Raw genomic sequence first — 72,089 nt, forward strand, 5'->3', positions numbered from 1 at the left:
AGAAACTGCAGCCACAACGGAGAAAAGGCTTTCATCGTTGGAAACCCCTCTTTAGTTCGGTGAGTAACTAAAATATTATTTCTGGAGACTGCACTTCACTGAGTAACGTTAGACCGAACGAAAAACCCAACAGGTAACGCAGCTGGCTAGCTCACACTGTTTATTGTACGCAGTAAGCAGTAACGTTATTTCCGTTCATCTTCTGGAGGAAAATCACATGCATAGGCTGCTTGCTTTTAGCTTTGGAATACGATTCACGTTAGCTTTTCCGGTCATTTGTTGAAGCACAGTGCTGTTGTTAGCTAGCATAATAGAGCAAAATCAAAATATTTGACTGGTAATCTGTTCCCTCTGTTTCATGTTATTATCCTGTGAGAGTACATCACAAATATATGATCACTCCAGAACTGTAAAAATCTTTATCGCCTTTGTTTTTCTCGTGTAGCACCGTGACCTTCTTTGGAGCTTTGATCAACCTGCGGAAACATTCTGTTGTTACCTCTGGCTGCATCCATTTTCCCCACCAAGGCTAATGAATGCAAATGCCAATCCAAAGGTGGCCCCTTTTTTATATGTGGTAACGGGGCACAAACAACAAACACCTGGGTAGGTTGTTCACTGAAATGACAGCCAGGTTTCAGCAGTACATATACAGCAGTAATAGTGGAAAAATCTCTTCAGTGACAACTACATCTATATTTACCCTATATACATGCACATTTCAATGCAAGTATGATCACTTTTGTATAGATGGTAACAAAATAAACTGAATAAACTTTCTGCTCAAATCAGAATGATCAAGCATATAGTTTCATTTATCTGCCAAAATGCAGCATATTTCCTTCCACAATGAACAGAATTTTATTGGGTTTTGAACTGAAAGTTAACTGTTTTGAACAGAGTATCTAAATGTCTGCAACATTTGCTGTATTTGTACAAACTTTTGCTGGTAGTGAACACTGACTGTGAGAGGTATTCATGAATTTTGGAAGAAGTGGTGATTGAATGCCTTTAGTATGAAAGCAATGCAAAAATATCCACAGTTTAGTTCGCATAGTCTAATGATATGGTGAATGTGTTAAGTGTTTTGAAAAAGTGGACATGGTATTGAGAAAGTGTGAAAACGATTGTAAAAAAACTGTAAATATATTTTTTTCTTCAGGAAACAATCTTTCTCTTTGTGTTTAAACTGTTGAACTACATTTCATTACTAAAAAAATGTTGGTGAGTAATATGCATTGGCTTTAATAAATGTTGTAAGGCCATCTCTTGTCTGATCCATTTCTATGCTAGCAATTTTCAGGAGTTTTTCATTTGAAATGTCACTTTTTAAAATCATTGACTTGTTGAAGAAAATCATATTATCCTGCTGTACTTTAATTTTACAGTAATACACAGTATAATGGAAACCAAACAGCTGACCATATCCTACTGAAAGCTTAAACAATATTACTGTTAGTTTACAGTAGGTACACTGTAATGCAAATCGTATATACAGCACATTACTGTATATTTTTACTGTACTAAATTGTTAAATTACAGTAAGTACACTAGAACAACTGAGTACTGTCATACATTTTACAGTAATTAACCGTTGAAATAAATTACGGTAGAGGCACTGTAAAAAAACAAGAATACTGGCGAATTTAGCTGCCAGTATTTTACTGTAATTTTACAGGATTTTTTTTTTACAGTGTAGGTGTTCAGTTATTTTTCAGTGTCGTGGTACCAGCAACTCAATAATTAGCCTATCAGAAGACATTGTTGGTTGTCCCTAGGAAGTCTTTTTCTCTCCAAAATACGCTACTGCTTGATTATCTTATAAGAAAAATGAGCTCTCTATGTATTCCTTGTCAAGGCTTGGTTTCGAATGGAACCCTGGTATGTGGAGTGTGGAAAATAATCCACCAAATCGACACTTTAAAAAATTGATCAAATTTCCACAGTGCTTTAGATAATGGCCTGTTTGGAAGCAGAACACTAGTTAGCCAGCTGGTTGATCAGCTCATAACCCAGCTAGACCAGCTTCATGACCAGCTTATGTCGAGCTGGACCAGCCCAGTTTCCAGGCTGGCCTGGCTGGACTTTACAGCAGGGCACTATAAGTGTGGGAATAGGCAGAGGCACTAATGAGGACCAGGGGTTGTTATGAAAATCGGCCATAATTGCTATATGAAATAAATTAATAACTGACAATGATTGACAAGGTGTGTCCTGGTGCTCGTTTTCAAGCGAAGTCTGAGACAAAAGCCAAAGCAAAATTGTTACCATTAAACAAATCTACCGATATCTCCATGACCACCCCACCCCTATTACATGCTACACATTAAACAAGTTTTTGCATTTCTTAGCTAGCGGACGCCATTCTCTGGGCAGCCATTCTTACAGCTCAGCTGCCCTTTCAGCCACAGTGTTTGATACATCACCGAGGATGATGATGATGAATACAGAGTTTGTTCTCGCTAAGGGCTGTGAACTTTAACCCAGCTCCTGGCCCATCTCACCACGTTGGTAGTGTCACATGCAACCGTCGGGCTACTGCCTTCTTCAGTGAGCCCCTGGACCCAATGGAACCCTTGGAATAGATCCAACAAAACTTTCACCTGAGATCAAAAGGCAAAACGGCCCTAAAAGATCAGAGTGAAGAGTTTCCTCTGAGCCCTTTCAGAGAGGTCCTGAGACCAACCTTCACCAAGGGACAGAGGGAAGTCTGAAGCTAAGAGAAAGAGCGGAGTTCACCTTGCTGCCATGGATGATGTTGTGGCTCAAGGATTTAAGACGGGGGATATTTGCTTCAGGATTTCAGGCCAACTTCCGCTCTTAATGATTTCATTAGCCCAATCATTTACATGATCTGTAATTTAGAACCACGTTTTGCTATATAAACAGCAGCTGATAAACGTTCTTGTCTTATAGCATTTTATTGTCGTCTAGGTCATGGTGTATATGACTAAACCCTGGAGACACGGCGCCCCCTCCAGGACCGGAGTTAAACCCGCAGACACTGCGGCCCTCCAGGACCGGAGTTAAACCCGCAGACACTGCGGCCCTCCAGGACTGGAGTTAAACCTGCAGGCACTGCGGCCCCTCCAGGACCGGAGTTAAACCCGCAGACACTGCGGCCCTCCAGGACCGGAGTTAAACCCGCAGACACTGCGGCCCTCCAGGACCGGAGTTAAACCAGCAGACACTGCGGCCCTCCAGGACTGGAGTTAAACCCGACTATAGTTGCTATAGTTGCTCATCCAGGTTGTAAACAAACTTGCATGCTAGGCCCAGAGTGATTGGCTGAAACAGGAATGGGTCAGTGTCTGTGAACCTCTTAAATAAAAATGTGGGCAGTGTGTCACTGATTTAATGTGAAACCAAAAATTATTTTCTGACAAGTCAATTATAAAATTGGCTAATTGTCAATCGCTTACTGTAAATGTCTGACAGCTCGTAAAATAATAAGCGGAAATGCATTTCAACAGCTCTTTAATTATTAGGCTAGAATTACTGTTGCCCTGCAAATGAAAATGAAAACCTGACTGGAAGCCAGAGCTGTTTTTACTTCTGGCAGCAGCCCTGTGTGTGACTTGGTCTTAGTGACTCAGGAGTATGCTTGACTAGCGCTCACTTCTCACAGATTTAGTTAGGACCGACACGTCCATGATTTTTAGGAACTATTTTTAGGCTTCGATGATTTGTGAATACGACCCCTGGCAGTGTTTTTCAGTGCAGTGTTTTTGTAATTGTTTTCTCCTCTGTTCCTATGTTGGCAGTAATGTCAAATGTTCAGGTTGGATCTTCAGAGAGCACTGGGGAGTGGAGACTATTTTTAGATAAAAACTGACAATTGAAAAATGCTTGAAGCACTTCTTCAGAATCTTCACACAGAGCATTATTTGGTCTAAATTAATTGTGTTTCACTCTCAGTTTTTTGGGTGTCATGACTCACTGATTATGCTCCACAAAAACTGCTTAATGTTGTGTTATTTACAAAAAGGGACAGACTGTTATCTGTGCGTATCTGTGTGTTAACTGTTCGTTACAGTGAATAACGCTGAGTCTCTGTTGTAACGTCTCCGTTTCCTCTTCATTACCAGAGTCCCAAAGACACTATATTTCCAGACCCAAACCCCTGACCGGGGATGGGTGGCTCTGTGGAAATCCCAGCGTCCATTGTGTGCCTTCCTGGGTGCAAGACACAGCGACGCAGTGCCCGTGTGGATCACTGCGGCCCAAACGAACCTCGCCCTCACCGTGCGACGCCGCTGACCCTGAGGCAGCGCTGCCCGGGCGCCCGTGGAGAATACGTATCGCGTGACATTCTCACGCCTGCCCCCTCCGCCCTGCAAAGCCTTCTCCGCTGGCTGAGGGATTGTCACCCAATTACCTCCACAGACATGCAGCACACGCACACTTACACTGGGCAAAGGCTGCAACCTGACCAAAGCAGGTGCTTCCCGAAAATTACTCACTGTTTGTTTACAACAAGGTTCCATGAATTGGAGTGAACTAATAGTTAGTAGTTGTCAACAAACTACTACTGAGAAGTTCATCTGTACAGCTCTGTTGATGTATTTGTACATCATTAATTAATGATAATAACTACATTAGGTATTTCCAATTCATATTGGAATGAAAAAGTAATATAATGAACTTGTTAATAGTTAACTAATTGTAAGTTCATCCTATGGTTTGCTGATGTTTATAAAACGTGTAGGACAAATCTCGAAATCTGACTGGTTCATAGCAGTGACACATTTTCTATATACCACTGCTGTATGTTCTAATGCTTGTTTACAGTTCTATTTCAAGTATCGCTCCGCGACAAAGCAGTCAGATGAGTCAAAATAGAAAAACGTTAGATGCAAGGCGATGCAAGTCGTCAGTCACCTTGCAACAGTGTTGGCCAGAATTTGCAAGCAGGGACGTAGAACTACACACTGCCTCCGCTGCCACGTGATTCAGAAACTGTCCGATGCGGGTCTTGATTTGCGAGAGAGCGTTGTGTCCGAAAGCGGGCTGAAGTGCGAGAGCTGAGGTTGTGTGAAACTTGTGGACCGGAGAAAGCAGAGCAGCGCTTCTCCAAATAATAAAACCAACGCAACGTGATCCCACTAATGTTGGACAGTTTTTCCGTGCTTGCACAATTGCACAATTTTATTTTCTAATCCAAATATTCCCATATTTACATTTAGCTGCTTTTCAAAGTGTTAAGTGTTCTGCTTTACCTTATTATTGACACAACATTGTTGTTATATACCAGCAAATATGTTATGCAACACTTTAATTGGGATTGAGAGAATCATTAGTTGTATACACAACTAATAATACGCTTAAATACCCACACCTTACAAAATAAATGTATTATTTAATTTAAATACGAAAGATAACGAAGATAGGATAGGATTTCATGCTCTGCACACTGAATTGCGCTCGTGTTATGCTTCCACTAATAACCCATTAGTAGCATTATAACCCCTCACACGTTTGACACTGCTGGGAAAGGGATGTGGAAGTTGCTTCTGCATGTGCCATAAATGGCAAACGCCCCATAAAACGGGGGGTACATGAATCACCTAGCCCAGGATCAGAGGCAGTGGGGCGCCCCTCTCAGGGGGTGTCTGAGATCCAAGCCTGCTTCCGCGTAAAACTATCCTCCGGAAAAGGACATCACAGACCGCTTTTAGCCGACAACAGTCTGCGGTTACTGGGAACGCTTCCGCCTTCTGGGAGGATCTGGGCAAGAAGTGTGAGGGGTAACCCGACTCTCCGACCCCTCCTCCTGGCTCAGCGATCCACAAAGCACGGCCCCCCAAAATACGAGTGGGACATTCGGCCCTCCTGGCTTCCGGAAAGAGATCTCGCGTCTCGCCTGTCCCATTTTTAGTAGCGCGGTGGTCCTGGGAGACGCATACAGTATTTCACCAGAGGAATGCTTCTTTTTTTTTTTCTTACCTGTAATTTATAATACTGTCGCACACTTTTCATCATAAGCTTTACTCCACCCAGTGTCACCACACACCCAGTGTTACACTCAGCGTTCCCACACACCCAGTTTTACACTCAGCGTTCCCACACACCCAGTGTTCCCACACACCCAGTGTTACACTCAGCGTTCCCACACACCCAGTGTTACACCCAGTGTTCCCACACACCCAGTGTTACACTCAGTGTCACCACACACCCAGCGTTACCACACATTACAGCAGCGGTATGCAGAACAGCGTCTCTGAACACACAACGCATCATAACTCTAAGTGGATAGGCTACAGCAGCAGAAGACTTAATAAGTCGAAAAAATTAGTCTGACAAATACCTAATAAAGAGCTCACTGAGTGTATGTACGTATAATCCAATTTTTAATTTATTTTTTATACCTAACAAACTGATAGAAGTGAACAAGTGAAAAAGAATATACCATTGTTAGTTAATACTACTCAATTTTAGTGATATTTTTGTTTTCATGAAGTACAATTACACCCCTTGCGTATTTTTTGTTGTTTTAATGTTCACGCAGGCCAGCACTACAGATAATGTAAGATAAGTTGTAATGTACAAAAGTAATGTTGAAGCAATAGTGACAGAGGAGCCCTCGACCAATCAGAAGCTTTCTTATCTGTGAAGCTCTTTGCTACAATGCTGCCCTCTGCTGGCGAAAAACAGACACTGCTCCACTGAAATGGATCTGAGACACAAAACAGCTTCCGACCAACATTACAGTGTGAGGAAACGTATGTGGGTCTTTCTCACAAAATGAACCCGTTTACAGTCAGCCTATATCAAGACACGTCATTGTTGGACAGACCTCCGCGTTGTCTGTGGATACCTGATCCTCATTCACTTAATTTCCCTGAAAATCAGCCGGAAGAGTCTTCCCAAAACTTCCCGTAGAGAGAATTCTACTATTATTTACTCCGTGTCTTTTGGTCCCAGACGTACCGTACCGGCATCATCCATTCCCTCCTGTTGATGATCTGGTGTTGAGAATATTTTAAATTATGATAATAGTCCGTATGAAACTGATGTCACAGTCTGAGTTGTTTAAATCTGCAGCCTTCTGAGCATCAGCTGACACCAGACCTGGGTCAAATTCGCAAACGTTTCAGATCGAATACTTTTCTCTGCTCGATTGATCTTGCCTTTTGAATCAACCAAGAGGACCAGAAGGCAGGGTTTGTACATATTTTTTTATTTCATTATTATAATTTTTTTGTATTTCCAATACACCAGACATGCTCAATAAAGTGTAGAAAAGTACTTTAATCCAAAGAATGATGAAATTGACCCACAGACTGGACTGCAAAGACGTTAGTTTACATTTTGAGGGTAAAAGTGAAACTCAGACCACAAGGTGTCAGTCATTCTGCATTTCTCCATGGGAAGGCCCGGCAGCAAAGTTCATCTCCAGTCACATACTGTTTCTGTTCTCCTCCAACAGTTTCTGTTTCCCTTCAAAAGTTTCTGTTCTCCTCCAAAAGTTTCTGTTCTCATCCAACAGTTTCTGTTTCCCTTCAAAAGTTTCTGTTCTCCTCCAAAAGTTTTTGTTTTCCTCCAACAGTTTATGTTATTCTCCAATCTTTTCTGTTCTTCCTTAACAGATTCTGTTCTCCTCCAAATGTTTCTGTTCTTCTCCAACAGTTTCTATTCAATAAGACACATTTCGCTTACAGTTTTCACAAACAACCTCGCAACATGTCAGCACTGAAGACGGTCACATTTATGCTAGAAATGTGCATGCTGCTACTAAGAATGTTTCCCATATTTTCTCCCAATCTGGAATGCATCTCAGAGTGATTGAGGAGGAAGAGACATTCTATGTGTAGTTTGTACAGGCAGACTATGGGAGCCTTACTGAGTAGAGGATTCAAAAAGAGAAATAAACATCCCATGAAAATAGACCCCTCCCTAGGTGCAGCTTCACCAGATCATCCAAAAACTTTTCCACTTCTCAAAATTGGAATTTCTGGAATTTCCATGGAGACTATTAACCAATGTTTCGGGGCGAGAATTTCCCACAATGCTTGCTGTGACATACAGTCAGAGCAGACTCTCATCTCTGCCTCACATGACACTTCAAGATAGCCGCTCTTTGGCTTGCGATAGTCAGCAATGGAGTAGTTTTAGACTAACTCAACAGCTCTGCCCAAATAAGACAAATCAAACACGCGTTCCCACAGCTCCGCCCAATACAGCCGGGACAGCCACGCCAGCGCCCCTCCCTCGGGTGCATCGGCGAACAAGCTCCTTCAGCTTATTAGCGGGGCTGAGCCGCAGCCAGCCTGCCATTTAGGACACAAGGGCTATAGATGGAGGACAGGAGGAGACAGCTGACTGAAGTTTGAGGCCAATTAGCCAATGCAGCGAGAGCTACCCAGCCTGCCTCAGGGAGCAGGGAGGGGGGGGGGGGGCACTTCCTGCCAACGTGAGAAACCCAGACGCTGCTGGGAGATCCCATTACTAAACATGTATCCAACTGTCAGCACCCCCTCCCAGACACACACACGCTCACGCACCGCACACATACATCAAACTAAGATAGACCACACGTCTGACATTTACCCCGCGCGGTCGCTCTCCAATCCCGGAGTCCGGTGCAGCGCGTCAGGGGAACGCCGAGACAGGCCTGGAGGAGAGCGGGTATGCAGCCAGGACAAGTCCCAATATCTGTGGACGGAGACACCCTGACGCCTCAACTCACGTCCAGCACGGTGGCACGATGTCTCCAACGGCGCTCACAGAGACGAAGGCGCTCACAGAGACGAAGGCGCTCACAGAGACGAAGGCGCTCACAGAGACGAAGGCGCTCACAGAGACGAAGGCGCTCACAGAGACGAAGGCGCTCACAGAGACGAAGGCGCTCACAGAGACGAAGGCGCTCACAGAGACGAAGGCGCTCACAGAGACGAAGGTGCTCACAGAGACGAAGGTGCTCACAGAGACGAGTTTGAGATACGGAGCCGCTTTAGGAAAACATTTCAGGCGAGCGCTCACTGCAGCTGTAGTTAACGCACTGTGAAGGGGACGTGATGCAGCGTTCGGCTTTTTGCTTGCGTCACAGAAGGACCACAAGAAGAGCCGGAAGTATGTTTTAAGTAATATTGAGACTCCTTTTGAGATTTCTTTTAATTAAAAAAAAGAAAAAAAAAAGTTATCTATAGGTTCCAAGAAGGTTCCACTGCTCCAAGTTACAAAGATATCGTTCCTGGAATGTCCTAGAAACGCATGATGTATTAATGTTTTTCTTAATCATGTTTTTAGAACGTTGGTCACAGAACATTCCCCCAGTTCAACAAAAACTAACCTTCAGAAAATGTTCTAAGAATCTCAAGTTGTTATCTGGGGAACCCCGACCCACCACAATAGACTTCATCTCTTCATCTTCATCTTCATCTTCATCTTCAGCCCCAATGAAGACAGTTTCTTGTATATTGACACCTCTGATGCCAGTTTTGTGTGAATAGACTATATTGTATGTGGTGCTTACTGTGACACAGACAGTGTGGCTTAACAGTCAGCGAAGAGTTAACACACACACATTCACACACACGTGCACACACAGACACATACACAGATACACACACAGACATACACACAGACACACACACACACAGACACACACACATACTCTGTTGCTGGCAAGCTGTTGAAAACTACAATTAACGACTGTAGATGTTTCTGTTTCAAGGCCTCCAGGTCTACAAACGCCTGTATAGAAGCGGGTGCCAGTGCCCGGATGGTGGGTGGGTGTTCGGCTGAAGAAGCTGTAAAGCAAAAAATTCAAAGGCTTATGCTGTGTGGCATTCTTCTGGTGAAGATTTGGTGAAACTATGAGTGAAATAAGTAATGAATTATATTCTGGCTGGCCGATGTGAATTTCTGTTTGAGCTGAACACTGGAGATTATCCAAAACAAAATCTCATAATGTCATTAAAATGCCACCATTCATGCTGTCAGGAGCTTACTAAACTAACACCAAAAATTGCAGATGCAGAAAATTGTTCCTTGGTTTGCTTATGTTGAATAGGGGAACTAACGTTCTCATTCTAATTTCTGACCAGCAGGTGACTCAAAGCGCTTTACAGGGCTGAGGGAGAAACTCAAACCCCCAACCTCAGCCACCACTGCGTGTAGCACCCAGCTGGGCACCGCAACAGCAGCCATTTTGTGCCAGAACACAGAACACTACCACACACCAGCTGAGGTAGAAGAATTATACCTCTGTCAATGTGATCCTTTTTTTACTCCGCACGTCGTTAAAACTTGTCACTTTGAATGCACATAATATATTGGGAAGTTTTCATTTTCATCTTCATGACTCAACTTAATACAACAAAGAGCCCAACCATGACTAGTTTACCAACTTTCATCAATGACATTTTAATGAGCTACAGTGCCATATGTAAGACAAACACTTCCTACTGAATATATCCTAATCAACAGACCCTCGCTCACAACAAAGAAAACACCTTCAACAGTCCCGAGCCAAGTTCAACAGTCCCAGGCCATGTTCAACAGTCCCGAGCCAAGTTCAACAGTCCCAGGCCATGTTCAACAGTCCCAGGCCATGTTCAACAGTCCCAGGCCGTGTTCAACAGTCCCAGGCCGTGTTCCTCTTCAAATATCAGCGCTGTCTGATCTTTTCATGCTGATCCTCCTCCCAGAAAACCAGACAAGTCAAAGCACACTGGATGTAGAAGTTACATTGAATGCTGCAAGCCACATAAGAACACATAAATGGCAAACAATAATCTCGGTATCTCAAACATTTTTTCATCTTTTTTTGATCATTGGCAAAAAGAATATAAAAGATGTGTTCAACAAAAGGTCAAGTGTATTAAAATAGATTTGTAAAACACTGCACAGTTTTTTCCCGGAAAAATTCGGTTTGAAAACACCTGGGATAAACTCCCATCATAGAACATGGTTCATGATATGGTTCTAAGTATGGTCCTTCTATTGGATCCGAGCACAGAGGTCCACAGAGGTCCACAGGTCTGTGAGTATCTCTCTAATAGGCCTTTAGCAGTGATCCTAAGTCCTATGACTGAGGCATGAACAACCAATCAGGTTCAACCATCATGAGCCATCAGTGACTGACTAGCCAATCATAGTGCTTTTCTCTGGATAGGTCTTGATGGCTTCATACAAGTAAATGTCTGAAAGCACATGATAGGTGGATTAGTGGATCATAAGACATACATAACTAACGGATTGATTATTGTGTGACATCCAACCCTTTTATTGCAGGCTGACACTATGGTTTCCTACGAATCATTGAAATGAACTAGTACAACAATGCCCTTTGAGTAACTAAGGTATACACACCTACTCTCTCATTTGATTTAAAATAATGAAACAGTCCTGTGGCTTGCCATGTGACTCTTCACCACTGGAGGTGCATGGATATGGTTTTTAATTTGCGCATAGATATGCACTTTTATATATTAGGTTAAAATTAGATAAATCTCAAGTTGGCATGGAAATAAGTGTAAGCACATCTTAGGCACAAATCTGACGGGCTGATAACAGATGTCCCTGGAGAACTAAATACAGGTAACAGATGTCCCTGGAGAACTAAATACAGGTAACAGATGTCCCTGGAGAACTGAATTCAGAGAACTGAACACATGACAGATGATATTGTCCTAGCACATCTGGGACCTGCTGATCTTCATTGGGGCTGCATGTGAAAGCGTGAGCGTGTGAGCGTCAGAGAGTCAGAGCTTCAGAGCGTCAGAGAGTCAGAGCGTCAGAGCGTCAGAGCTTCAGAGCGTCAGAGAGTCAGAGCGTCAGAGAGTCAGAGAGTCAGAGCGTCAGAGAGTCAGAGCGTCAGAGCGTCAGAGCGTCAGAGCGTCAGAGAGTCAGAGCGTCAGAGCTTCAGAGCGTCAGAGCGTCAGAGAGTCAGAGAGTCAGAGCGTCAGAGCGTCAGAGAGTCAGAGCGTCAGAGCTTCAGAGCGTCAGAGCGTCAGAGCGTCAGAGCGTCAGAGAGTCAGAGAGTCAGAGAGTCAGAGCGTCAGAGCGTCAGAGCGCCAGAGCGTCAGAGCGTCAGAGAGTCAGAGAGTCAGAGAGTCAGAGCGTCAGAGCTTCAGAGCGTCAGAGCTTCAGAGCGTCAGAGCGTCAGAGCGTCAGAGAGTCAGAGAGTCAGAGAGTCAGAGCGTCAGAGCGCCAGAGCGTCAGAGCGTCAGAGCTTCAGAGCTTCAGAGTCAGAGCGTCAGAGCGTCAGAGAGTCAGAGCGTCAGAGAGTCAGAGAGTCAGAGCGTCAGAGCGTCAGAGCGTCAGAGCTTCAGAGCTTCAGAGTCAGAGCGTCAGAGCGCGTGAGCATCAGAGCGTCAGAGCGTCAGAGAGTCAGAGCGTCAGAGAGTCAGAGAGTCAGAGCGTCAGAGAGTCAGAGCGTCAGAGAGTCAGAGAGTCAGAGAGTCAGAGCGTCAGAGAGTCAGAGCGTCAGAGAGTCAGAGAGTCAGAGAGTCAGAGCGTCAGAGAGTCAGAGAGTCAGAGAGTCAGAGAGTCAGAGCGTCAGAGAGTCAGAGAGTCAGAGCGTCAGAGAGTCAGAGAGTCAGAGAGTCAGAGCGTCAGAGCGTCAGAGAGTCAGAGAGTCAGAGCGTCAGAGCGTCAGAGAGTCAGAGAGTCAGAGAGTCAGAGCGTCAGAGCGTCAGAGCGGTGAGCTTCAGAGTCAGAGAGTCAGAGCGTCAGAGCGTCAGAGAGTCAGAGAGTCAGAGCGTCAGAGAGTCAGAGAGTCAGAGAGTCAGAGCGTCAGAGAGTCAGAGAGTCAGAGCGTCAGAGCGTCAGAGCGGTGAGCTTCAGAGTCAGAGCGCGTGTCTGCGGAGGAGAGTGGACTGTGCCGAGCGTTTGAACAGTGAAGGGTCCGTCTCTCCGTCACTTCTCCCCAAGCTCCACGGGTGGACCCTGAACCTCCCCAGGCTCACGTTTGTTCTGATCATTTGTTCTTATCTAATTTCATTTCAGGAATTTACTTTAAAAACAACTTTTTTTTTTTTACTTTTTTGTTAGTCCCAGCTGAGGCCCGGGGGGCAAGCGAAGACGATGTTCAGAGAAACGGCCAGGCTGCAGAGCACCGTGGAGAGCTTTATGTGGGGCTCGATGACAGAGATAAATGACACACTGTACGGGGGGTGAATATAATGTGTGTGAATCCCTTACAGTACAGTGTAAATACAAAATGAGAGTATCACTGAAGGCATGGACTAGTGTCAGACTCCATAAACTGGCGGACACAACTGTCGTCTGGATGTGGCGAGCGAACCTTTCATACAGTGCGGTGATGCATACAATCGTTTGCAGTAACAGAATACGCATACTCATTTATATGAACCGATATGAATCTGTAGTCGCCAAAGTTGTTCAAAGAAACACCTGGGTGAGCGCCTATCGCATGTCAGTCATACACGACCCCACCAGACCTCACCACCGAGCTGAACCAAGGTGGGAAACTGAGGAGCGAAGTCAAGCGGTGTGGCGCACGGGAGAAAACACCTGCAGGCACTGCAGCCCACAGGACCTGGAGGTGAATACCCCTGTTCAACACAAAAGTCATTATTATTGTTCTTACTGGTGCACAGCTTTAAAACCAAGATTTCAAAAAAAAATGTCCATCTGTTATAATCATCGTTTGTGCCACCAGGCACACTGTATTACCTGAATCTGCACACAACAAGCAAAACCCTCAGCCAAGGAATATTTACACATCATTACAAGTGACAGCAACAGAAATAAATAAGAAACGACAGCTTTCGTTGTCAAGTAGCATGTGGCTATCCTGGGCCTGGGAAAGCTGTTTGGACCAGAACCCGTGGGTCAGCTCTGCTCTCAGAACTCACCAGAACCCGTCTGGTTACACCAGATGACGGCCAGGAGCCTTGGTTTCGCCGGATGACAGGCTGCAGAATCTGCATTTAAATGTCCCCCAGACAAATCGAGACAGATAAATGAAATTATCTGTCTGGTTGCTGTAGCAGCCCTCCATCTTTTCCTCACTGATAAAAAGGCAATGTCTCTTGGGAGAACTTAAAGCTTGGCATGGTAGCAAAAATGACCGTTTAAAAAAATGTACATTTTTGGCATATTTTCAATACTGGTGAATAGAAGTGAAAGATACGAATGGAAGGATAAGTACAGACTTGTGTTCAGTTCCGTGGAGATGTGTACCTGAACACCATGCCCATGTGTGGTTCAATAACCATAAACAATACAGAACAGCAAAGAAGGATACAACATCTGTACAAAGACCGTCAAAGATCCTCCAAAAACTTCATTTTGCATTATCAACAGGCATTGGCATGAAAATACTAAACTCTTCACACAAAAAAATGCTAAATTCTGTAGTTTCTTTAAATTCTTTTTTTTTTTCAATTTCAACAATATTAATACTGTGAAATGTTATTCTCTGTTTGTTTGAAGGCTCATAAGGTTCATACACATACAGTGAACTCCCTTCCCTCTCCTACCTGAATTCATATGGCAAATACTGTTAATGGGAGAATAAGAATGAGTTTATACTCAATACTGTACCAGTGTACAGTCCTATGCACTGCTTTCCACCTGTAGCCGCCATGGAAAGGCATTCCCTCCTCCCTTACTGTGTTCAAAGCAGTTATTATTACCCTTGTAAAAAACATTGCCTCACAGAACATAACATTTTCATAAATCTGTCTGTGGCATTCTTTTTTTTATATTCATAAATACATTAAGGCCAAGTACGTTGAGAAATAAGAAATTAAAAAAACGATGAGTAAAAAAATCTCATTAGCACTGAAGGTGTTGGGTTATAAAAATACCACTCCCGTCGAGCAGAGTGCGCTGTGGTGGTGTTCTGCCACGCTCACCCACAATCCTCTCTGGCTCAACAGCGTTATTTTGTTCAGAAAATACCTGTAATGGTACTTGAAACATTTTTAAAAAGAAAGTTGTTTTTTTGTTGATAGATTATTGAGCTAATGGCCAGCGCTGGGCTCAGAGTACTCAGGGGCAGTACTCAGGGGCAGTAGAGCTCAGGGGCAGTAGAACCCAGGGGCAGTAGAACCCAGGGGTAGTACTAAAGGGCAGTAGTCAGGGGTAGTACTCAAGGGTAGTTGTCGGGGGTAGTAGTCAGGGGCAGTAGAGCTCAGGGGTAGTAGTCAGGGGTAGTAGTACTCAGGGGCAGTAGAACTCAGGGGTAGTACTAAAGGTCAGTAGTCGGGGGTAGTACTCAGGGGTAGTAGGCTGCGGTAGAACTCAGGAGTAGGACTCAGGGGCAGTACTCAGGGGCAGTAGTCGGGGTAGAACTCAGGAGTAGGACTCAGGGGCAGTACTCAGGGGCAGTAGTCGGGGTAGAACTCAGGAGTAGTACTCAGGGCCAGTACTCAGAGGTCGCAGTCGGCAGTAGTACTTGGAGGTAGTACTCAGGGGCAGTAGTCGGGGGTAGCAGTACTCGGGGCAGAAGTCAGGGGCAGTTTGGGTATGTTAGTTGTTGGTCTGCCTCTGGGCCTGGCCCCTCTGCAGTAGTGTGGAGGCTGCAGCAGGGGGCGCTGTGCTGCTGGGTTTGATCCAGGGGAGGGAGAGCAGAGAGGTTTCTGTGGTGGTCGTGGCCATCATGGTGACCTGGATGACCTGCTCGCGCTGGATCAGGCGGATCAGGGCCTTCAGGCGCTCCAGGGACGCCCGAGTGTCCTTCTGCTGTCCCAGAAGGCAGTTCTTCAGTTCCATGCATTTCTACAAGAAAAAAGGGTATATTAGGAATAAGCGTGGGGGTTTGAGGGTAAAGATATATTAGGTATAAGCGTGGGGGTTTGTGGGTAAAGATATATTTGGTATAAGCGTGGGGGTTTGTGGGTAAAGATATATCAGGTATAGGCGTGGGGGTTTGTGGGTAAAGATATATCAGGTATAGGCGTGGGGGTTTGTGGGTAAAGATATATTAGGTATAGCTGGGGGGGTTTGTGGGTAAAGATATATTAGGTATAAGCGTGGGGGTTTGTGGGTAAAGATATATCAGGTATAGGTGGGGGGGTTTGTGGGTAAAGATATATTAGGTATAGGCGTGGGGGTTTGTGGGTAAAGATATATCAGGTATAGGCGTGGGGGTTTGTGGGTAAAGATATATTAGGTATTGGTGGGGGGGTTTGTGGGTAAAGATATATCAGGTATAGGCGTGGGGGTTTGTGGGTAAAGATATATCAGGTATAGGCGTGGGGGTTTGCGGGTAAAGATATATCAGGTATAGGCGTGGGGCTTTGTGGGTAAAGATATATCAGGTATAGGCGTGGGGCTTTGTGGGTAAAGATATATCAGGTATAGGCGTGGGGGTTTGTGGGTAAGGGTATATTTGGTATAGGTGGGGGGGTTTGTGGGTAAGGGTATATTTGGTATAGGTGTGGGAGTTTGTGGGCGAGGTGTGGGGGGTGGGTAAGGGTATATTTGGTATAGGCGTGGGGGGTAATTACCTCCAGGGCCTGGGTGAGGTTCTGGCCCTGCTCCTCCACCAGCTCGCACTCTTTCTTCAGCTCGCTGTTCTTCTTCCTCAGCCTCCTCCTCTCCTCCTGTCTCACTGCGCAGTCAGGAAGAGCACAGGAATGTCAGCATTCCCACTCAGTCACGGACACAGGGATAGCACAGGAATGTCAACATTCCCACTCAGTCACGGACACAGGGATAGCACAGGAATGTCAGCATTCCCACTCAGTCACGGACACAGGGATAGCACAGGAATGTCAGCATTCCCACTCAGTCACTAACACAGGGATAGCACAGGAATGTTGAATGTCAACATTCCCACTCAGTCACTAACACAGGGATAGCACAGGAATGTCAGCATTCCCACTCAGTCACTAACACAGGGATAGCACAGGAATGTTGAATGACAGCATTCCCACTCAGTCACGGACACAGGGATAGCACAGGTATGTCAGCATTCCCACTCAGTCACTAACACAGGAATTATACAGGAATGTCACCAATCCCACAGACTGAAAGGAAAGCACCACTTCCATACAATCACCATACAGACCCACACACTGTTTATCGCACCATGCAGCTCCTGTACAGTGTAAATACTGCTCAGTGACTGAAGCACACAGGATCTCCACACTCTTTACCTGATTTGTGTGTTAAGTACGACTGGATGAAATTCTGTGTCCAAGGCAAATCATCTTTGTTTAGTACCTTGAAAATGGAAAAAATATATATTCATGAGATTACAGAAACATGAGATACAGAAATGCATACTTCCGATAGCATGATTCCGTACTGACATTATCACGAGTGGCATGTTTATTTTGGAATATTTAGATTCTATGACAATATCATATACAGTAGATAGTATAACTATTATGAACTATTATTTTGCAGAGTGTATGCTTAAAAGTGAACTTCAGCTCCTGAGATGTGCCATATTCCTACCCTGCTAAAAGAATTCCAGCTAACACCAGCTGGTCCAGACTGCTCAAAGCTGGTCTATGGCTAGTTAAGCTGGTTAAGCTGGTTAAGCTGGTTAAGCTGGTAGGACTAGCAGACCATAGGCTGGTCCGATGGTGAACAGCTAGTCGAGCAGCAAAAACCAGGTAGACGTGGCAAACGCAGCTTAAACCACCTTAAACCAGCTTAAGACTGGTTTAAACTGGAACTTGGAGGAGGGCAGACTTCCACCCACCTTCCTCTGGCACTTGGGGCAGTGCCAGGGCCCTCGGGGCGGGGCGGAGAGCGGGGGCAGCAGGCAGGCGGGGTGGTAGGCGCGGGGGCAGCCGCGGCAGGCCAGGAGGTCTCCGTCCTCCTCACACACGGCACAGAGCTCGTCATGCGCCCAGTCCTCCTGCCACACACAGAGCAGAGCACTCAGGAACCGGCAGGCAGTAGGTTCATAGCCCCGTTCGTAGGCCTGTTCTTCTTTGTATGAGACTCCAGTCACACTTTACAGTAAGGTTCATGAATCGACATTAACTGATAGTTGCTAACGCGATTTAATGATGGACAAATACATTAATTAGGTATTAAATTCACTTCATAAAGTAAACTAACATATTATCAAACATTTGCAAACCATAGGATGAACTTATGGCTTGCTAATGTATAAATTATTAACAAATACATTAACTAACTTTTTCATTCCAATATGAATTGGTAATAACTAATGTAGTTGCTGACATGAAGTACGTACAAATACATCAACAGAGCTGTACAGATTAGGTTCTCAGTAGTAGTTAGTTAACAACTACATGAGTTCATTCCAATTCTGGAACCTTATTGTACAGTGTTACCCCGGGACTCCTTACCCAGACCACTACACCAGGACTAGTCTGAAAGCAGAGACGTGGAGCAGACTTGGCTCAGAGAAATGCACTGTTTTTAATGGACAAGGGGAGACTGGCGTTTCCACGTGAAAACAACGTCTTCCTCAGAGTCAAAAGCAGACTCCGGTTTTCCATAAGGAATGCCCACCTGCATCGATTGCGTTCCTGGCATATGCCACGGATCTCGAGCACGAGAAGGATAGAAAGGTTCCAGCTCACAGGACACATAAACATGCAGAATCTGGCCGTTAATCAGCACCTTTTTTGGGGGATTGCATTCTCGCTACTTTTTTAACTGCCCGCTAACAAATAAAATGTAGCCCAGTGGTGTGGTAAGGCATCCCCAGTGTGTGATAGTGGAGACCCCAAATTACTAGCATACTGGCACAAAGGGGCATTTATTGGGGCCTGGATGCTCTACTGCGATGGACTGGCGACCTGTCCAGGGTGTATTCCTGCCTTTCGCCCAATGTATGCTGGGATAGGCTCCAGCCCCCCTGCGACCCTGTTCAGGATAAGCGGGTTAGGATAATGGATGGATGGATGGATGGATGGATGCTCTAAGGGTATTTATTTGATTGCTTTACATGATTATCATGATTAAGAGAGTTAGTGTGGTAGACGTGTGCTGATTTCTGCTCATTTAAATATGCATAGCTTAAGCCTAGGTCTTGAAAGGCACTTGATTTATCTATTTATCCTTTTGTCAAACCGGCAGACATTTTGTCAGAAAGCAGATAAAATGGTGGGGTTTTTGTTCATACTGGCCTGTCCAAACAAACCCCACCCCTGGGTTTTCATCATCTCATGTGCCTCTACACTCAACATCTCCAAAACAAGATAAGTGAAATTCTACAAATGTCAAGATGCCAGTTACTTCTGCCAGATGGTATGAAAGAACATATCTCCCTCATTAAAGAACACCTCCACAGGATTAAAGTCTTAACTTTCCCATTTTCAGTAAAAGACAGAAAATACAGAGTCACTGGAGGAAAGCAGCTGCAAAATAAATGCACATTGAAAAGTGTCTGAAAACGAAAAGCTAAAATTTCAGTTTAAAGGAACAGTTTATTGCTGGGTTTTTTAAATATATATTATTTCAGTTTTAGTGTGTATTTTGGATTAGCCCATGATCATTTATTCACGGGAAAAAAAAAGTTACAGTACATTTTGTTTCCTGTACCAGGGGCTGTGACTCATTCCAAAGGGAGTGACAACAAACAGCACAAGGCACTGCTGTACAGGAGCAAGAAAACCCAAACTAATTTACCCACACACACACACACACACACACCAGAGAGAGGGGCTACAGGCAGACGACATACCTTCCAGCAGAGATCCTCGGTGTCTAGCATGCGGGCAGGAGCAGAGAACAGGTTAATGTGTGGCGGTGAGTTTGGACGGGGAGACACAGAGGGGTGACAGGGATAGCCATGCAGCAGCTAAGAGCACGGTTATAGCAGAGACACACAAGATGTCAGATTCGACAGGCCGGCCTGTAACCTAGTGGCTTAGGTACATGACTGGGACCTGGAAGGTTGGTGGTTCAACCCCCAGTGTAGCCGTGAAAAGATCCGCACAGCCGTTGGGCCCTTGAGCAAGGCCCTTAACCCCACATTGCTCCTGGGGGGATTGTCCCCTGCTTAGTCTAGTCAATTGCAAGTCGCTTTGGATAAAGCGTCAGCTTAATAACAAAATAAACATATTTATTTACACATCCCCAAACATGTAAATGGTAAATGGTTGGCATTTATATAGCACCTTTATCCAAAGTGCTGTACAATTTATGCTTCTCATTCACCCATTCATACACACACTCACACACCGACGGCGATTGGCTGCCATGCAAGGCGCCGACCAGCTCATCAGGAGCATTTGGGGGTTAGGTGTCTTGCTCAAGGACACTTCGACACAGCCCGGGCAGGGGATCGAACCAGCAACCCTCCGACTGCCAGACGACTGCTCTTACTGCCTGAGCCATGTCGCCCCCATATATCTGTGTGTGTGAATGTGTATGAGCGTGTGTGCATGTGCCTGTAAATAGTCGTAATTATTATACTAGCTGGGAGATCCCTCTTACCTCCTGCCTGCAGGAATAGTTGGCTGTTGAGATAATGTGACATGAGTCTTTTCCGCTGTGAAACCAAGGCAGAGCATTAACATTAGCACCCCTGCTGAAAACAAAAACAGCTCAAGCTAGGTTCTTGAACAGCTGATAGCTGGTTGACCAGCTCAGACCAGTTCCATACTCAATACGGTTTGAGCAGCTCAAGCTACGTTTTGGTAATTCTTCATCATTTCAAGCTGGTCATAGCTGGATTTTTACACCCGGGGCACTATACGAGTAGATTTGCAACTAGCATGCTATCACAAATTTTCATTAGCACACCCGTAAAATGCAGGTTGTGTTCAAGTTGTTTTTGTCCCCAGTAGAGCAGGATGACTTCCACAGGGGCACAGCTGACTCATGCGCCCCTGCGCTGAGACAGTGCCCGTCTGGTGGCGGCCATTTTGTACAGTCCAGTCCACCACAGGCGTGCTCTTTCCATTTTGAGCACACGCCCCTCAATAAGACTACACACAGCCCTGCCTCCCAGCAGACCGGGGTCCAAACACAGACTCAAATACTTTTCTACGCTTTACCGAGCTTGTCTGGTGTACAGGAACCTATGAAATACTGTACTCTCAAAAAAGGGGGGGGGGGGCAAACCCCACCTTTTGGTCCTCTCGGCTGCCCCAATTGCGCCAAGTCAGATCAATCGAGCACAGAAAAGTATTTGAATCCGAAATAATTCAGCGTAATTCGCGTATTCGAACCAGGTTTCCGGTTCCCAGCATGCCTTGCGCTCTGCACTGACCTCGGGTTCGAGCAGGGCGCTGTAGGCCGGGGCGGCGGTGCTCCGTCTCTTCCTCTCCTGCCTCTTGCTCTGGAGCTCTAAAGTCACAGAGGAGCACCACACCACACATCTTAGAGCTCCGTTACCCCTGCAGCGTAGAGCTCCGTTACCCCTGCAGCGTAGAGCTCCGTTACCCCTGCAGCATAGAGCTCCGTTACCCCTGCAGCGTAGAGCTCCGTTACCCCTACAGCGTAGAGCTCCGTTACCCCTGCAGCGAGGAAGTCTCCCCCCCCCCCCCGAATATTACTCTGGGCCCCCGACTGTTTGAAATCCTACTGGAATTTCTGGGGGCCCCTCCTGAAGCTGTGGGCCCCTAGAATCATCACCCCCAATAGAGACGGCCCTGTGGACTACATACGTATCTAAAATGGCACCCTCAGTGTGCAGCAAACAGAGCCATGGATGGCTGTGGTTGTGTTGGTCCTCTCTGTGTTTGTATTTATGTTAACTTCTGCATTACTTTCTACAAGGACATTTCAGCATTGGCCAATATATTGATTGTTATTATGGCAGAATGTTGGCCACTTGGACAAATTATTCCACCAGCTCCATCCCAAGTATCTTAGAAGACAAAATAATTGCAGAGAGATTTGGAAATTATTTCAGATTCAACATTAGGTCCGAAATCATGGTTGGCTGTGCTTTATATTGGATGACTACACTGAACACTGAGATCAGACTAATGTGACGAGGCTTCATCCGCACAGTCAGGAAAAGTGCTCCTCACCCTCCAGATGCTCCGAGGTCACCAGGCCAAGGGCTACCATGAAAGTTATTTTCTGTGGAAAAGGAAAAACAAAATGGCGGCAGGTCAGGAACCGAGCGTAGAGCACAGAGGGGGGCACAGAGGGGGGCACGGATATAGCAGGTGTGGTGAAGCGGCCTGACTGCACTCGGCTGACACCACTACATGCTACTACAGGGGTAGGCGACCCTGGTCGTGGAGCGGCAGGGACGTTCCTGGGTCTTTGTTCCATCTCAGCTCGATCACGAGAGTCCGACGGACGGTTAAAAGTCCGAGGCTGAACATTCTGAACGGCTGAGTGTCTCCCGCACACGGTCTCCTGCGTTCATTAACCCTGATTAATTACAGCAAACGGGAAGGAGTCTAATTATGGAGTTACATGTTTGGATGGAGCGAAGTCCAAGACCATCTCCGGCACTAGAGGACCAGGGTTGCCCCCCCCCCCCCCGATCTATTAGAAGAGCATGGAGGTTCTGGGGACAGAGAACCTCAAGCCTTCCCTTCTGGGTATTTGGAGTTTAATTATTCACGAGAGTGAATGGGTTGGGTCAAGAATGGTCATGAACATATCACATGTACTCTTACTTCAGAGTGCTTTTGTAGTTAGAACTACTTTATGTCACCTACTACTGTATGTCACCTATTGTAAATATAACTATGTACATTTACATAACATTTTAGGCCTTTAAGCAGAAGCTGCCCAACCCTGGGCTTTGTTAGGGTTGGAGTGAAAACCTACAGGTTGGTAGATCTCCAGGAGCAGGGTTGGGCAGCCTGGCTCTAATCTCAGTGCATTTTTCCAGTGACAAAGAGGAGCCTTACCTCCGGGTCCTCTTCCCTCTTCTGATTGGCCGGAGGAGAGAGTGTGGGACTGGCCTCCTGGTCAGGGCTGCTGGGCTCTGACCCAGGTGAATTCTGGGAGATATTCGGAGACTGGGGGTGGATTATGATCACCTGACGTCAGAGGACCAGACAAGAGGACCATCAGTAGGTATGGGTTCCCTGACATGGGGATCCAAAATTCAAATAGACACAAAACAGCCATCCAATCCTGACTGAAAAGTTTGCCCACACTTTGCAGGTGGCAGAACAGTATGATGGTTAAGTAACTGGGCTTGGGACTCATAGGTTGGCAATTAGATTCCCAGATGGGACACTGCTGTTGTGGCCAGGAGCAACGTGCTGTACTTTTCCTGAATAACTCCAGCACATACTCAGGTGTATAAATGGATTTAGTGTAATACGGTCAGTTGTGTATGTCATTCAGGAAAAGTATGTCTGATAAATGCGGTAAGGTAATTTAATACACAGAGTTAGTAACAGAGTTAGTTATGCTTACATGCAACAAAAAAAAAGAAATCGACCATGAACCTTTCTATACAATCTTCCTGACCGGAGTCTCCCCTAATCCAAACTGGGGGGTACAGTAAAGGTGTAAATGGAATAGCTGAGCCAGCGGGGGTACAGTAAAGGTGTAAATGGAATAGCTGGGCCGGGGGTACAGTAAGGGTGTAAATGGAATAGCTGGGCCGGGGGGGGTACAGTAAAGGTGTACATGGAATAGCTGAGCCGGGGGGGGGTACAGTAAAGGTGTAAATGGAATAGCTGAGCCAGCGGGGGTACAGTAAAGGTGTACATGGAATAGCAGCAGCAGCAGCAGATGGAAAGGGCTAAGTTGAGGTTAGCAGCAGTGCAGTGAGCAGGCTAAGCCAATCGGACTCTGACCTTGCCGTCGGGACCGAGAAGCTGAGGGTGGCCCTCCCCGGCCTCCTGAACGGTCGAGACGGTCACGGGCCCCGCGGGCGAAGCGGAGATGATGGCGTAGGCCACGCCCGCCCCGCTGATTTGGGCGGGGGCGCCGGAGGGGGGTGGGGAGGAAGGGTGGGCCTGCCCGTTGGTCAGTTGGGGGGGGTGGGTCCGTGGCGGACTGACCCTCTGCAGTGCTGGGGGCCGGCTGGCCTGCTGCTCCTGGGGGGGGGGTCTGTGTGGGAGGCTGTCCGGGAGCAGGGTCTTTGGCCTAACCTGGGGGGGGGGGGGAGAGTCACAGTCCTGCACACTGTATCCTCTGGACCACAAGAAGGCTCACAGCCTTATAGCACAGAGATGTGTTCTGCTGATAGATGCGTGTTCGCTTAATAGATGTGTTTCCAGATGTCTGTTTAGCTGATAGACGTTTGTTTGGCTGAAAGGTGTGTGTTGAGGCGAGAGATGTCGGTTTAGCTGATAGACGTTTGTTTGGCTGATAGGTGTGTGTTGAGGTGAGAGATGTCGGTTTAGCTGATAGACGTTTGTTTGGCTGATAGGCGTGTGTTGAGGTGAGAGATGTCGGTTTAGCTGATAGACGTTTGTTTGGCTGATAGGTGTGTGTTGAGGTGAGATATGTCTGTTTTGCTGATAGACGTTTGTTTGGCTGGTAGGTGTGTGTTGAGGTGAGAGATGTCGGTTTAGCTGATAGACGTTTGTTTGGCTGATAGGTGTGTGTTGAGGTGAGAGATGTCGGTTTAGCTGATAGACGTTTGTTTGGCTGATAGGTGTGTGTTGAGGTGAGCGATGTCGGTTTAGCTGATAGACATTTGTTTGGCTGATAGGCGTGTGTTGAGGTGAGAGATGTCGGTTTAGCTGATAGACGTTTGTTTGGCTGATAGGTGTGTGTTGAGGTGAGATATGTCTGTTTTGCTGATAGACGTTTGTTTGGCTGGTAGGTGTGTGTTGAGGTGAGAGATGTCGGTTTAGCTGATAGACGTTTGTTTGGCTGATAGGTGTGTGTTGAGGTGTGTATTGAGGTGTGTGTTCAGGCGAGCTCAGACCTGAGGTAGCACGGTGGGTTTGTGAACAGCCAGGCGGGTCAGAGAGCTGACCTGGGGCACCTTAATGGGCCGGGCTGGGAGTAGCCCCAGCACCTGAGAGAGAGAGAGAGAGAGAGAGAGAGAGAGGGGGGGGAGAGGGAGAGAGAGAGGGAGAGAGGGGGAGAGAGGGAGAGAGAGAGAGAGAGAGGGAGAGAGAGAGAGAGAGAGAGGGAGAGAGGGGGAGAGAGAGAGAGGGAGAGAGGGAGAGAGGGGGAGAGAGAGAGAGAGGGGGGGGGAGAGGGGGAGAGAGAGAGAGAGGGAGAGAGGGAGAGAGAGAGAGAGAGGGGGGGGTTTAAAAACAAAAACATTGTACACCATGAGTCTTTTCAACTCAAAAACATGAAGAGATGCTATTATTTCAAATATAAAACTAGCTTTGTGCAATTTACTAGGTGTCCAAGGCAGCTCAGCCCAAGATCAGACCACATGATTCAGTTCCCTGACTGATTATTCAGGGAACATGGAACAACATTCAAAGCCATTCTGTGTTTTTTTTCAGCATCTCCTGGTGAATAAACAACAAAACCAGGCCTAAGCTACCATCAGGGTTTTTCTTCCAATACCAACCCCCTTTAGTTCTGTATATCACTACTATTGAAAAGGTGAGAAGCAGTTACCCATGGCAACGGCCAAGAAAGCATTCTGACACGGTGGGCATTTATTTTAGTAATTGCTCTGTCTCCTTTATGATCAGAAGTGGCTCCACTTAAGGCTCAGTGAATCCGTGCAGCCAGGCCTTCTAGCTTCACCAATCACAGCGTGGCCACCTAAATCCCCGCAGCAGGGCCTGTTGCAAATCCACACCGAGTCCCAACATATTCAGATTCAGTGAATCACAGTCACAGCCAGACCTGATATGGTGTGGATTCAGATTCAATGAATCCCAGCCACAGATTCAGATGCATGAATCGATCACGGCCATTCAGAATCATACCACATATGAACATTACATATCAGGTGTATAATGACAATTTAATAATATTTGGTCATGGCGACACAGATGGTGCAGTGGGTAGCACCGCCGCCTCACAGCAAGGAGGTCCTGGGTTCGTATCCCTGTCGGCCGGGGCCTCTCTGTGCAGTTTGCATGTTCTCTGCGTGGGTTTCCTCCGGGTACTCCGGTTTCCTCCCACAGTCCAAAGACATGCAGGTTATGCTGATTGGAGAGTCTAAATTGCCTGTAGGTATGAGTGTGTGAGTGAATGGTGTGTGTGCCCTGTGATGGACTGGCGACCTGTCCAGGGTGTATTCCTGCCTTTCGCCCAATGTATGCTGGGATAGGCTCCAGCCCCCCTGCGACCCTGTTCAGGATAAGTGGGTTAAGATAATGGATGGATGGAATATTTGGTCACACTTTACAGTAAGGTTACATGAATTGGCATTAACAGATGTAGTTGTAAATCATGAATCTTTAAGCATGTTGTTGATACTTTTAGCACCTTTCACCAGCTGACTACTATACAGTAGGCTATACTGTCCTAACCAGCTTTGACCTGACCTACAGACCAGCTAGAAGTGTCAAAAACACAGTTTAAACCAGCTTAAACCAGTTTAGAGCAGGGTCATCTTCTTACATCTGAACTGGTTCTTTGCAGCAATGAGTAGCAGAGACCCACAGGTGGGCAGTTGTTGTCTGTGAGAAATACGGCACTGGGGAACATCCCAATCGGACTGTGACTGGCCTGAGGGGGGAACCCACGAGAGGAATGGACGTGCCACAGTAACTGCTCAGTTTAAGCCGCAGAGAAAAACCAACAGGGGACTATAAAACAAAACGGGCACTGCTCCTAATCAGCCTCCGGGAAAATATCCCTCTCGCTTCAATCCCAGAAAGCTGGACACCCTGTTCAAGAACACTCTGCATCCCCAAGAACCGATCCTGTAACCTAACATGACTTGTGTCTCATTTTGAAAAATAGCTGAAAGGTAGTCGTGTTTGCATAATTCTAAGAGCCCATTGTACACTGCGCCGCCGCAGTGAGCATTAGCTTCCCGCATTCATAAAGACATGAACGGCTCCTCCGCGTGTCGTTTACAAGGCCCGCGCGGCGGTGTTTACGGTGATTATATCGGCGATTACTGTCACTCCGGATGTTGCCCTCTGTATTGTGATGGCGCGAGCCTGAACACCATTAGCGCTGGAGGTGGACCAGGAGGCAATGGGACGCTAATGCACACCGCGGCACACAGACAGACTGTAAAACAACGGGCTATTTCTCACCCCAGCCTTAAACATTTAAACCATCCAAAATAATGGTCCCCGTTTTGGGAAAATGAAAGTTCACATTCCTCAGCCGTTTCGCGTTCTTTAAAAAACAAATCACGAACGCAATTTGCTTCCTCTGCATAAACACAGCCGCAGCTTTGTAAACGTTGCTGATTTCGGAGCTTTATTTCGCTGTAAAAGGCAGAAACGTAAGCACGGGGGAAGAATAAAACCACGAGTGTCCTCTTTCGTAACGCTAAAGCTATCGGGTTTAAAGAGCTCTTCGTCATAATCGACTTCAAATGATCAGATCCCTGAAACAGATATATATGTTTACAAAGTTTCTGTTCGATAATAAAAGTGAAGGTAATAAAACACATTTTTTAAATGGTCTTTAGCGTCTGTGCGCTGCCACCAGGGGGCAGTGTGTGCAGCAGCGCTCGGGATCGGAGCTGTACCCGCAGGACCCCTGATCTCAGACTCAGATCTTCTCTCACACCGTTTCTTACACCTGCGGCAGAAAGTGACAAGTTTACTCTTTAGATCGTTAAATTTATCCTGCATTGCGGAGTGTACTCCACGGCAGTATGACTCCCGTTGTTCTGGCCATGAAGCTTTGGAAGAGCTCAGGACACAGTTTCACAGTGTTAAAGTGTGCGAGTGTGCGAGTGTGCGCTCATCCCATTTTGAAAAATAACCTAATCAATAAATAAGTGAGAAAGTGAGGGCTCATCAATGCACATAGAGAAGAGAGATTTCTGTATGCAATTTCAAACTCAACATTCATACTTTATCCTTTAGCCTATTACTTGAAATTCAGAAGAGCTGAAACGCAGCAAACCCCAGCGAACGCCGCGGCCCTCCAGGATTTGAGATCCCCATTTTAACCCTTTCGGTGCCGGGCCCAACATCGTCGTACCTGGGAGTGAGGGGCCTCCCCCGCCCTCCTGCTCACGGGCAGGCTGCCCGCGCCCGCTGGGCCCCCGCCCTGGAGGATGCTGGGAGATTTCTGCGTCAGCTCCAGGCCCAGGGCCTTCTGTCCGTTGGCGTGCGTGGTCACCATGGAGACGGGCTGGCTGGGCTTGACGAGGGAGAGAGGCGTGGCGTTCCTGACGGACAGCTTCAGAGACGGGGGGAGAGGAAGAGGAGGGGTGAGGAAGATCAACACCAGCGAACATCTCCTATTTTATGTGTGTGTGTGTGTGTGTGTGTGTGTGTGTAATTATTTGCACTGATTTCACAGTTCAGCAGACTTATCGGCATCATTGGAAAAAAAAGAAAAAGAGCAAGAATGCCTTTATGAAATAGCACAGGTCACAGGTCACAGGTCACAGGTCACAGGTCACACCGAGGACACCAGATCATCTTGGGCAGTTTTCTGACCTGCAGTTCAGTCATCCTACAGCAGGAGGTCAGTAGAGCCTTCTCATTAGTCAGTAATCATATGGCCACACACTAAGCACAGCTAGGTTCCAGCAGTGGTCAGGGGACAGAAATGCTCATAGAGGTTTATAGGGGACATGTCTTTCTCCATCAGTGCAGTTGTTTGGAGGATCATTTTGGCGTCTGTGCACATTTTGCCTCTGTCCCAGAGCCCAAGTTCCTGTGCCAATCATTTCTAATCATCAACTTGTTGTTTGGAGGCATAGTATTCATAACAGAAGTTATATGCTCCTTGTTTTCAGGAAATATTCCTACCAAATTACATGTCTATTAAAAAAAAAAAATTAAGTAATTTAATGTAATTTAGGATTGTCAAATTTTTGTAAAATTGTAAAAGACAACTCAGCAGTAGGGTCCTTCTGAAGGGAGGGTGCACAACGCATTGAAAACAGGGGAGAAAGTCTTCTGAGCAAGAGCAATTGATTGCAATTGAAATTTTTTGAGCAAACAATAACACTAATCACCATTGTGCTTCATTTTATTTAGCCTTCATCTTTTATCGGGTGACGCTCATTCTGATGGGCACTGTGTCTTAATGGCAGCATCCGCTGCACGGCTCCATCACCCCGCGCAATTCAGCATTCCTCCTGGTTATGTTTGTAGTTCCGCTACGTGATCCTTGAGGTCATGTTTATGTTTCCCCTACGTGTGGCTCTGGGCTTGAACTTTCAGCTGCTGCTGCACATTAAACACAGCGACTCACCCTGCTGTAGAATCCAGCTATGCCAGCTTGACAAAACTTGAAAATGTAGCTGGTCTAGCTGGGTTTGAGCTGGTCAACCAGCTAGTGCTGGTAGCTTATCTGAGCCATTTCAAAACACAGCTTGAGCTGGTCAAACCCAGTCAAGCTGGGAGCTGGTCTGAACAGGTCAACCAGCTAAACTCAGTCAAGCTGGGAGCTGGTCTTAACTGGTCAACCAGCTACTGTTTCAGAACCTAGCCTGAGCTGTTTCTGCAGCAGGGCAATGAATGATCTTGATGCTACGATTATATCAATGCGCTCCTTAGCCTGGATCTCCCTGTGGCTCTACGTGAGGCAGTTTACTGAACCCAGGGTTAGAGAGCCTGACTCGCAGGTCACGCACGCTGGTCGCTTCCCCCCAGGAAGGCCTCTGCAGGGAGTCCCTTACACAACACACGGACAGAAGAGAACACGCCGGCATTGTAAATACTGCACACCATATGCCGCGGCACATTTTCTATCCCCCGTCTAGCGTGTCGTCTTCCAGGGGCGAGTTTTAGACAGCCGAGGGGCTTTCATTTGTTCAGACGGTCGGTGCTGACAAGCCAAGGGAATCACCTTCATCTGACAAACATACCGCAGCTACAAACACTTACCTCCAAGGCTTCCCTAAACCGACTCACTGACATTATCCCTCAAACGTTACAGGGAAGCGAAATCAAATTCTGACTGCTAATGTCCTCCCACATCATGGGCTGGCTACCGTCCCTCTATCAGATGGGAATAAATGTTCATATTTAAACGCAGATCAAAGGAACCCCAAGCATAGTGTTCATTCTGCGTGTGCTCTATCTACAGCTGGTGAGAACTTCCTGCCTCCATGCATGTAAAACCAGTGTGGGAAAAAAAACACCTATTAACTTCTGGAAAATCAAACAAACCTTACCAAACATTACTACACAGGAAACGCTATGAAGTGAAATACGGACAAGTTTCATGTTTACTGTACACATTCAAACAAACATAATTATGGTTATTCTACAGATAATTCAGTTTGTCATGTTTCAGTTATGAGGCGCTCACCAGAAATTCAGATTTCAGTTTCCTGGCAACCCTTTTTCTTCCCTTTTTCTTCCTTTTTTTTATTTATTTATTTTTACCACTTCCACCATTTACATGTGAAATTCCCTTGCCACTCCTCAATTTAGTGTTATGTTTTTCTACTGTATTATTAAATAAACAATAGATACGTACATAAACCTGTGCTTAAAAGCCATAAAATGCCTGCATTTAAAACGCCCACTTTTGTTTTGTTGTTATTTTACTGCAGACAACATTTCTTATCAGTCCCGTTTTACTCTGCTTCATTTTAAGTGCTGAAGCAATTTAGCGAGAAATTTGACCGAGGTTTGACAAAACCAGAAACAACAGAATAATTGAAGTGCCTGTCAGACTGGAGACGCCCAGCGTTTGGGCAGCCGATTCAGAACCCGTCTGCTTTGGCTTTGTGACAGAAAACGAGCGTTCCTGTAGCCGGCTCCTGACTGAAGGAACACCATCACCACCCGAGTGATGCGCTGGCCCCTCCTGCTCATCAGCCCTGCAGACGGCCCTCACGCCCCCACCCTGTCGCCCCCTCCATCCCTACATCCCCACATCCCCACATCCCCACATCCCCACAGACTTATCTTTTTAAAAATACATTACATTACATTACATTACATTACATTACATTAATGGCATTTGGCAGACGCTCTTATCCAGAGCGACGTACAGTTGATTAGACTAAGCAGGAGACAATCTTCCCCTGGAGCAATGCAGGGTTAAGGGCCTTGCTCAAGGGCCCAACGGCTGTGCGGATCTTATTGTGGCTACACCGGGATTAGAACCACCGACCTTGCGTGTCCCAGCCCTTTACCTTAACCACTACGCTACAGGCCATCCCCACATCTCCCAACTGCTCGATGGGCCCACCACAATTCACCACAAAACACCGGTTCCTGGCAGCAGTTGTTCCGGTGACTTCAATCAAAATTTCTGTTTACTAAAATGTGCAAATAAAAAAAAAAGTTCATTCACAGCAAGTCTTATTCTTGTTCCTGTGATGGAGAAATGACATTACCCAGGAACACTGTGACCGTTAGCCCTACCCGTTTCTTCCCGCCTCTCTCATTAAGAGTTTAGGCCAATGCTGTGTAGAGTGTAGGAACTCACCAGGCCGCGGGACTGAAATGCACTTTCACACATTTTAATAGAGAGCAGTGTTATTACTGTTAATAATGGCCGCTGTCCCGCTGTCTAGCGACTGCTCTGGGGCAGGAGCTGAGTTTTTAGTCATGTCTGTTTCCTTCCTGTGTGCATTACCGCAGAACAACCAGCAGAACCAGAAACACCACAACACTGCACCCACAAGAAAGCGCAGTCCACAAGTCTGTGCGAATAGCCCTGATAAGAGTGTCTGCCAAATGCCATTAATGTAATATAACGGAATAATGTAATGGAACCAGGTTGGAAAATTCTGTTGTGTGCACAAAAATGTCAACCTACCCCACAGGTACTAATGATTGTCAGTTCGCCAAAGACGTATGGCTTGCATTTTCGTTGCATAGCACATTATACTCTGACTGATCAAGTAAATTCATATTAAACTAATGGACATTGCAACAAAGAAGTCATAGGAAAGGTTTTTCTATTGAGCTGGAAGCCCAGTGTTGGATGAACCTGGCTTTACATGATTAGGGTCCGGACAGCTAGGGCCTATGTAGCATGGTTAGCTCGGCTAGTTCGCTAGTAAGCACGGACGGTGCAGTGAAAGCGAAGGCTGGTAGCAAATTACCTAGACAACACTCCCCGATGACGTAACCCTCAAATTCAAAAGAACGTTGTTGCCCTTGGCTAGAGGCGAGTTCGTCTTTAGCTGACTGGTAACGCGTTCGTTCAACAAATAATTTGGTACAAGTGAGAGGCCGGGGTTCAAATCCCACCTCGGACTCAGGCAATTTCTTCACCTGTTACACCTACACACCACGGTGATGCACACTACACCGACACTTGATAACTCTGGAACATCAAGCATTCAAATTCCCCCATATTAACCCGTTTTAAGGTGTCAGATCTCAAATATGTGAGCAGCATATTCTTAACTAGCCCTGCGATGAACTGGCGACCTGTCCAGGGTGTATTCCTGCCTTTCGCCCAATGGATGCTAGGATAGGCTCCAGCCCCCTGCAACCCTGTTCAGGATAAGCAGGTTCAGATAATGGATGGATGGATGGATGGATGTTCTTAACCAAACATTCCAACACTGATGTCACATTCATTGCTGGTGACTGAAATCGGTGGAGTTCTAGAAAACATTCCATAATGACCTACTCTTCAAAGTGATAAAGAATGTTTATTATTATTATTATTATTATTATTATTATTAATATTACTATCTTGCAGCTCTCTGAAAGCTTGGCAGAAAGAGGCTCTCTGGCTGGATGCCAGGGGAGACATGGAGCCGGAGGCTATAAATGAAATTATAAGCAACATAGCGCTTGGTGTGTACATTATGTAGGCATTCCTGTGGTAGACGCTTAACCCAGGCGAGTACTCACACTAACATAAGCCTCTCATGTTATACACTTAAGCCAATGGGTGTTGAGTGATATCTACCAATTACATTGAAGGGTCTTGTTCAAGACAAAAATCTACAACATAAGAATGATAACTAACTTCATTGGTTAGTGTAAGTTCATAGACGACCCTGGTCCTGGAGTGGCAGGCACGTTCGTGGTTTTTGTTCCATCTCAGCTCGATCACGAGAGTCCGACGGACGGTTAAAAGTCCGAGGCTGAACATTCCGAACGGTGAAACGGCCGAGTGTCTCCAACACCACGGTCTCCTGCGTTCATTAACCCCGATTAATTACAGCAAATGGGAAGGAATCTATTTACGGATGTTGGATGGAGCGAAAACCCAGGAGCACGTGTGGCATGGGAGGAGCAGGGCTGCCCACCCCTGTTACATTACATTACATTACGTTACATTACATTACATTACACTACGTTACGTTACGTTACGTTACGTTACGTTACACTACATTACATTACATTACATTACATTACACTACACTACACTACATTACATTACATTATCCAGAGCGACGTACAACAAAGTGCACACCCATAACCAAGGGATAAGTGCACTGAAAGACCGGAGAGGGAAGTACAATTCAACTGCTACCTGCAGAACAAAGATAAGGACCAGGGCACATTTGATTTTGTTTTTATTTTTTCTTCAAAACGCAACCGCAACAAACCCCTTAACTATCCAAACACTGCTTACCCTAGCCAAACTAAAAATACTGATACACAGAAAGTAAATCACAGAAAGACAACAATTAAGCTTCACAGGGAGCTAGGGAGGGATTGGGAGAGGTGCTGCTTGAAGAAGCCCCTGTTCCATATGCTAACTAAGGATGTCCAGTCGCTCCTCTCCTAGACCCTGACTGCTAACTGGAGCGTAGGGCTGCTAACTGGACCTCAGGGCTGCTAACTGGAGCTCAGGGCTCTGGAGCTCAGGCTGCTAACTACACAAGCGACCATACACGAGGTGGACGTTATGCTTTTAGCCACACCCCCTCATTAATATTTCAGGGAGCCAACGACCCGGGTCACGGAAAGAAACAGAGTTCTCAGCATTGGGCTCACACCGGTCTGGAAGACAGCTCCCCAAACACTGACAAAATAATACATCATAAAATAATTTGTTCTTCAGCTGATGCCTTATTCCAAAGCGACTTACAGTTGATTCGACTAAGCAGTGGACAATTTCCCCCCAAAATGGAGAAAGCTGGCTCTACCGCGGCTGATGTTTCAGTGTCATGTGTATGATGAGAACAGTGCCTTCAGAAAGGATTCACACTTTTTTCACACTTTGTCCTGTTATTCCTTATAAGACTACAGCTGTCAAATATTCTTCTCACTCAGTGACACAATATTTTCAGCATTTCTTCAAATGCCTCATGCATCCGTGCACAACGTACATGCCATTACGTGTTTGCGTGCGTGTGTGCGTGCGTGTATGTGTGTGTGTGTGTGTGTGTGTATGTGTGTGTGTGTGTGTGTGTGTGTGTGTGCAGGTACGTGCGTGCATGTGCGCTCCATGCATGCGTGTGTGTCGGTGTGTGCACGTGTGTGCATGTGTGTGTGTGTGTTTTGTGTGTGTATGTGTATGTGTGCGCGTGTGTGTGTGTGTGTGTGTGCGTGCACGTGCGTGTGGCCTATAGTGGCAGGCAGCAGATGGACTGGATGTGAAAGTAACTAGAGACAGATGCAGTGACAAAGAAGAGCAGAACAGGGAGTGTACACACACACACACACACACACTCACACACTCACACACTCACACACATACACACACACACATACATACACAAATACACACATACACACACACACACACACAAAATACACACACGCACAAACCACATGAGGCTGCACCTCAAATACAAAAGGCAAGCACTCAGGAAAACAGGAAAGCAGGTGGATACCCAGGCACCTCTTAAACCCACAGCAGCACAGCCACAATGCCCCTACACAGAGAGAGGCAGGGCCTAAACACCCACAGCAGCACAGCCACAATGCTCCTATGCTGAGAGAGGCAGGGCCTGAACACCCATAGCAGCACAGCCACAATGCCCCTACGCTGAGAGAGGCAGGGCCTAAACACCCATAGCAGCACAGCCACAATGCCCCTACACATAGAGAGGCAGGGCCTAAACACCCATAGCAGCACAGCCACAATGCTCCTACGCTGAGAGAGAGGCAGGGCCAAAACACCCATAGCAGCACAGCCACAATGCCCCTACACAGAGAGAGGCAGGGCCTGAACACCCACAGCAGCACAGCCACAATGCTCCTACGCTGAGAGAGGCAGGGCCTAAACACCCATAGCAGCACAGCCACAATGCTCCTACGCTGAGAGAGAGGCAGGGCCTAAACACCCACAGCAACACATTGCCTGCTGTCTTTTCTTTCTGTGACAAAGGAGTTTTCAAAAGCCTGGCGAAACAGACGGGCTCACCCCTCAAAGACTCCCAGAACATTCTGCCCACTAGAGACCACCTTTCTGAGCGGATCCAGACTCCCCAGGCCCGATCTGAAGCCCAGAGATGATGAATGTGAAATCCAGCCCAATCCGGTCCACTCCTTTGTGTGCTCAACTCCTGTGCTAAAGACCTGGCATATATACAAATACTTTGCACAAATAAATGCATTTCTATTACCGATATATAAAATAAAATGTAAAAGAAACATTTAAAAAGGAATATAGAGATCTGGGAAACATTTTACAGTAAGGTCACATAAATTGGCATAAACTAACACACTTACTAAATACTGAAAACTTCCATCAGTACAGAATTGAAATGGCAGCAATGTATCTGAAGAGCGGTGTGTTACTCAGATGCTGGAGGGAGGACAAAGAGGTGCTTTTGGCTCATAGCCCCTCCCCCCCTCATACCCCCTCCCCCTCCCCCTCAGCCCTGGAGGACAACAAGAGTGGCAGAGTGTCACTCAAGTGGAAAAATACGATGGTCATCCACTGAAACAGTCAGCTACTTCATCATTCCACAATTTCAGCCACAAACTAACTGAGAAGTTTGCGCTCATGACCACATAATTACACTCTATGGGTGTTCTGATAACCTCTTTTTGCATTTTGTGGATGCCTTTTATTTAACTTTAAAAACACGACTAGCCAAATAAGCTCCCTGTCATCCAAGAAGCCAGAAGCAATGCAGAAGTAAATACTTAATCTGGCGAAGCTGTGTGATAGCTGAAGCCTGGAGCCAGACACACTTACGAGTGTAGAGGAGTGTGTGTGTGTGTAGAGGAGTGTATGTGTAGAGGAGAGAGTGTGTGTGTGTGTGTGTGTGTGTGTGTGTAGTGGAGTGTGTGTGTACGTTGCCCACTCTCGCCTAGACTCACATCTGGCCTGACTTTAATGAACAAACTTTAATTAAACTTTAATTAAATGCCCTATTTAAAGCACACAGATATGTCTGCGCTGAGTGCTACGGTATGAGGAGGGATGGATTCTCTGAGTCCTATTGATTATATTGATTAGAGTGTGACAGCAGGCCAGGGGGACTGTGCTGCGTCTGTGAGGGTCACAGTGGGCCAAACACTCCCCCAGGGCTAATGACCAGCACAGCCACAACACCCACTCCCACAGGGCTAATACCCAGCACAGCCACAACACCCACTCCCACAGGGCTAATAACCAGCACAGCCACAACACCCACTCCCCACAGGGCTAATAACCAGCACAGCCACAACACCCACTCCCACAGGGCTAATGACCAGCACAGCCACAACACCCACTCCCACAGGGCTAATGACCAGCACAGCCACAACACCCACTCCCCACAGGGCTAATAACCAGCACAGCCACAACACCCACTCCCACAGGGCTAATACCCAGCACAGCCACAACACCCACTCCCACAGGGCTAATAACCAGCACAGCCACAACACCCACTCCCCACAGGGCTAATGACCAGCACAGCCACAACACCCACTCCCACAGGGCTAATGACCAGCACAGCCACAAAACCCACTCCCCACAGGGCTAATAACTAGCACAGCCACAACACCCACTCCCACAGGGCTAATACCCAGCACAGCCACAACACCCACTCCCACAGGGCTAATAACCAGCCCAGCCACACCAAACACTCCCACAGGGCTAATACCCAGCCCAGCCACACACCCACTCCCACAGGGCTAATGACCAGCACAGCCACAACACCCACTCACCACAGGGCTAATGACCAGCACAGCCACAACACCCACTCCCACAGGGCTAATAACCAGCACAGCCACAACACCCACTCACCACAGGGCTAATAACCAGCCCAGCCACACCAAACACTCCCACAGGGCAAAAGACCAGCACAGCCACACCAAACACTCCCACAGGGCAAATGACCAGCACAGCCACACCAAACACTCCCACAGGGCTAATGACCAGCACAGCCACACCAAACACTCCCACAGGGCTAATGACCAGCACAGCCACACCAAACACTCCCACAGGGCTAATGACCAGCACAGCCACACCAAACACTCCCACAGGGCTAATACCCAGCTGGAAATAATATACCATCTCACCTTTAAGTCATAATAAAAATAGGTATATTTAGGTAATCCAGATGGAATTAACAAATGGAAAAATATTAATGTTTTCATTTGGCATAAAATATCTGTAATTAAAAAGCTGGAGAAATGAAGAGGTATGTTCTTTTTCATGAGCTCCTGTTCCATAGACATTAAACAGGCTCACACTAAGAACTTAATATCTCAGGACAACAAGAAAAAGTCTCCAGAATACACTATTTACTTTGGTTTTGTGTTCATAACTATTAGAAAATTGTGATTTTGATTGCATAAAGATTGATTTTATTCAGACAATATTTACTTTCAATTGAAGAAATCTGGGAGAAGTCTTCCATCCGGAAACCACTTCACCTCTGTTTGCAGCGTCGTGTTTTAAACCAACAGAGTTATAAGCACAGGCTGAAATAAATCTGAAATAAATAACATAATTGGCTGCTTTTTCATCAGAGATCATATTGCAAACAAACCACTGGATAGCCCAGAAATGTTTCGCAGGCCCAACAGCTGGATGCAGGTGGCATGGCGGACCAAGTACTTTCCCTGGATTTAAATCCAGTTGAATTCAGCATATCACCTCCAAACAGAACCAGTGCCATCCTGTGAAGTACTGTGAGCTTAATGAGGTGCTCTACATGCAATACTGGTCCAGTCCTCCACAGATATTCAGTCTGTGTTATTATTATCAGGAACTGGTAAAGCACACTCCCAGCTGATACTGCTAATCTCCACATGGAGTTCAGCATGTACATTATATACGCAGCAGATAATACATGAACAGATACAGTAGCAGTAACAGCACCTAGCCAACAGCAATCACTCATGTGTCTCTCACAGTCCGACAGCAATCACTCATGTGTCTCTCACAGTCCGACAGCAATCACTCATGTGTCTCTCACAGTCCAACAGCGATCACTCATGTGTCTCTCACAGTCCAACAGCAATCACTCATGTGTCTCTCACAGTTATAACAGCAATCACTCATGTGTCCCTCACAGTTACAACAGCAATCACTCATGTGTCTCTCACAGTCCAACAGCGATCACTCATGTGTCTCTCACAGTTACAACAGCAATCACTCATGTGTCTCTCACAGTTACAACAGCAATCACTCATGTGTCTCTCACAGTTACAACAGCAATCACTCATGTGTCTCTCACAGTTACAACAGCAATCACTCGTGTCTCTCACAGATACAACAGCAATCACTCGTGTCTCTCACAGATACAACAGCGATCACTCATGTGTCTCTCACAGTTACAACAGCAATCACTCATGTGTCTCTCACAGTTACAACAGCAATCACTCATGTGTCTCTCACAGTTACAACAGCAATCACTCATGTGTCTCTCACAGTTACAACAGCAATCACTCATGTGTCTCTCACAGTTATAACAGCAATCACTCATGTGTCTCTCACAGTTACAACAGCAATCACTCGTGTCTCTCACAGTCCAACAGCGATCACTCATGTGTCTCTCACAGATACAACAGCAATCACTCATGTGTCTCTCACAGTCCAACAGCAATCACTCATGTGTCTCTCACAGTTACAACAGCAATCACTCGTGTCTCTCACAGTCCAACAGCGATCACTCATGTGTCTCTCACAGATACAACAGCAATCACTCATGTGTCTCTCACAGATACAACAGCAATCACTCATGTGTCTCTCACAGTTACAGCAGCTACAACAGCAGTCCTCCCTTCAGGTGTCACGGCGATGCTGATTTCTGATTGGTTAGAGTTGTGATATGTGTAGAACCCAATACCTTCAGAGGAACTGAATAATCAGAAAAAAAAAAAAAACCTCATGAAACTGCAGCTGCAAATATGTTCAGCATAAAATGTAAAACAAAGAAATAATGCCTCTGGTCATAAATAAAAACAAAAAAACAATCAGTATCCCTCTCCTCCAAAACCTGATGCAGGGAAAGACAGAGCCCATGTCCTCTCATGTCCCTGACGTCACCTGAGTATACATATTATTTCTACAATGATGTAGAAAATGAATCTTAAGAAAATGTATTAATCTGAGTGTACTGATCACATAAGGATGCGATGGATACGGGATATGTAAATATTGGAAAATAAAGGGTGAATTCTGCTCCTATAACTGATCGAGCGTGCACATTTTTACCCGCGCAGTGTCCTGTTACTCAATTATCGGTTATTAATAATTACGGGTTATGCCGACAGCCATGACCACAAGCACACCGGTAATGTTGGGCCTACAACTTCAGTATTTGAGCTTTTCTGAAGGCGAGTTGCAGTCGCCCGCTAGCGTGAGCCCCCAGCCGCAGCAGCGAGAAGGTGCTTGGCAGCGTTCCACAGACTGCTCTCCACTTTTGAGAAAATGCTGGAAATGAAATTAAACAAAAGACAGGAGGGACAACGTCCATTAGCACCTCCTCCGGTTCTCCTTTCAGACAGAAGCCCTATTGTGAAGCAGCTGCGCTGCGGCATACCAATTCTGCCGCTAAACAACGCTCACAGCCCTGGAGGACACGCAGGGAGACGCTAAACAACACTCACAGCCCTGGAGGACATGCAGGGAGACGTTAAACAACACTCACAGCCCTGGAGGACATGCAGGGAGACGCTAAACAACACTCACAGCCCTGGAGGACATGCAGGGAGACACTAAACAACACTCACAGCCCTGGAGGACATGCAGGGAGACGCTAAACAACACTCACAGCCCTGGAGGACATGCAGGGAGACGCTAAACAACACTCACAGCCCTGGAGGACATGCAGGGAGACACTAAACAACACTCACAGCCCTGGAGGACATGCAGGGAGACGCTAAACAACACTCACAGCCCTGGAGGACATGCAGGGAGACACTAAACAACACTCACAGCCCTGGAGGACACGCAGGGAGACGCTAAACAACACTCACAGCCCTGGAGGACATGCAGGGAGACGCTAAACAACACTCACAGCCCTGGAGGACACGCAGGGAGACGCTAAACAACACTCACAGCCCTGGAGGACACGCAGGGAGACACTAAACAACACTCACAGCCCTGGAGGACATGCAGGGAGACGCTAAACAACACTCACAGCCCTGGAGGACACGCAGGGAGACGCTAAACAACACTCACAGCCCTGGAGGACATGCAGGGAGATGCTAAACAACACTCACAGCCCTGGAGGACATGCAGGGAGACACTAAACAACACTCACAGCCCTGGAGGACATGCAGGGAGACGCTAAACAACACTCACAGCCCTGGAGGACACGCAGGGAGACGCTAAACAACACTCACAGCCCTGGAGGACATGCAGGGAGACGCTAAACAACACTCACAGCCCTGGAGGACATGCAGGGAGACACTAAACAAAACTCACAACCAGGGAGGACACGCAGGGAGACGCTAAACAACACTCACAGCCCTGGAGGACACGCAGGGAGACGCTAAACAACACTCACAGCCCTGGAGGACATGCAGGGAGACGCTAAACAACACTCACAGCCCTGGAGGACACGCAGGGAGACGCTAAACAACACTCACAGCCCTGGAGGACATGCAGGGAGACGCTAAACAACACTCACAGCTCACAGCCCTGGAGGACATGCAGGGAGACGCTAAACAACACTCACAGCCCTGGAGGACATGCAGGGAGACGCTAAACAACACTCACAACCAGGGAGGACATGCAGGGAGGCAGGACATCCTTGACAGCCATGACTACCCCCACACACTCATCGACAGGAGGAGAGAAGAGAGGAGGGGAGAACGAGAGCAGGAGAGGAGAACGAGAGGAGCAGAGATGGAGGAGGGACGGAGAGAGTCAATAAGGTAGAAGAGGAGAGAAGGACAGGGGGAAGAGAGAAAGACAGAGAGTATGGAAAGCAGGAGAGAGGCATTTCTATAAGTACTATATTATCTTCCAATCTTCCAACGATTGTAGGCCTTTATTTTATCCCGGGGCTGAAATGAAGGTAAAATGCATTGCTAAAGTTCAACCACTAACAAAACACGTCTTTACAGATATAAAACAGAAACAGATGCAAAACTGAAACAGATGTAAAACTGAAAACATGTGACAGTGCTTTGTCAACAAGCCCCATTCTATGCAGTGGCAGGTCATTTAAGCATGGAAATGATAGTTGAGCACACATTATTATTACAATTTAGGCACACTGTCTGCTGGTGCTCTTACACACACGGGCACGCAGTCTCTCATGAACATCTTGTTTTTGCCCACAGAACCGCTAAACTCCAGTGCGGAGACTGAGATGTTTCTGGAACTACCATCTCTGGCACCAACAGTCAAATTCACTGATGACAAGCGTCTTACCCATTCTAATGTTTGGTTGAACAACAAGAAAGCCTCGTCACCATCCCTGCGTCATTTATATATTCAGCTCATCCACATGATTCGCTCTTTGGAGGAGCAGGCTTGATTCATTCATCAGCAGGTGTACCTAATAAAGTGGTAATAAAGTGGTGATAATGCAGTGCAGAGCACCCGCGAATGCCATTAGTCATGTTCTCATTTCCCATTTCCATTTTATAAAGAAACCTGGACAGGTTGTTTCACTGTATAAAATGTAATAACAAAAACGTAAGAGTAAAGATACTCTAAGACATGAATAGTTATTATAAACATTACTGAAATTATATGAGATTTCTATTAGCCTTTTCCCAGGGTGACAGTATCCCAGTTGTTTAATTACACGGTTGAACATATGTGGTCTGCAATTATCTTTTTTTAATAGAGTCGTGCCGATTTGTTTTGAAGTCTGCTCAAGAGTCAGGCGAGACAGTGGGAGTAAAACCCACCCCATTACCACGCTTTGGGTTTTAACTGTGCAGTAAACGCTTTAACACACACACACGGGAGAAAAGCAGCTGGGAGAGGAAAGCTGATTGGGCAAGAGACGTCCGATGATGTCATTTCCTGTTGGTTGACCCTGTCTTTTTGACCGTACGTGAGAACCTTTCGGATGAGAGAGAGTCGTGGTTAAACATCCCCTCCTTCTCAGCTCCTCTGGCTCCCACACTGACATTTCACCAGGGGGCCTTTAGGATATACATGAATAAAATATCACACACTAACCTGGGGGTATTTTCTATGTATTTATTTACACGGTTATTGAGTTAGCTGGATAAGTGAACTGAGTAAAACACAGAACAGTTATCCCGCTAACTCGGTAATCTTACTTTTTGGGTTGTATTCAGTGCAGCTATCCAGCTAACTCAGTAATCCTGCTTTGTGGGTTGTATTCAGTGCAGTTATCCAGCTAACTCAGTAGTCCTGGCAGAGCAGGGCATTACAGGCACAAGTACAGACAGCAGGTTGAAAGAGCAACAGTTCAAGAGACGGATGAGCACATTATAGCTCCACAAGGACTGAGACAAGGACTGAACATAACTTCTGAAAGTACTTTTGGAAAGAGATTGAATTGTCATCACAAGCCCTGTCACAGAGATTGAGGCATGAACCTTAGTGGGGACACATAGGTAACTCAACTGTGCCTTTGTAATCTCCGCTTCTACTGGTGTTTCTCTTAGTGTTTCCCTTTTCTAAGTCACTGTATGTAAAAGTGTCAGACAAATTACGAATTACAATAATGTCAGATTTGTTTTACGAAGTGGTTAAAACTCTGAAAATGTTGTTTGGATCTGATACTCCACCTTGGATATGGAAATAGACTTTTGCGAAAAATAACATGGATTTCAAATATTTCTTCAACCTAATAACACTTTCCGAGGAGATAAACACTTTTTATGTATAACCTAACCCTTCCCATGAGATTTACCGTCTTATATGACAGTTATGAGCCTTAAAAAGACAAATGATAAGGTCGTACATTAGACGTGAGACGGAAATGGTGAAATGAACACAGGCAGGAAAAAATTGGCCTGGGTTTCTGGACACGTGCAGAGTGGGGGGGGGGAATTCAAAATGGCAGAACAATTGACTTTGCAGCGGGATAAAAACATTGTTGCTACGATACACGGCAGAGACGAAGTGAATGAAAGAGGGCCCTGAATGAAGCAGACGCCGCCGCTCCTCCTGTGTGGAGAGCGAGGTCGGCCGCGGCGCTGTGGCGTGAGGCATTGTCCGTCTGCGCGCATAACCGCTGCGTACAAGGCTGCCCTCCATTCAGATCCAGCGCTATACAAACACAGATCCTCCTGCTGTGGCTCACTCCATTTAGCTTTTCAGTCTGCCCCCCCCCCCCCCCCCCCCCGGATGCCAGCCACAGTTAATATCGCTTCAATCTTGTGGAAAGGTCCGTGCTTATCAGGTGTGTTTACTGTTTACTGAAAAATTACTGAAATTATTATAATTATTATTTTTCCATAACAAAGCCTAACTAGGGATGGGAGTTGGAAACTAGCAATAGCTATAATCTCTGTATGCAGAACATCAGCTACATGAACCTGGAAGTATAAACTGGCAGTAAAGATGCTATGCATTGTCCATAGTCAAGCATTAAATAAATTAACACATATTGTGTCAGTACCTGAGTACTATACCTGAGTGTACTGTGTTAAATGTATTGCATTATACCTGAATGCACTGTCTGAGTGTATTATACTACACCGGAGTGTACTGTCTGAGTGTACTATACCTGAGTGTACTGTCTGAGTGTATTATACTACACCGGCGTGTACTGTCTGAGTGTACTATACTATACCTGAGTGTACTATCTGAGTGTACAATACTATACCTGAGTGTACTGTCTGAGTGTACTATACTATACCTGAGTGTACTGTCTGAGTGTACAATACTATACCTGAGTGTACTGACTGAGTGTACTACACCTGAGTGTACTATCTGAGTGTACTATACTATACCTGAGTGTACTATCTGAGTGTACTACACCTGAGTGTATGGTCTTAGAGTACTATACTACACCTGAGAAGCACCTAAGCCTGTCCCCTGGCCCATGCACAGTCATCTCTGTGTTACTGACTGTGAGGCACAGTTGAACTATACGACACCAATACCACTCAAATACACAGTTGTGAGGAATTTGAGAGGGTGTCATTTTCCTCTCAATAACAATTGCACTTCATTATTCTTTCAAAATATTTCATCAAGAACATTGTTTAAATGCGTGAAAATATAGTGCATAAGCTGTACAAAATTATAGCAGCATGCCTCAATACAATTTAGTTATTGTAAATCTTTTTAAATCATATATTTTCTTGTAACTAGCCAACAAAAATATCTGAAAACACATTCTGAATTTTGCACGTCTTTTGCACCGTAGTTATTTTGTTTGCCAACATCTGTAACCCATGTCGTGTCAGAAACCAGAGGCCTAGAATGTTAGCAGGGCCCATTTTGTTTCTGAAATCTCCTTTGAAGCCTCATTGGCTCTCACCTGTGCCTGCTCCCACTCGCAGTCAGGGGGCCCCACAGAACCTTGGACAGCGGCTGACTCTCACTGGGCATGCTCACACCACAGATTCTCATTGGGCACGCTCATCTCAAGCTGAACAGCAGTCAGGTGTTGCCTGTTGTCTTTTGTGTGTTGCATTATGTTGCCTGTTGTTTTTTTACATCTTGTGTTGTGTTGCCTGTTGTCTTTTACATCTTGTGTTGTGTTGCCTGTTGTCTATTACATCTTGTGTTGTGTTGCCTGTTGTCTTTTACATTTTGTGTTGTCTTTTACATCTTGTGTTGTGTTGCCTGTTGTCTTTTACATCTTGTGTTGTGTTGCCTGTTGTCTTTTACATCTTGTGTTGTGTTGCCTGTTGTCTTTTACATCTTGTGTTGTGTTGCCTGTTGTATTTTACATCTTGTGTTGTCTGTTGTCTTTTACATCTTGTGTTGTCTGTTGTCTTTTACATCTTGTGTTGTCTGTTGTCTTTTACATCTTGTGTTGTCTGTTGTCTTTTCTGTGTTGTGTTGTCTGTTGTCTTTTACATCTTGTGTTGTGTTGCCTGTTGTCTTTTCCGTGTTGTGTTGTGTTGCCTGTTGTCTTTTACATCTTGTGTTGTGTTGCCTGTTGTCTTTTACATCTTGTGTTGTCTGTTGTCTTTTACATCTTGTGTTGCCTGTTGTATTTTACATCTTGTGTTGTCTGTTGTCTTTTACATCTTGTGTTGTCTGTTGTCTTTTACATCTTGTGTTGTCTGTTGTCTTTTACATCTTGTGTTGTCTGTTGTCTTTTCCGTGTTGTGTTGTGTTGCCTGTTGTCTTTTACATCTTGTGTTGTGTTGCCTGTTGTCTTTTACATCTTGTGTTGTCTGTTGTCTTTTACATCTTGTGTTGCCTGTTGTATTTTACATCTTGCGTTGTCTGTTGTCTTTTACATCTTGTGTTGCCTGTTGTCTTTTACATCTTGTGTTGCCTGTTGTCTTTTACATCTTGTGTTGCCTGTTGTCTTTTACATCTTGTGTTGCCTGTTGTCTTTTGCACTTTCAGAACAGGCCGTGTCTGTGTTCTTTTTGGAGACGGCCTCACTGTCACGGTTCACGAGGATCGGTGGGAAGAGCAGGAAGCCCAGGAATCTCCCAGGCCTCTGAGAAACAGGCCTCTCTTACCCTCCTGAAAGCTTTCCTCTCTGCTTTGTTCCCGCAAAGGTAAACACACTCAAGGCCGCTGCTTGTGTCCAGTTCAGCGCCTTCTTTTCAATCACTGGGCTGGACCCCCAAAACCCCAACGTTTCATGCCCAGAGCAAAGCTCCTCGACTTGATCACTCAGTCCTCCATGTTGCCTGGCCCCTAATTTGCATCTTGTTGTCAAACATTTGGAATAATTTCTGAGCAGAGAGAGGCCCTGGTTTCCCCTCCTTCCCGTCATCACTGGAGCAGGTACCCAGTACTGAAATATCCTCCCCCTGAACTGCTGTCGCTCTTACCCAATTGTTCAAATGCAATACTTCTTCCAATTTGCGGAATAACAATAGATCATCTGCATAATGCACTTCTCATTAAGGCATAAGAAGTACCCTGCTTCTCACAAATGGTCAAACTGATTGAATGGATATGGCTTTGACCGTGTAAAACGTATGGAAAGACTCTGGGATATTTCCACGTAAAGAGAGACGTTGTGTCTCTTACCTGACGTTACCCAAGGGCTGTGTGACATCCGCATTGCTGCGCAAGGTCTTATGGGAAATTTGCTACTGTATGGCAGCAGTTACGGGACCGCAAGCTGAAGGATGAGCCATATCTTTCATTGCATCGCAGGAGGGTGCCGTTCAGAAGGTCTGCAACCTGTGCAATAACACTCATTCATGATTACTGTTCACACAAGGGCCCAACGCTAAAGAAAGTTTCACACTTTTACAGCCGCACGCCAAACGACACGCCCTCCCACTTTAAAGGGATCAGATGAAAACTGAAAGGATGTTTAAGAAAGGGGACAAAAGACGGATGCTCACTTTCCACAGCGCTCGCAGCTAAACAGGGAACTCTGGGGGAAAAAAAGCCCTCCAATCAGGATTGTAGCAGCAAAACCATGATGCTAATGATAACGCTAATGCTCGTGCCGTTACATCGGCATTGGAATGTTCGGTTAAGAACATTCTAATGAATGCTCAACATCTTTCCCCGCCCTTCCTGCTCTCCTGCTTGCTTCAAGGTGTGAGGTCACAAATGTGTCATTAGAATGTTCTTAAGTGAACATGCTAATGCCATTGGATCAATCACTGCTAGTAACTGACAGCAGTGGGGTTCTAGAACACAGACTTAGAATTAAAAAATATATATATATATTTTTTTAAACATTCCAACTCCAATCTATTCTTACGCATGCCTACTCTTCCACAGTTTCATCCACGGCTGACAGAGAGGCAGGCCAAGACTCTAAGGCTGCAGTGCAGTCAGCACATACAAGCGCGCACAAACACACACACACACACACACACACACACACACACACACCCCCAAACATGTATGCAAATATGAAACACAGACTTAGCAAGCTTGCCATAGACACAAACAGAACTCTGTTTAGGCATACTGCTCCATGCAAAAAAAACTCCTATGCCTGAGTCTTCTTTCAATACACGTTTTTATGGATAGGGTTAGCCCACTGATCCAGAGAATCAGCACTGCTCCGTTAATAAAGGGGTTCTCATCGCGAGCAGTTTCAGAGGAAGGAGACAGAGACACACTTTCAAAGTGCAAAGATGGTGAAGTGAAAATAAAATTATTCCGTTTCAGGCTTGTAAATGTATCAGTTGCCTGTTTCAGTGCTTTGAATGATGGGCGAAATGAACTTCAGAAAAAGGTGAGCCTATCCCTTAACCAGCAAAAGTTCCTAACCCTCCCACATGATAATCCTGCCGAGATCTAACAAGCATCTCCGGAGTTGAAGAACATCCCTATGGGAGAGGGGGGGGGCGCAACCAATCAATTTCACGGCTCCTACAGCAAATCTCACCAAACCGCTTCCAATCAAAAGGCTGGGTCTTCGGCCCGGGGGGGGAAGAGGAACCGGGTTCTCCTAAACATGCCAAACACCCAACACGAGAGAGTTCAGGGATGAGCGAGGTCAAAGTGTTCCCGGGTGAGAGGACCCCACTCAAGAAAACCAAACGGGGCATTTCCTGTCTTCTCAAATGTCCAATTACTGGGCTAAAGGTGAGTGTCCATCATCCACCGACGTGGGCAACAGCTGGCCCACAAATAATCAATACGTGGGAGAAATTCAGGGAGAGAAATGCACAATCACTGTTCCGGACATGTTTTAAATGTGTTGTCTTTGGTGAGGGTGGGTATCTTCTCTGTGTTTGTCTTGGGGAGGAGGACAATCCGACTGTATTTATGATCAGCTGCTGATCTGCTTGACTTTTCATGATTTACAGAAAGAACAGCTACAGTCTGGGGCCTCTACCACCGAGCAGGATTGCTGAGTCAGCTAGCTGGATAACTGCAATGTGGGTTTGTGGGTTTTACTCAGTGCAGTTATCCAGCTAACCCAATACTCCTGGTCTGTGGGTTTTACTCAGAGCAGTTATCCAGCTAATTTAGTAATCCTGCTTTGTGCGTTAAACTCAGAACCGTTGTCTAGCTAACTCAGTAATCCTGCTTTGTGGGTTTAACTCAGCACAGTTATCTAGCTAACTCGGTAATCTTGCACTATGGGTTTTGCTCAGTGCAGTTATCCAGCTAATTCGGTAATCCTGCTTTGTGGGTTTTACTCAGTGCAGTTATCCAGCTAACTCAACGATCCTGCTTTGTGGGTTTTACTCAGTACAGTTATCTGGCTAAATGTAGATCTTTTGACTTTATATACTGTGTCAATAAAGCAGATAAATAAATAAGCATGCTGCGTGCCTTCCTAGATGGTAATATAAAAAGCACAGCCTAAAGCACAGATTTAAAAACGGGAGTAGCAGATTACACACCACACACTTCCTGGTTAGCTGCGAGCCTGCGCACACTTGTCAATAAAGTTCTGAACAGATCCTCACTTCCTGCGAGCTCAGGGCCCAGTGCTTCCTGCTGATGGGAGTAACATGAGCACACCTACCTACCATCTGTCTCCTGTCTGTAGCAAGTTGAAGCCCTGCACGTAAACTGCAGCCAAAATGGATTCTTCTCTAGGAGGAGTGTTAAACAATGGTGCAATAACTGCAGTGCTCTCTCTACGCCTAACCATCTTCAAAGTGCAATGCTCACATCCTGCATGTGTTCAACCATATATGAGATTCACTTTTCTCTAGTGCAGGCATTCACTCACATTTACAGCTGGTGGAGAGCATATCACCGCGTCCAACCGTCACTCCTTAAAGGTGGTATTACCACGGCTGTTTTCAATCTGCCGAGTTCATCCAAACACGCATGCCATTAAGTGGGTGAATGGAATGGAAAATGATTGCGAAGGCAAATGCTATTAACATGCTCAGAAATAACTGGCAATTCTGGGGAAGCAGCACATTCTTGTGCTTGCATTAAAATGGAAGAAATTAAAAATCTAACTTTCTGAGGTCAAATGGATAGGTGTCAAGAGTTCTCAAAGTGCAGTAAAAATATTTATGTTGTACACTTGTGTGACTCATTATTACTAGTTTTTATTGCTATATTTTTTGGGCTATTAAAGCTGTTTATTGTTGTTGCTACATAAGTGAATATTATTCTTTAATGTTGTGTTGTATAAAAATAGTTTCATAGATAAAATCCATTGTCAGATTAATCTAAAAGACCCAAGTCTTGGCACTCGATGCTGTACCTCCCTCTAGGGTCTTTCAGCGCACTTGTCCCTGGTTATGTGTATGCATGATGTACGTCACTGTGGATATGAGCATCTGCCAAATGCCAATCTACAATGTAAGGTAATGTAATGTAACATCAATGTTCATAGTGCTGTATATGCAGATCACACCAGCTCTTTGTACCACAACAAGTGTGCCTTACAATAAAGACTGTCTGAATCAATCAACCAAAAAATGTTACTTTGTTTTTACAGTAGTACTCTGATTAATGCTGAGGTTTAATGCCTAGAAATAAGGATTATTCTTATTCAACCCCAGGCAAGAAGCCTACCTACAAAGAAGGAATTACATTACATAGCTTCCTGTTCAATGCCCTTCATCTGATTTTTCATGCAGAGCAGTATCTGACAAGGCAGAAACTAACAGGTTAATCATTTCTAAAATTATCATGCCTTTACTATCGCTTTTTGACATGAACCTGTGCTTATTTTCACAACATTTTGACACCCATCATGTCTGGACCATTTCAGGGCTTTGTATACAAATTACAGGATGTGAATATACAATATTCTCAATGCATAAATATTTTTGGAGATAATGACAACCATGTATACCTGTCATATTTACCACATCATAATTAAAATTGTTGATAGATTACATAATATATGCATATGTAAATGAAATTATAATAACAATCTTTACTTTTTATGCAAATTTTATGATTAAGTAAATCGCAGCACACTGCATCCGGATGCCAGGCGGCAGGAACACCGTGAGTATCTTGCTTGCAAACCTAATTATAACTCTAGGATTCAACAAAAGGCCAGAATACTTATTCCATTCCAGGTCATATCGCAAAAAATAGCATGTTTTACATGTAGGCTACTTGTGTAAATTATTCACTAAACGGATATACGTTTCCATCGTTAGGTCACGAAGTGAAAATCTTAACGCGTTCCCCGGAAACGGTTACGAGCAAACATTAAATAAGCTACATATGGAAAAAACCATTAAACGCAACATATTGATGGAACATAGTCTACGGAAAAGGGGAGGTCGTTTTACACGCAGATTAAATAAATAAGTGCTCTCTCTCTCGCTCTCGCTCTCTCCCCCTCTCTCTCCCTCTCTCTCTTCTCCCCTCCCCCTCCACCAAAAATGGCATCAAAGCAATCAAAATGGTAATGTTCACCATGAATGGGGTCCCATCCCCCCACCGCGAAACTCTGCAGACTTTTACTCCATGTTAAGAGGAGCCGACACCCCTTCTTGCACAAAATGGAAGCTTCCACTATCAAAGTGATGTGCTCAAAAAATAGCCTAACATCAAAAATACTCGCAAATAAGCAAACGTCCGCATATTAAAGCATTCTATACTAGTTGCAGTCGTCCAATGTTTGTGTTATTCTTTAAAGGGACAAAAGGGAGCTGTTGAAATGATGAAAACTGCATTCCAAAGGAATCGATATCGATTAAACTTTAAGAAATGGAAAGTCAATCATTCTAGTGTCTAGATCCATATCGTGTGGCCAACCACACATTTTAGTTGTATTTTAGTTGTTTATGCTTTGATGTTTTTTACATTTTGTCTTCGTTGCTCGCTTCTCGAACTATGTAAAGGACCGAGCGAGCGAATGAGCATTGTGACTTTAAGCTTTCGATGTCATCTCTTCGTGGTGCTGAAAAAATAGCTCCTTCGTATAAAGCAGTAGAACTCAACTACCACTAAGTCTTCGCATGCGAAATTAACTCTGAATATAGTTTTCACTATATCGAGGAAACAGTATAGTTTATTTCGTAAACTATACTGTGTATGATGATAGAAAAGTGAAAGTGTACGCTTTAGCGGAGTCGAATTGAAGGGCTATCATGTCGTCATGTGACCAAGGAGAAATAGCATCTCAAGACTGCAAAGTAACACATTTGTCAGTCTTAAAATGTGAACTTAAATATTTGGCGCGTTACATAATCATTTGGTCTCCAGTTTTTCTGCAGTGTTTAATCACTAAAAGTAATGGCCTAACACTTGCGATTCTCTCCTACACTACTCCACAGAAACATGTCGACCTACTCAAAATGGACGCTAATTTTTCCAACATGTTTCATGTTACACAACTTACCCCGTATCCAAATATAATCACTATTTATTCGAATGTCTTCAGCAATATCAAAGGTACAACGCGATAATGAAATGGCATAGGCTACTTTTAAAACATTTTGACACTGGCCATTTTGTTTCGAACATGTCCGTGAAACACATAGGCTAAACTGGCGACACAGTGGCCACGAAGAATGAGAATACGAATATTGAACAGATATAGGCTATTCAGTACATTTACACATTCCTACTTGTTTTCGCTTGGGAGTGTTAGTCTTTTGCCTTTCTTGCGATTGTTAAGTTCGCCATCGTACAGTTCAAAAAATGCAATGAATGTAAGCGAGAAACAAATTCTAACTATAACAAGACTGATACTCGCAAAACTAAATTTAATACGCTGCGTTTTTCTGCAAAGTCACACTAAGGACAAAGCGGTGGAGACGTCGCTGAGTGCCGGGGGGAAATCGGAGAAAAAGATCTATGGTGATAAAGTTTTCACTCATAATAGAACTGCCTATCGTAGATGCAAATCGTAGTACAGAAATATCCTTTGACATGTGAGTCTAGTTTCATCCATGCAACTGGTTTCTAAATAATAATAATAATAATAATAATATTAACAATTTGTATTATTATTATACAAATCATAACAAAAAATATAAAGGATAACAAAAGTGTTTCAAGTTAGTATATAAGGGTGGAACAAAGCAACGAGCACACACAGCAAGACAGTTTCTCGCACCTCATAAATATTCAAGTCTCGTTCTCCTCGCTACACAGAACCACCGCATTATTGCTCCAATCCTTGTTGCTCTAAAAAGACGCACGACATTCCCAAACTACTCCGAAAAGTACACCAACAATTTATCTACAAACGACATGCTATGCTGTTAACAGACCCTGACCAGGAACAAGGAAAGATCGTCTAGTTATACGTTCGGAATACAAATCGCTCATGTTTGATCGGGTCAGTTTCCCCCTCGCTCTCACTCGCTCAAAATACCAATAAGGGGTAACGGTGGCTATAATGGTAAGATTCTTACATTTACCTGATGACACTGTATTTCTACTTTCAACGCCTCTTGCAGGCCTTGTAGTTCCATGGTTTGACTCCAAAACACTTTTCGTCTACTTTCGAAGCAATCGCTGTGAAGTTTCCGAGGTATAAAGAATCTTTAAAAAGCGACAATAACAATCGAAAGAAGAACTACTCAGACCGCAAAGCAAGTTCTCGCTCCTTTGCTCGGAATCGGACTCATCACTCACTTTACGCCAGTGGGGAAAGTACTCCAAAGGTTGCACAAAGATTTCAGCAGTTGGACAGATCCGCTTGTAAAATAGTCCCGCAGCGAGGCATCCAACCCAATATGTTTTTGTTTTTTTCGGTCGATTATTTTCAGTTGAAAACAGAGGACTATATGTTGTCCGAGTCCGCGGATTGATTTCGCTTTGCCTCGGGAAACGCGGTGCTTCGGCTGTCAATGCTAATTCCAGAGTTCCCGGATGGAGCGGTGCTGGGAGAGCAGAAACTCTACTCCTGGTCTGTCAGACTGTCACGCATATACACGGGCTCAGGCAACACACAGAAGTCGTTGCGAAGGAAACTGTAATACTCTCCAGTACTGCGCATAATTCTTTCAAACAACATTGCATATAAAAATACTGGGTTCTTCTGACTAAATATACAATTAACTAGCTGCTGCTTTTCCTTTTAATTTGGGGGCTGTTTGCTTTTATAGAATATAACAATAATGTAACAGTTTGGTATTTAGTTCCAAAGTATCCAAAGTGACTTACAGTTGATTAGACTAAGCAGGGGACAATCCCCCTAGGAGCAATAGGGTTTTGCTCAAGGGTCCAACAGCAGTGTGCATCTTATTGTGGCTACACCGTGATTAGAACCACCAACCTTCCGGGTTCTTGTATCACGTTGCAGGCCCCAGTCACGTACCTTAGCCGCTAGGTGACAGGCTGCCCCAATAAGACATATTACACTGAGTAATGCAACCTGAAGTAGTGAGGCGGGTATTCTTGGCTAGTTAGCAGTACCTGATGTTTTGTTTGGTGAACACTCATTGATCAGGCTTGTGAATGGGGCCTGCTGCGCTCTCTCGGTGTTATCACTCTTCCGTACTCCTGTGTCAAACGCTGAACTTAACAAGTCACTCTGAAAAGCATCTCCCAATCAACTGTTACATAATGTACATCATCGTAGACGTTGTGGAGGTAGATATTTTATTGTTAATTTGTGTATGTAATTCATGTTAAAATGAATAAATACCCCAGGCAGAGATACTGAACACATTGTCCATCACCACAGTCTCATCGTTGTTCTTTCATTAGCATTCTGTTTGCACCAATATGTTGCTCTGTAGTGTAGTCCATGGTATTCTTAGAATGGAATTACCTCTCTCTCTCCCGCTTTCTCTCTCTGTCTCTCTCGTATTTCCCATTTCTTTTTCTTTTTCAATGTTGATTGTTTTCTGGAGGTTTTATCTGTTGTCACAGTGTCACGTTTTTGTAAATTTGATATGCTTCATGATTTTCAATTATATTGATTCTTGACCCCTCTAATATCACTCCCCCTACTCTCTCTCTCTCCCTTTCTCTCTCTCACTCTCTCTCTCCCCTCCTCTTCCTCCTCCTCCTCCTCCCTGTCCACTCTTTGTCGATACTCCCGGTTTTTACTGGGCGATACGCCAGGGTGGGAGGCGCCGATATCACACTTCTCTGCGCCTCCGCAGATGACGAAGGACGAATCAGCGGAGTGACGAGGGACCAATCAGCGGTGTGGGCTGACAACGAGGAAGCCGTGAGTGTGGAAGATCATATAAAGTAATGAATTCCTGTGGATTCTATGGTCGCTTCACTGAAGTGATGGGGAGCAGCTTACCGGTCAAAAAAAAAAAAAGAGCAACATTGTCGCAGTCGTTTATATTTTTGCGTTTTGAATGTGACACATTACAAGAACCGTTGATGTATGATTTATTTGAGCAAGTATATAGGCTACAGATAATGTACCGTATGATTGAAGCCAAATGCAACGCAAGCGTTTGATGATTAATACAAGTTGGCCGACATTAAGTACCGTGGACAGCGACCATTTCCCCACCGTTTGCCCTTGTGTAGCCCCACGGCGAGTTTAGCGGGATGAAACCATACAATTAACGACTTTAACGTCTTTCATACTCAACTGTTTCATTGCAACTGTTCATTCATTAACGAGTTTTTAGCCGGAAGCGAAGGCCGCTCACCACTAGTCAGAGGTTTTAAGTTCTGTTGCTGTTCATGCTCCACGTCAATATATTCTATACTTTTCTAGCTATTTAGCAAATTGTGAAAATGGCCAGCAATCGCATTCTATTGCAAATTGCTATGAGTTAGCTTTGTCGTCATTGCTCTGCGCAGAAGAATGGCTAATGTTCATGTTGTTTCACACTCCAACCGTTTATCAAGGATGGAGGTACAGCTCAAGCTCGGCAGTTTTTAGGCCTATAACCGTTTACCAACTGTCACAGATGGAGTCAATTAACGCGCAGTTCGCCGACTAAGCTCGGTGGAAGTGAGCGAGAGATCTGCCGGATCAGCAGCAGTAATTATCATCACGGCTCAGAACGGGAATCCATGTTCACATTTAGCATGTAATATTGCTGAAATATTTTAACCATCACATTTTTAAATTGCGCGTCACTAAAAGCACAGCTTTTAGTACTTTCAACATTGTCATTAATCATTTTGTAATTTTCTAGGTTTATATTTTTATGCATTTGGACCCCACGGAGAGTTCATGTGCAACAGCTACAGTGGATCCAAATACAAACAAACTTGCAAGCTAATATGAGGAAATAATCCAAGGCCCTGCTCAACAACGCAGGATTACGGGGTATTGGCACAGTTAACCCAGATGCTGCTTCACCAGCAGTGGGCGCTGGACAACGATCAGAGGGAATGAACAGACCTGGCTGATTATCGCTCCCATTGAGATGTGGCCAGCTACATCCCCGGGGAGGTCCCGACGCTCGCCAACAAATAATTTAGTGCGATTTGAACCTACACTCCAGTTCTTAGCTCAGAACTGAAACGCGCTGCCTTTAGTGTTTCTTTGGATAAAAGCATCAGCTATTGTAATAATGTAGGCCTAATATCTCACATAGGCCTATTCAGGTTTATCTATGCATAATGGCAGAATAAAGTTATGTGTTTTCTAAGCAGGTATTCAGTCTTGCCGTTGTCTGATAAAGGGAAGTGTCTTCTTGCATGCAGTGGAAAATGTAAGCTTGCTCTTGTCAAAAAGCATGTGTCCATGGGTGGATCAAAACATGGGTTCAGGAATCCAACTTACGCTATCTAGTTTTATTTTTCACATCTTTTCAAATGAAAGCATTTGTGAAATTAAGAGGCAGATTTGGGCGTTCACAGTGGAGGCCATTTTGAGCAGCAGGTGGGCAACCAGCTCTTTCGGCCCACACCGTGTCCATAGGACATGTGACATGGACCAAGTGCTATGATTGGTGGGGCAATGCAAACAGGATGTAGACATCGTGAAACGTAAAAGGAAGGACATGGAAGTTGGCCAGCCTGAAGATTTAGTGGGCAGAATGGTGGGCAGACTCATACATTATATTGTAAAAATTTGCACTTCTCAAATGATTATCAGTTAAATTTAATATTTCTTGTGGCAATAGATTTCTCATTGATTTAAGTTTATCACGTTGTATTACTTAGTTAAACAGGACATTGATAGCTCATGGAAATACTTTTGGAATGAAATTATAAAAATATAATGTAAACTTTCATTCATAGTTAATATGTACAGTACTAATTATTAGAGCCATAGCTATTAATATATTAATCAGTCAGATTAATCAACTAATGATTTAATAACTAAGTAATTATAAGAAAAATGGAAAAATATTTTTAATGTGAAATACATGTGAAATAAGGAAGAATGTAGTTGCACAAAAGCAATAACATCTGGCTGCTAATGTTTCCTTGGTTACTTTCTCAGGATCAATGCCAAACCCTCACTGGGAATTTACACAGACATTTTGTTTATAGATTACATTTAGAGGCAAATGCAGGAAAAAAAAAAAAAGACTGTACACTGTTTGTATTCTAAACAGCAGTGTTCATATTAGGGTGATTCTTTGTTAACTGTCCTTGCTACATCTTGCTACTATTCTTCCACAAATTTGAGAGCTTAATAATTTTTCATTTAAAAAAGAAATCAGCTGTCTTTGGTGTTACATTCATTCATTCATTCAAAAAAAAAAAAAAAAAAAAAAAAAAAGGATATAGTGGGGGGCGACATGGCTCAGGCAGTAAGAGCAGTCGTCTGGCAGTCGGAGGGTTGCCGGTTCGATCCCCCGCCCGGGCTGTGTCGTTAGTGTCTCTGAGCAAGACACCTAGCCCCTAAATGCTCCTGACGAGCTGGTTGGCAGCCAATCGCCACTGGTGTGTGAGTGTGGGTATGAATGGGTGAATGAGAAGCATCAATTGTACAGCGCTTTGGATAAAGGCGCTATATAAATGCCAACCATCTACCATTTATATATAGTGATCGGTTGCTCAATGGAAACTGTAAACTCTAGAGATGGTTGTGCATGAAAATCACCTTTCTGAGAGACTCAAATCGCCCTGTCTGGCACCAACAGTCATTCCATGGTCGAAGTCATTTAGATCACATTTCTTCACCATTCTGATGTTTAGTCTGAACTCTTGACCATGCCTGCATGCTTTTATGCATTGAGTTGCAGCCATGATTGGCTGATTACATATTTACATTAACAAGCTGGTGTACAGGTCTACCTAATAAAGTGCTCACTGAGTGTACATCAGACACAGCCCAGCCCAGCCCACAGTGTCAGAAAACTCAATTTTGTTTCAGTCCACATTTACCTTATTTCCTGTTCAATCATTGTGCATCAATGCTGGTATAGAAACAGAGATGTCTCTGTACATCTGCACACAGACTGAGCTACGTTCTGTGCTCAGCTAAAATCATTCAGATCAAAGACAGCTGTCATCCTCAGTAACAGAGAGGAAATGGATATTTGGCGCAAATGCCCCGGTTGTGATAATACGAATCAATTATTAATTATGACAATTCTGTTTAAATTTGATCATGCTCAGCCCCATCCGTACTGCCAGACAGTGTAAATTGAACCATCAGGATGATTTTAATCAGCGTGACATGCTAATTAATTAATTAATTAAGCATTTCCCTGGGTGATTCTCCTTTCCCTATCAGATACAGCAGCAGAGGCAAAAAAAAATGTGTTTAAGAATGAGAATGTATCAATGACTTAGTTATGATTATAATGAATGATGAGCTAACTAATATAGCTCTACATGGCATATAACTTCAGTTATTCTTCAGTCAAATAAATAAATAATAATGGCAATGAGACTAACTTTAAAAAGCACAAGAATTCCAAGGCCCAAAACGACTGAAAGTGCATGAAATGTAGGCCTATATACAGTACTGCTGAAAGATCTGGGATCTTCAATGGTCTTCTTCTGTTTTGATGTTGACTGGTCACAGACAGCAGGAAGCCATGACATGCAAAGGATATGCAACCAAATAGGACTCTTTTATTTGACTCAAACATTGAAATATAAAATACATATAAAAACTGCTGTAATTACTACATGGTGAAACCAGAAATTTATAAAAAATACCCTTTAATAAAAGTATGCACTTTGAAAATATGTGAATTGTTTGATTACAGAGAAAATAAAATGGTATGTGTCATTGTTCTGTTATAACTTTAGAAGTAGATAATGGTGGTAAAAACAAGGATCATTCGGCTTTACAATTATGTAAAAAACCAGGCTTTTGCAGCTCAAAGTAAGATATTGACAGATCATTTTATTTAATCTGCAATAAGTCTGTTATCTTTGTCTGTTCTGTACATATTGTCTGCCTATTGGTAACTGAAGATGATACTTAAATATTTTCCATGCACACAAGCGCGTACTGAATTGGAGCTTCTTTGTCAGACTAGAACAGGGCATGCAGCCGAGCTATGCTCAGTTTTTGCCCAGCGCTAATTGCACCTACTGCTTAGTTTACCTAGAAGCTAGATAGTATCTAGCACCGCATCAAGCTGAAAACCCCCAGTGTTTGTGCCTCCACTATGTCCTGGCAAGCTATTCCACGCAGTGAAAAACAAGGTAATTTACCGGAATAGTTTGAGTAAATATACAGTAAATAAATCTCTTTATGAATGGATTGTTTACAAAAACAATAGCTGGAGAAGTCAATCTTGATAAATTCCTGAAATTCCTAAATTAAATGTAAATGCAGTATGATCCTGCAAACAGAATCGTTTCAGAGTGGGTCGAAGGCAGCAATAACTAATAATTTCTTGATGGATATTACAAAACAATACCTAATAACACTGAGTTATGCAGCCTGCTGCAGCACGCAAGCACATTAATTTGCACTGCAGTATTTCTCATTTAAATGAATTCCCCTGAAGTACAAACACCGCATTGAAACCACACTCAGGATGACCTTGTGTAGGCCAGAGAAACGCAGTACCATTCTTACCCACTAGAGGGAAATTTAGTTACTTCACAATCTTTTTTGCTTCTAAACTTGGCTGCTGAACTACTCAAACAAGTTCTTTAAGTTGTCTCTCTTTTGCCACTTTAATTACACTTTACTGAACCCTGTGGGGTACAGAACATGCAAACTCCACAGGGACACAGGGAGAACATGCTAACTCCACACAGACATGGAGAGAACATGCTAACTCCACACAGACACGGGGAGAACATGCAGACTCCACACAGACACGGGGAGAACACGCAAACTCCACACAGACAGGATCTGGTCAGTTGGGACTCAAACCCAGAACCTCCTTCTTGCAAGGCAACAGAGCTATCTACTGCACCACCATGTCACCCACATGGATGAACAAGTGGCAGAACTGTGCTGCAATGGTTGGAGAACAGGGCCGGGTCCAGTTCTGCAGTGCCCTTCAGAAGGGAACAGCCCCAGAGAATCCGGTGCATCAGTAAAACCTACCGCTGCTCTGAAAATACAGTGGGCTCCACAATTATTGCCACCCTTAATAAAAATGAAGAGAAAATGCAGCATATAATAAACAACAGATAATGATCTATACGTCATGTTCAAACATATGGGAAAACTATACACTTTCAATATATTTCCTCTCATGTTTTATTTAGTAATCTAATTTTGTTCTGAAAAACATAGGTGTCACAATTATTGCCATCCTTAATAATTATTGTGAATAAAACCAAGCAAAGTGAAATTGGCAATAGAATTTTACTGAATTTAGTGAATCATTGTCTAAAGGAACTACACTCACCGAGCACTGTATTAGGGACATTTTTACTTTATTACAACTACTTATTCATGCTATTATCAAGTCAGCCAATTGTGTGGCAGCAGTGCAATGTATAAAATCATGCAGATACAGGTCAGGGGTTTCCGTTAATGTTCACATCAACCATCAGAATGGGGAAAAAATTTTGATCTAAGTGACTTTAACCATGGAATGTTGATGCCAGGGTGGTTCATGTACACACAAAATGCATGAACACAAACAGAGAAATAACACCTGGAACTGGAGCCATTTCAAATCTCTGGTCAGCTGCTGCTGATCTGATGACCAGCATGTCTGTAACACACAAACACACACACTTTCTCTCTCTCACACACCCACACACACATACACACACTCTCACACACAGATTTATTTTTGTGAAAAAACATTTAGTTATTGCAGTGTAAAACTGCTGAAAACTGCTGCTGCTGCAACTCACCTGAACTTGATGTGATGTCTGAGGACTGGTGTACTGAAACAGAAGAATTTCACATCACTGGGACTGGGCAGTAACAACAGCTGTCACCAGAAAAAGTACACTTAAGTATTATATGCCTGTAGTGTAATGGTTAAGATACATAACTGGGTCCCTGCAAGATTGGTGGTTCTAATCCCAGTGTAGCCACAATAAGATCCGCACAGCCGTTGGGCCCTTGAGCAAGGCCCTTATCCCTACATTGCTCGAGGGGGGATTATTTCCTGCATAGCCTAATCAACTGTACATCGCTCTGGATTAGAGCGTCTGCCAAATGCCATTAATTAAATGTAATGTACTTCAATCTGGGAGAAGCATTCTAGGAGGCAATTTATATTTACACAAAACACGAGTACAAGCAGAATGACATGACATGACATAAAACAAGAACAACAAAGTACCTCACAGGACATACGGTATCGCTGAGTCCATGGAGACAGCAGATAACTGCACTTTGACTTTCATGTGTATGCGCTGAGAAGGCCTGGTGGCGCTCATCCTGACACCGCCGCCGTCTGTGGTTCACGTTCTTTCTCAGTAGGTGGCGGTAATGCACGTAGTGCATTTTTGACCAACCATTAAATTACAAAAGAAGAAGAAAAAGAACGCAAACAAGCCGAGGCGATGAAGGCGACTGCGTCGAGCTCCGTGAAGCTGGCAACAATGAGACTTCCTGTACCGAAGTTCCGGTCTCAACTTCCTGCGATTTTCCGTCAAAATAAGAGCTGCTGAATAACATTAAATAATGAGAACATAGTTACCGCTTTTTGTGCGCTTCCTCACATAATTACCATTGTTTAAATCCATTGCTGACACAACTTATAAAAGTCAGCAAGCAACTAGCTTGCTATTTGACAAGTTACTATAATGTAGGCCAAGCATAAATTGCTTGACACTGTCGGTTCAGTAACAGTTCATTTGCATACATTGTTTATAGAAATTAGTGCACAATTTCATGTTCTCTGCAAATGCATCACAATTATGTCCAACTCTATTAGGGAATTGTGGATGTCATCTACCTTCTTTTCAAAGAAGGAGACAAAGTCATCAGCTGAGAGTGATGAGGGAGGTGGGGGGAGGGGGGGTGAGAAGAGAGGAAAAGGTTGAAAACAGTTTGCGAGGGTTAGAGGCGGGTGCATTCATTTTAGAGTGAAAGAAGGAAGATTTAGCAAGAGAGGCAGAGGAATAGAAAGATGATAGGAGGGCATGGAAGGAAGCTATATCACTGGGGAGACAGGACCTTTTCCATTTTCTCTCTGCCGCCTGCAGTTTGGTTCGGTCAGCTCGTAGAGCGTCAGAAAGCCAAGGACTGGGGAGAGAAGCCCAGGCTAGTTTGGTAGAGACGGGATGCAGAGAGTCAAAGGAAGATGAGAGAGAGGATATGAGGGTTGTGTCAGTATCCTCAGGAGACAGTCGAGAAAAAGACTCCACAGATGATAGGGAGGAGAGGATTGCAGACGGGAGGGTGGAGATAGTCCTTAGCTCCAAAGGAAAAAACATAAAATCCTGGCAATGGATATGCAACCAATACAAAACATGACTATTTTATTTTTATTTGAGGGGGGGGGGGGGGGGGCTATGTATAAAAAGTGCTGTAATTACTACATGGTGCAACCAAACTGTATAAAAACATAGTTTAATAAGATATGAGAATCTGCACTTTGACTACATATGAATTGCTTGCTTACAAACAGCGAAAATAAAACATTAATCAAAGAAGGCAGAAAAAGGCATGGTGTGTCCAAACTTTTGACTGGTACTGTTAGTCATGCAAAAATTAAAAAACAAAAATGTCTAAGTCCATTGCAATATTCTTTAAAACTAAAGATATCTTGAATCAGAAATCACTATATATATTGTATTGTTCTCGAATAGTTGCATACATTACCTACTGTGTGGAAGTATGGGGAAATGCATACAAAACCATCGCTAATCCAGTTTTCATGCTACAGAAGAGAGCTGTAAGAATTGTAAATCGTGGATCATTATTAACCAACCAACACACTATTTATTAACTCTTATGCTTTAAAATGTTGTCATCTTGTTGCTCTTAAAACTGCACATGTAATGTACAAAGCACAAAATAATATGCTTGCAAACTGTGTTCAGAGATTGTTTGAAATGAGAGAGCCAGTATGAATTTAGGGGAATAGGTATGTTTAAAAACACAAGAGTAAGGACAGGAATAGATGTATATCTGTCAAAGAGGTCAACCTGAGGAATATCTGTGACAAGGAATGAAAAATGTGTAGTACACAGTAGCAAATGTTAAAAAATGTTAAAAATAAGGCAAATATAAGACTGAGGTATGATTACTTTTGTGTATGAAATGATTGTTTTTGTTTCTGTTTTGTTTTTGTATAGCCTAAACCTAGTTGTGAAAGGGTTAACTATTAGGATATATTATGACACCTACCCTTTTTACATAAGCTGAGATACACCTTTTCGGCCAATATTGTTATTCATTTATTTTGATGTTCATTCATTCTGTAAAATAGTTAATAAGGACCGGACAAAATGACTACTACTACTACTACTACTACTAATATTACTATTAATTCTACTGCTGATGCTGCTGCTACTACTACTACTACTACTACTACTACTACTACTACTGATAATAATAATAATAATAATAATAATAATAATAATAATAATAATAATAATATGTTTCTCATCCACAGAGATGTGGCAAGAGCAAAATTATATCTGGGCTGTTATCCCATTGCTCAAAAATGGAATTGAGCATTTCAAAACCGTTGCAACCATTCTCCTTGCCTATGATGAGTCCAGGGAGTCTCAGGCTGTGCGGGATGCTGGAATCGGAATAATGGTCATCCCCATCATCGGAACCATCATTGGTGAGATACTGTAGGAAAGTACATTTTGAAGTGGAATTTGTGCGTTTGTTTATTCTATTTGACCTTAACATCAATTCTACAATTTTTCCAAATTGAACCTTTGACCTTTTTTGGTAATTGTCATTTATGAATGATTTTTTTCTCATAAAGGGTGACTTTTCCCAAAAAGCCCCAATATATAGGGAAACTAAATGCATTTAATCACCTATTAACTAGTCTGAATGTAATCAGAATGTTTCTTTTTTATGTTATTGAATTCATTTTCAACTCCAAAAACAATTAACAATTTTTTTTTCTCACAAACATGAATGTTATCAAGCCCAGTAGAACAATGAGCGGTCATGAAAATGACTTGTCCCTTGCTTGCAGAGCCCCTTTGCCACTGAGATCTTATACCTACACCTACAATTTCTGTCATGAAAGTCTATCATCAACCTATCCAATGTTGAGAATGGTGGCACACTTCTAAGACCCCATTTCAGAGGTGTTCAAAGAATGGTGGAAATACTTAGTCAGTTCTTGGTTGAGGTGTGAAGTTGCACCAGAACATCACTGAGTGTTTATCAAATGGTAGAAATATGTTGCCTACATGCAGTAAATAAATTATTCAATAATTTGCTTCACACACAATGCATACACTTAAATTATGTTCCTGTGATTATCAGGTCGTTATACCAATATGTAAACTAGATATGGGCCAAGTTATGTATACATTAATGCTTTCTACATTTTCTCATTTGCATGTGGTTAGGCTTAAGTTTTAAAATGTATTTTTGCATTTTGCTTACTAATATGTAATGGCAAGCATCATAAAGCATTCTGGATTGGGCTGTCTGATAGAAGTAATGAGGAAATCATTTGTTATAAAGTGTCAACAATGTTTTCCATAATTAATTTAAATTGCTTCAACATTTTGTGGTGTTCTCTTATGCAATATTTAAATTTGATTGAAAACATTTCTCGAAATAAAGTGCGACGGCTACTTTACAAGAACGGTTTTGGAAATTATTTATTTGCACGGATGGTGCAGTGGGTAGCACTGCCGCCTCACAGCAAGGAGGTCCTGGGTTTGAATCCCCATCGGCCGGGGCCTCTCTGTGCGGAGTTTGCATGTTCTCCCCGTGTCTGTGTGGGTTTCCTCCGGGTACTACGGTTTCATCCCACAGTCCAAAGACATGCAGGTTAGGCTGATTGGAGAGTCTAAATTGCCCGTAGGTATGAGTGTGTGAGTGAATGGTGTGTGTGCCCTGCGATGGACTGGCGACCTGTCCAAGGTGTATTCCTGCCTTTCGTCCAATGTATGCTGGGATAGGCTCCAGCCCCCCTGCGACCCTGTTCAGGATAAGCGGGTTCAGATAATGGATGGATGGATGGATTTATTTGTGCATACTGGTGGTTCCTCTGGCTCCAGAACATTGTGTGAATTGTTGCCAGTTTCACCTCAAGATCTTCTGATAGAGAGAGTGGCCAGCTGGGTGATACTTATACAGCAAGCAAACAACAGAGTTCATATACTGGTGTGAGCGCAAGTCCTGGGGGAACTGGTGGGAGCAGCTGAATGCTCAAAACTGGGGCAGTTGGGGAAGAAGGTCAAAAGATGAACCTGGACTGCTGGGGGAGGGTGTGGGGAACTAATATTAATATTTTTTAGATAAATATGAAAAATACCACATAAAAGAAATCAGACACATACTTTTCTGGACAGCTCTAGTGGGTCTGTCACTACTACATTTTTGGGTATTGTACTCCACAGTGACAGCTGTCTGTGAACTGAAATAGGTCCTGATATTTGTGTGTAATTTACAAACCACTCCTGGTTTTACTGAGAGAACAATATTGTACTTTCTCTCGGTAGTGTCATCAAGCAAATGGAGTTCCTGTACACCTCTTCCCTACACCAGGAAGTGTAGGCAGAATATTGTACAGTCAGAGCTATTTAAAAATAAAACAATCCCAGAATACTATTTTCTCCTTTTCTGTCAGTATTCTGAGGGCTGTGGCTTCCTCCAGAAACAGGTGTAGGTCTCTGGGGGGAGGCTCCAGGCTTCCTCCAGAAACAGGTGTAGGTCTCTGGGGAGAGGCTCCAGGCTTCCTCTAGAAACAGGTGTAGGTCTCTGGGGGGAGGCTCCAGGCTTCCTCCAGAAACAGGTGTAGGTCTCTGGGGGGAGGCTCCAGGCTTCCTCCAGAAACAGGTGTAGGTCTCTGGGGGGAGGTTCCAGGCTTCCTCCAGAAACAGGTGTAGGTCTCTGGGGGGGAGGCTCCAGGCTTCCTCCAGAAACAGGTGTAGGTCTCTGGGGGGAGGCTCCAGGCTTTCTCCAGAAACAGGTGTAGGTCTCTGGGGGGAGGCTCCAGGCTTCCTCCAGAAACAGGTGTAGGTCTCTCGGGGGAGGCTCCAGGCTTCCTCCAGAAACAGGTGTAGGTCTCTGGGGGGAGGCTCCAGGCTTGTGTTGGTGATGCAGGACAGTGGGAGCTTGATCACGGGAGTCCTAGAGAAAGTCAAAGGTCAAAGGTCATTTGTATTCCAGCCACTGAGGCACCTGCACAACATCGGCAAAAGAGGCCCATACTGAAGATTCTGGAAACCATATATATAAAAATTAAAAAATTAAAAAATTAAAAAATTAAAAAATTAAAAAATTAAAAAATTTAAAAATTAAAAAATTAAAAGATATATATATAATTTATTTCTTTTTTTTCTTGCCATACTGCACACAGATGTACGATTTCTCACCTGAATGAATTATTTGGCGTTGATTTAAAGGTGATGCCTCGTTAAACCACTTCCCACACTGGGTGCAATTGTATGTTCTCTCATTTGAGTGGATTCTCTGGTGCTGATTTAAATTGGACACATGATGAAAACACTTCCCACAATGGGAACAGCTGAAGGGTTTTTCACCGGTGTGAATGTTTTGGTGCCGTTTTTAAATTCTGCGACACTGAGAACACCGGAAAGGTTCTTCGTTCGTACCAATTCTGTGGTGCTGCTTTAAAGTAGCAGCCTGATTGAAACACTTCCCACAGTGGGCACATTCGTGTGGCTTCTCCTTTGAATGAATTGTCTGATGCTGTTTAAAACACCTCCCACAATGGCCACACTTAAATTGCTTTCCAACTGTATGACTTCTTTTGTGTTGCTTTAAACACAAAGCCCGGGCAAAAAGCATTCCACACAGGCCACAGCTGTGTGTTTTGTCACCAGAAATCATTTTCTGGCTCTGTAGTAAATTGTAAACACCCATTCTATTCTGTATGGAGGTGTGCTGAGCACTCCTTGGTCCTGCATGTTATAGTACTGAATTCTATGACTGCATTCAAGTTCTGCAGGGTCATGGGATTCTCCATCTTTAGAACAGGGCCTCGCTCCTCCCCTGCCTCGCCGTAGTCCAGCCAAATTCCTCCCATTATTGACGGAATCTCTCTCTAAACCTTCATCCCACTCATATTTCACATCATGAAGTCCAATCGTTACAAATCCGTCAGACCACAGTCCAGTTCTGCTTTCGTGTAGTCTCCATGATCGGCCTCGGTTTTGATTTGGTCAGGACGCAAACGGCTTGCATATGCCCGCTACGAACTTTCCAGGCACTCCGTCTTCATGACATCCACAGAACAAGAAGAGCCCAGAGCGGTTTCCATTTTATTAAATCATATATATGACAACTGTTTGTGAAGGGTTCTGGGGAGATGTTTCACAGACACAGAAGAGCTGACTGATTACTTCTTCATATGTAATGGTGAGAATGTGTGTTACAGTCCAGGTATGCGGGTCTTCCTATCTTCCCAAAGCAAACGTCACAGACGTGTCTATGTGGTGTGGCCCGGGTCTGCTGTATGCTGCAACACACCCTGGCTCCTGTGTATCAAATCCTGACGCAGCACACTTGGGTTCTGAATCCAGTGCGTCGAGTTCCTCTTCCCTCATTCCGATTCTGTGCAGCCTAGTGAAGTCTGATATAGTGTCATCTCATTGCGCAATGCAGACTCCTGTTTGTATTGTTCTGGAGATCAAAGGGGTGCAGAAGTGTAACTCCTAGAGAGAACACAGGGAAACAACAGGCTTAAAAACATACTTTCTTAAAAGCGCTTCTATACCATCAGATTAGGATTTTGGGTCTGATCGTCAAAATGAGCAGGAGATGTGTGTGGCCTCGCTGCCGTTAACGAGCTAAGCAACGTCTAACCTTCCGAAACAATGCAGGACACATGCAACCATTATGCAAGTCCGTATTTAAAACAGCCAGCTATTTCGCTGAATAATAGCCTTTTGTAGATATGTAAACCCCTCAAGATAAAAGGTTAATATAATTTGTGGCGACATTAATTTAGCGAACTCAAAATTGGTTATTTTGACATGAGTCTGAGTAAGACATACAATCCCAAAGAGCTAGCTACAGTGAGATCAACAATGGAAGCATGGTTTATGATGAATGACCAAACGGAGGGAATTTTTATAACATGGATATCTTTTATTTGAACATCGTTCACAACTAAACCGTTTGTCTAACTGGTCTTCACCAGTCCGCACCTGCGTCATACTAGTACAGAGGCTGCGGAGACAGTACTCATCAAATGGCATATTGTGAAGGGTATTACTGCCATCTCCTGGACATCGACATTTTCATCACGTCAACAACAAAAACTCTGTCGTCCAGTCGAGTCCAGTAAAGGACAAAAAGTCCAAGAACAGTCTATATCTGTCCGACCCATTGTTCAGTTTCGCCGTTCTGCAGTTTCACATTTTTAGACACATGATCTGACACAATTATCTGTGATCATTTTTTTATATTTTTTATATTATGTTTGTTATATCCAGCAACACTGAGGATATTTTACCTAAATCAGCTATATCTTTTGACAACAATATCAGATTTCCATACCAAGTTGACATTTGTACAGGACTACCTAATAAATTGCATTGCTGCATCACCTATATGATAACTGATGTGAGATATGCTGTGGAATATTTCAAACTATTTCAAACAGTCTCTCACATTGGCTGGTGTAATGTGTGGTTTCACTGAATGCTGGAATGGATGCCAAAATGGTGACCTGTTGTTCAAGGTCTTGATCTGCAGGTCACTATGATCCACTACGATTCACTATGATCCATGAGGGGTATGGATGTCTCAAAGCCCCCTTAAAACTAATACAAATGCCCTTCAGCCAAGAGACAAAATATGAACCCAAAAAAACAGACACCGTAGACCTTTACTTGGCAAAGCAAAATGTATTTAATAATATAAGTTCCTGACACTTCCATTCAAGAGCACACTAAATGATTACAATTGCTGGTAGGAAAGCATCACAATGCACGGACTTGAACAGTACACTGAAGCCTCAATTCACTCAGCGAGCGACTCACGTTTTCTCACTGAAATTTTAAACTAGTCTTTCAATATATTGCCATCTAAGCATAAATGAGTTTAAAGTATAGTGAACCTTTGAGTTACTGACCGGTAAAAAGAGAACATTGGTATGACACTGAAAATAGCATGCGCTACGCTAGCATGTGCTACGCTATTGTGTCTCAGCACATTCCAGTTAAATGCTGATCCTTGATAATTTGCACCAACCCAAGTCTTAATCTGAAAATGAGGTTTAAACTTTAAAGACAAAACAATTGGAAAAGACCAAAACTGTGCAGACTCTTACAGTGCCATTGGTTTGATGAATTGGTTATTTTTGTGTATTGTGTATTAAGTGTGTTGTTGGGGATGGGTGGACATTTTTATCTGGTACCAATAACAAACTGCATGACAACACATGGAATTAGTAACATAATCTGACGGATTACTCAAAAGGTGTACTTTGATGATTTTGCAATGCTTACAGTTTCATTAGCCAGGCATATTTCATAATAAATGTGTTAGCAAAATGCATTAGTTTGTACAGGGCTCATCCCCCATTGTAAAAATGTAGTGCCTCTCCAGACACAATATTTGATCTAGATAATAGACAGGCCATTTTGATTAGATAGAGGGTCCAAGCAAAGAGAAAGTACAGGCAGTGTGGATTTTTTCCTTCAGTAGGCCATCTGGCGAATGGGAGGGACTCTGAAATAAAAGGAGACAATAAAACATTAATATTAATAGTCCTTAAATACATAAATAAATTAAATGTAAACATGTAAATGTACTACATATGCAATCACTGCACTCCAAAGATGTTCAGGTTGTCATGGCACCTTCAAGCGTATTGATCTTCATCCTTAACTTCCTTGGATGCAATTTCAACTGCCTCCTGAATTTCCTTTTTCTTCTCTTCTGATTCTGGAGGTAGCACAGCCTTCAGCTCACTCTCGATTTTCTCCAGCCTTTGCATGGTCTTCCTTTCAAAGTTATCTTTATTTTTCTTCACAAGATTTCTTATTCCTTCTTCAGCATCATTGCAGGAATTTTCCATATATGTTCGCTCACTGAGGAACTCTGGGTTATTGACATCCAAAGCCATGAGTTTGCTCAATCTGCCAATTCCATCCATCAGATACTTGGCAGACACCTCGGTGTATGTCCCTGCGATCATATTAACCAGGCTGACGATGTTGGACGCCTGGAAAGCCTGGTTGTAGATCGTGTCTTTCAGAAACATTCTGGAAGAGTATTTAAATGTTGTGCTGGATGCCCTCTCACCAGTTTTGGCAAAATCTTTCAGGGACTTGCTCAGGCAGGTCTTCACAAGGTTGGAAACCATCTGGAAGAAGCGCACCAGCTTCTGCCACTGCTCCTTCACATTTCCCATCGCTCGAAGACCCTCAGACAGAATTCTTATGGTCGTGTTGAAGTCTATCTCTTTGACTTCACAATTTCTCAAGGTGACAAGAATTTCGAGCAACTCTTTCTTGTTTTTCTCCATGTTCTCAGCACTCGTCTCATATATGTCCCTCACTCTGTCAAGCTGGGCTCTGCTCTGCTCTATTCGAAAGCGGGCATTATCTGAGGCCATCTGGCCTGCAGACTTGGAGCCTGAACTATTTTCTTGAGTTTGAGATATTTGTGGTGGTGTTACGGGGAACGGTGAGCAATTAGTCGCAGATTTGCTCTTGGTATCAAAAACCATAGCATCTTTCTTCAGAGTTGTCATCAGCGCTATAATCTCTGCTGTTTTGGCATCGTTGGGCTCTGCTTTAGGTGCATGGTTCTCCAGTTCAGAGCAGATAGCGATGGCCTTGGTGCACAATGCCAAAGCTTCAGTTTTTGGCTTGCATTCTTTTTCCTTTTTTATTGATTCTGAAATTGTCACAAACTGGTCCTTACACCAATTGGTCTTTGCTTCCTTAGTTTTCTCATCAATTATTTCAGACCACTTGATTTGGTCTCCATCAAAAAGGCTATTGAGGCCATCCACTAAGGACAGGATCTGGGTTGATTTGGCATAAATATTGTTTTCTGTGATTGGGTCCTTTCCTTTTGGTTGTTTAGACTTGTCCACAAAATTGGTTATCAATGAAGGGAGACCAGTTGGTGCAGTGATCATGGATGTAATCCCTGATAATAAAGTTGTAACACTGTTTGAAAGTCCTTCCACAAAATTCATTCCAATCATTTCCCAGCCACTGGGCATTGAGGCCATTGATGTTTTGAAGCTCTCCTGTGCCTCCTCCAGCTGCTTGCTCATGTTCTTGAAGGCCAGGTCGGCACGTTTGTTGGCCTCCTCTGAAGCTGCTTTCCTTAGTTTTGATTCTTCAATCTTCTTTCTGACTTCCTCCAACTCAGTGCCGTACACCTGTTTTGCACTGGTGCAACATTCAAGGAGCTCCTGGATGAGTTCAATGACATCAGTGAACTTGTTCTCTGTTGACGCAGCCAGTTGCAGGCAGTCATCAGCTATGTTTGTAATGTTATCCAGCTGGTCTGGGAGCATGGCCTGCACAAGCTTGTCATCATCCTGGAGGAGTAACCTCACTGCCGTCTTGATGTATTTTGGTACACTGTTGGTGAAGAGACGAATCTGGTCCATATTCTTGTGTGCCTCATTGAATGCACGCCACCCAGAATTGCACACTTGCATGAGGCAGGCACGGAAGGAGTCAGGGTATTTGACATGTTTGAAACCTCCCTCTGGGCCCCCTTTACGAATAGAAAAATCTGTATTGGAGGAGATGAAGATCAGCTCTGCCAAAATGGCTATGGACATTGGTGCTGGTGTCAGGTACTCCTCCCAGTTGGCATACGGCTGCATCAGGAGTTTGGTTTCCTCTCGGCAGTCTGCTGCTGTAGTGAGACCTTTTGTCACTTTAACAATTGAGGTTGCCATAGTTTTTTCCTTCCTAGAGAAACATAAAATGCAACTTGTTATTGCATCTATATCAATACACCTCTTTGTGTACAAAATTGTGACTTAACCCTGTTCGAGAAAATCCACTCTTAGGCATGGGAACATTATTAAAAATGATGAAAAAGGATCATAGCCCTCGTAGCTTTTAATGTCTTCAACTGGCATCTTGGTAACCTGGGCAACAAGTTTGCACACACGAGCTGAGAAACTCCCCAGTCGTAAGAAGCCCTCAAACAGTGTTGACCGATCAGATTCACTTTGGTTGTTAAATCGACTTGTGTGTTTTTTTTTGTAAACATTGAAGTTTGTCAAAAACCTCTTCCGCACTCAGCAGCCATAGATCAAATCAGCGTGACGTCACAACAGCAAATAAGTAGTAGCCTCTGCTCTGCTGCCTACTGACGCTGAGGAATATGAACAGGAGGCAGTGTTTTCCTTGTCATTTAACCAAGTCAATGTTGGAATATAAAAATAATTTGTGAAAACTGAACGAAATTGTTTTATTTATATGATTAATACGATGTGGTCTAGCTAGCCAATGTAATGTGAACGTTAGCTTCACCAAAGGTGACTGGAACAAATACAAAGATCGCATAAATAATGACTAATACTCTTATCACTCTTAGAAGA

General features: G+C 44.2%; 2 protein-coding genes across 2 annotated transcripts in view; both read right to left on the reverse strand.

The window, feature by feature from the left end:
• Nucleotides 1–15,447: 15,447 nt before the first annotated feature.
• Nucleotides 15,448–52,672, reverse strand: LOC133134553 (PHD finger protein 21B-like). Its single transcript, XM_061250753.1, has 13 exons — nucleotides 52,530–52,672; nucleotides 27,883–28,083; nucleotides 24,719–24,811; nucleotides 23,637–23,933; nucleotides 22,734–22,865; nucleotides 21,894–21,945; nucleotides 21,128–21,204; nucleotides 20,350–20,404; nucleotides 19,595–19,617; nucleotides 17,633–17,791; nucleotides 17,079–17,145; nucleotides 16,428–16,531; nucleotides 15,448–15,696 (listed from the first exon to the last, which is right to left on the reverse strand). Exons 1-13 carry the CDS (start codon nucleotides 52,587–52,589, stop codon nucleotides 15,448–15,450), a joined length of 1,569 nt encoding a protein of 522 aa, XP_061106737.1. The 5' UTR covers nucleotides 52,590–52,672.
• Nucleotides 52,673–68,392: 15,720 nt separating this feature from the next.
• LOC133135671 (uncharacterized) overlaps nucleotides 68,393–72,089 on the reverse strand; it is a 5,298-nt gene continuing 1,601 nt past the window's right edge. Inside the window, exons 2-3 of the mRNA XM_061252856.1 lie at nucleotides 69,370–71,451; nucleotides 68,393–69,238 (exon numbers count right to left, since the gene is read on the reverse strand). Coding sequence (XP_061108840.1) covers nucleotides 69,372–71,438 — 2,067 coding nt within the window. The 5' untranslated portion in view covers nucleotides 71,439–71,451 and the 3' untranslated portion in view covers nucleotides 68,393–69,238; nucleotides 69,370–69,371. The remainder of the gene's footprint in view (nucleotides 69,239–69,369; nucleotides 71,452–72,089) is intronic.

Source organism: Conger conger, chromosome 8 (assembly GCF_963514075.1).
Source record: "Conger conger chromosome 8, fConCon1.1, whole genome shotgun sequence".
In the NCBI taxonomy this organism is placed as follows: Eukaryota; Metazoa; Chordata; class Actinopteri; order Anguilliformes; family Congridae; genus Conger; species Conger conger.

Excerpts from the sequence above, each read along its gene's own strand:
- LOC133134553 (XM_061250753.1), bottom strand. The coding sequence starts at position 52,589 with ATGGAACTACAAGGCCTGCAAGAGGCGTTGAAAGTAGAAATACAGTGT. Across the intron at positions 21,946-22,733 it reads AGAGGGAAGAGGACCCGGAG|AAAATAACTTTCATGGTAGC; the intron begins GTAAGGCTCCTC and ends CCTTTTCCACAG. Across the intron at positions 19,618-20,349 it reads ACTATTCCTGCAGGCAGGAG|ACACCGAGGATCTCTGCTGG; the intron begins GTAAGAGGGATC and ends CCCGCATGCTAG.